Consider the following 69,982-nt stretch of genomic DNA (forward strand, 5'->3'; position numbering starts at 1 on the left):
AGTGAAGCCAGGCAGTTGGGGAAAGTCCTGGTGAGTGAAGTCAGGCAGTTGTGAAAGTCCTGGTGAGTGAAGCCAGGCAGTTGGAAAGTCCTGGTGAGTGAAACCAGGCAAGGGAAATCCAGATGGGTCAAGGTTGACCAGACATCTGGTGAAAAGTCCAAGTATGGAGACTTGGCACGGAGATGGCACGAAAAGTCGGAGAGGGCTCGGTAGCTCGTTCTCCGGACTGTGGTCAGAGAGGGCTCAGTAGCTCGTTCTCTGGACCGGACGAAGTCGGAGAGAGCTCGGTAGCTCATTCTCCAGACTAGGTCAAGAGAGGGCTCGGTAGCTCGTTCTCAGGACCATTTAGGGTTTAGGGCTGGAGCTCTAAACCTGGATCGGTCTGGTGACCTATTCAGCGATACGAGTGATCGGTCTAGTGACCGATCAGTAACCACACAGTGAGCTTCTGTCTGTTATCTAATCGGTCTGGAGACCGATCAGAAGGTCGATCAGAAGGAGGCAACAGGCTCGGGAAGGAACAGCTGATCGGTCTGGGGACCGATCAGGCGAGGGCCTGATCGGTCCCCATGACCGATCAGATAGGCTCTGGACCGATCAGGGTGGAGCCTGATCGATCCAGGCCTAGCCGTTGTGACTCAATGGCTAGGCTATTTCGGGCGTCTGTGTTCTGGTCTTTTTGCTTGCAGGTTCACAGGTTGGCTCAGGATATCAGAGGTTATAAAAGGAGATCGAGGGTTGCTACAAACTTCTTCTTCTGGTTCTTCTTGTTCCTGCCTCTTCTTGCTGCTGCAAGTTCTTCTGCGAGCTTTGCTGAGCTCTTCGTTCCTGAAGCTTCTTGTGAGCTTCCACTCGGCTGGGACCAACTGATCAGTTGCTGTTGCTGTTGTGGTTGGATTCGAGAAGCTGCTGCTTCATCCAGTCGAAGAGAAGGCAAGTAAGCGAAGGTGTTTCATACATTTGTATTGTATTTTGCTTCTTGCTGCTTTCTACTCCTGTATTGCTTTTGCAAAATATTGTGGCGAGGTTTCTCCACCCAGAAGGAGTGATTATTAGCCGGGTTTCCGGGGTCTCATCCACCGACGGATTGGTAGGCTTCATCCACCTTACGGACACGCCGAGGAGTAGGAGTTTCATCTCCGAACCTCGTTACATCGTCGAGTTCGAGTTTGAGGTTTGATCTTTCCTTCTTGCGTTTCTATTTAGTTATTTCCGCTGCGCTAACCCTAATCGTAGGAAGAAACGCGAAGATTTGGGGTCGGCTATTCACACCCCCCTCTCTAGCCGCGATCATCGATCCTAACAATCATATGTGTTATAGCAACTTCTAATTATGTGTGGTTAAATTTATTCAATATTATGAAATGTATGTTTTACAATACAATAAGAAGATAATTCCAATGTAATTTATCCTTGTGTTCACAATACAATTATTAAAATTATTCATCATATATTTGCATATTACAATAAGTGTATAACTGAATCACTTGACTCACTTTAGTTGACTCAGTTTCAATAATGTCTCTACCACCACATCATCTTTATTTTTCTTAAAATATGGCTTGGCTTGCTAAACAAATACATAAACAAAAGTTTTCTCCATGAGTAATTAAATGTCATATAGGAATAAACGACAAAATAATTAACCAACCTAAATCTTACCTTCATGATTTTGGATTTATGTTTGACAAGCATATTCAAGAGTTTAGATGATAAAGATGTGGAAGCTACTTCCGCATATGAGACAAGGGTTCTTGAACTTTAATGGGATGCTCAATAATTTCCTCTCCTTTTCCCTTGACTATCTTTGTCTCATGCTCATCTTGGAAACTTACTTTTTTTTTTTAATTCTCTTGATCATGGGCACTCCCTCAATTTCTTTTGCAGGTGGGGGTGTGATTCTCTTTGTAGTAGTCCTCTTTGCCCTTATTATTAGATCATTAGCAGCTAATGCTTCTATATCCTTGGCAAATAATTGACTTTGAAGATCTTTGATTTTTCTCTTGTTCTATTATAATTTTGTCTTTTACAAATAAATTTTGTCCTTTTCTTCAATTGTTTTGTCCTTGGCAACAATTATAATTTCTGAATCATTGGTATTATTTTTAATCTCATCAATTAACTCATTAATTTGGGTCTCCATCACAGCAATGAGTTGGACCTTGGCCTCAACCAAAGACTCTAAATTAACATTTTCAAACTCCCTTGCTTGGAAAAATGTATAAGACTCTTTCTCCTAAACACATTCTATAATATATTCCTAAACTTCCGCTTGCTCTTCAGAAAATGACTCAGAAACTTGATCAAAAATTTCCTCAGAAACTGGTTCTATAAACCCCTCAATAATTTATTGATCCATATTCTCTACATCTGCTAGGGAATCATTTGAGAGCAAATGTATCTCTAGATCCGATGGACTTAAAACAATAATTATTTGGGTCGTAGGTAGTTCTGCAATCCTAAACTTTATTATCTCCACATGGGAGCCTGATCACTTCCATCTGTATATTTTTAGAAGGATATGTTGTCTGTAAGGCTCCATTATTCTGACATATTAACACATCCACATCTATAATACAATAAGAATGGTTAAATTTAAATATTTATGCATAAAATATATTGAGCATGGGAGCTTGATTTCCTTGAAGGCCCTCTGACTCCAGCCTCTATGAAACATCACACTAATGACCTCCAGTTGTGGGCTCATATAGTCATATACATCCTTACACCAATTATACCTACCTAAATTCTCAAAATTATCTACACAATCAAATAGTGATTGTACTGGTAATCTAGATATACTGCTAGTAGTAATAAATAATACATAAATAAAGAAATACAATATTAAAAGTTGGCAAAAGAAAGTATTAGATTCAGCAGATGAAGGTTGTTTGCCGAGGTTAATCATCTTGTTCTCTAGTTCCTTCTTTAAACACTCCATATTACTGAAGTGTTGAAGAAAGAGTGGAGTGGAGGTTACATTCTACTGCAAATTAACTTCGTCATCTTGGTCTGGAGTCCTAGAATCAATGAAATATCTTTTCTTATGAAGCTAATCTCCTTATTTTGAAAGATGAAACATTTGCCTTCAACGCCCCAATTGTCAAACATATTGTGTATAAGGCTTCGGATATTTACAATTTCAAGCATGTCTATGACCCAACCAAATGTATTTCCATTTATCAATTCCATCCACCGGTCGTTTATGTCTAATGATGATAAAAAAAAGTCTTGAAGTAAGGGTAATTAGTTTTCCAATGCATTTTCTTACGATATGCATGGGAAACAAAAGTTTTCTAGCTCACCATTTAATTTTGTCAAACAAATACATCATATTTTAGTGATAAATATTTAGCTTCATTACAATGTTACTTTTCAACCATAATATGATAAATTACAATATTAGTTTTCAACCATAATATGATACATTAAAATGTCTGGAGCTGGCTAGCTGCTACAACGTGATTAGTAGTTGCTTTAACAATGCTATTGATCACATTGTAGCAGTTATAATCAAGTAGCTACTACAACATGGCAACAAGTAGGGTTTAACCATGTTGTAGCAGTCATTAGGGTTTAACTATGTTATAGCATCTACTGTCGAGTAGCCGCTACAACGTTACAATCTTTTTTTAAAAAACTCTATTCCCTCAAAGTATACATTCAAAGTGAAGACCTATAATCAGTCAATACCATTGTAGCGGCTAGGAGAAGAATAAAAAATCTAAAAAAAAAAAAATCAAAACCTTAAACAAGAGTAGAAGAATCAAAACACTAAATCCCAATGAAATACTTAAGATGGAGGCGAAGCTTCGGAGGAGAAAGCAAGTCGTCGCGGTGAGGTTAATAGACGAAGACATCATTGAGCACCGAGCTATTTCTAATGAGAATATTTCAAAATGTTTGCCAGCACACCTAGTTCATGGGTTATCACTTTGGACGAAACCATGAGGACAAAATGGTAATTACATAATATAATTTCGCTTTCACACTATAGCAGCTACTATCGACTAACTGCTACAATGTGAAAGTGAAATACAACTTTAATCATAATACATTAAAATGTATCAAATATGCGAACTATAATACTGAATATAAAAAATGACAACAAGATTAATATAAATATCTATTATTTATAACTAATTTGTTCATGAGTTAATACATAGTGGAAGATTTAAAGCTAGAAGACTTATAAATACTATAACTTCAAATATCATATCTATTCTTCATCACTAATTTGTAGAGAATCTAACTATTGCTCTATCTATTCCAATGCATCTTTCAATTTTCTAAATTTTGTAGTGTTCGATAGTTTTCTCTCTAAGTTTGAACTTGATACTATAATTGAGGATGCACACGAACTTTATTTTCCTCTCGATGTAAAGGAGGTAAGTGCTAGATTTTTATCAAAGTGTGTTTCGAAATCTCTTATTGCATCATGTTTACTCTCGAAGGATTGGTGTATAATACCCTTAAAACGATTAACTTGTATAGATGCTTCTATTTAAGTGTCATAAACACACAACTGACGCCTAATAAAGATAATATATATTTTTTATTATATTAAATAAATCATTTAAAATCATGTATAAATAATATATTAGGATTAGAGGAAATTACAAATTAAATTGAAACGACTTACTATCGAATTAATTATGGGAAATTATGTTTGACAAGTTTCTATAAATTATATAACCAAAAAATTATAAGAAAAAAATGTTTAGACTGTCTAAGTAGCTATTACACATTGTAACAACTAACTGTCCAAGTAGCTGCTACACTTTATAGCAACTAACTATCAAAGAACTTGCTACAATGTGTAGCAGCTACTTGGATAAGTAGCTGATACAATATGTAGCAGCTAATTGTCCAAGTAATTGCTATACCTTATAGTAGCTAGGGATTTTACGTCGTAGCATAAATCCTAATAATATATTAGGATTAGTGAGAATTACAACTTAAATTGAAATGACTTACCATTGAATCAATTGTGGGAAATGATGTGTGACATGTTTTCTACAAATTATATAACCAAAAAAATAAAATTTTATAAAAAAAATATTATTAACATTGTAAGATTGTACATTATAGCCTTCAAAAGCTCTTATTGCTTGCTCTTTACTCTTGAATGACTGGTGTATAGCACCCTTAAAATGATTAACTTGTGCAGATAATTCTATCCAAGTGTCATAAATATCCGGTTGACACCCAATAAAGATAACATATATTTTTTTCTATATTAAATAGATCATTTAAAATCACGTATAAATAATATATTAGGATTAGAGAGAATTACAACTTAAAATAAAATGACTTATCATTGATTATGAAATGTGGGAAATGATGTTTGGAGTTTTATGTAAATTTATAACTAAAAAATTTAATATTTATCAAAAAAGATTCTTAATTCATTGTAAGAAAAGGTTTTTTGGACTGTCTAAGTAGCTGCTACACGTTGTAGCAGCTAGGGCTCGTATGTGTAGCTGCTATACGTTGAAGCAGCTAATTGTTCAAGTAGTTGCTACATGTTGTAGCAACTAGGGCTTATACGTTGTAGCATAAATCTTAATAAAAAAATATTGTACAGTGCTAAAAGACATATAGTGGAGTGGAAAGGCTTACAATCGAGAATAAAGAAGGGTACTAAACAAAGAAGCGTCGACTTTGTTTGCGGTAGAAGTTTGGGGAGCTTCCAGCCAGCTCAAGAACAAGCATGCGGCTGTAAGTTGTGCTTAGCTTACAACGTCTTTGCTTTGCTTGCCAGTAGGAGAGGAAGACAGCGGTGAAGGAAGGAGCGAGGGAAATTTAGATTTGGGAAAAAGTCGAGCCATAGGTTTTGAATAGAGGGTGGAAGGGGAGAGAGAATAAAAGGAATTTAATAATATAAAGAAATAGAGTTGGCAATGCCACATAAGCACGTCGCTCAATATATATATAAGAATAAGCTTGATAATAAATGATGTCTTATTGAATGTGCACAAAATGTATTCAGGCCACAGTCAATTATTAAATTGTTGTCAAACTATTGTGATAGGCGGTCACTACCTTAGATGCCATCGGTGGATTTGACTCATTTAATTAGTAATCCAAACTTAAAAATTTTAGTCTTTTTAATATATTTTTAAAATTTTTTGGTGGACTCATGGGTTGGTTCGCCTAACCCACAACTCATCTTGAGTTGGATTGGATTAGGTGTTTTCCAACCTGCCAAGATTACATGTCAGCCTGCCCCATCCCGCTAAATGGTTGTCCGTACCATCACGGGTCAACCGATGTGATAACTATAATATAATATACACATAATAGCAGTGCGTATCAATTTTATGCATAAGTTACAAAAACTGGATATATATGAACTCGATAATAGAATTGAGAAATATTTTATTTTTCGAGTATGTATTTTTGTATTAAACATGAGAGGAAGTAAGTTCCTCAAAACAAGCATATGAAACACAAAAGGAAGAAGAAGATAATGTACAGTTAAGGTTAAGCTCAAACAAAGTAATTAGAGCTCGAGTGAAAAAATATTCAAAACGGATTTTATTACTTACATCTTAGAAAATGATATCCAAAGTTACTCAGAAGCTATAGGCTCTTATAATAGACCTCACTAAAAAATGACAATTATATCTGAAATTGACTCTATCTTGTAACACTGCATTTGGGAACTTGTCGGTCTTCCTCCAAGAAGTAAACCACTCACTTGTAAGCAGATTTTCAATAAGAAAATAAAATCAGATGACACAATTAATTAGTACAATGCTAGATTGGTAATTAAAGGTTACCGACAATATGAATGCCTTAATTAATTTGATATGTATTTTCCAGTATCGAGAATAACTTTCATTAGAGTATTGTTAGCTATCGTCATTCTATAAAATTTGAAAATATATCAAATGAATGTAAAGATAACTTTTCTAAATGAGAATTTAAAAAAGAAAATCTACATGGAACACTGAAGGATTTTCTATGTTAGGGCAGAAAAATAAGATTTATAGATTTATGAATATGTTATATGGCTTGAAACAAGCATTAGAGTAGTGACATAAAAAATTTGATAATATCATGAAAGAATATGGATTCAAAATTAATAAATGTAATAAATATCTCTACATAAAAGTCATAGAGAATGACTATATAATCTTGCATCTATATGTATATGACATACTTATCATTGGGAAAGATAATCAAATTCACTAAAGATATATTAAACTTAAAATTTAACATGAAAGATATGAGCTTAACTGATGTGATTCTAGGAATTAAAAATCTTAAAATAACAGATGGACTTATTCTTAGTCAGTCTCTTCACGTGGACAAGATTCTTAAGAAATTCACCAAGGCTGATACTAAGTTGGCATGAACTCCAATAGATACGAGTCGATATCTATCAAAAAATTGTGAAGAGAGTATCTCTCATGTAGAGTACTCTAGGGTGATTGAAAATCTGATATACCTGATGAATTGTACACTACTAGACTTAGCCTGTAGGAAGTAAACTATGTAGATACACAAGTAATCTAGGTGTTAAGCATTGGAAATGGATAACGAGGGTACTGAAGTACTTGAGATATACTCGTGAATATGGACTGCACTATATGAGATATCATACTGTGATCAAAGTATGCAATGATGTGAACTAATATTTGACATGAAACACTCAAATTTTACAAATGAATATGTATTCACTTTAGGAAGTGCAATTATTTCATAGAAATCTTCTAAGAAAACCCTAATAATTAGATTCACGATGGAATTTGAATTTTTAGCTCTTGACAAATGTGGTGAAGAGGCTAAATAACTACGATAATTTTTAAACGATGTTTATAGATGGTCAAAACTTGAATTGATAATTTACATACATTGTGATAGTCAATCGTCTATTAACCGATCATAGAACCATCTATATACTAGTAAATCTAGACATATACATCATAGACATACCATTAAATAATTACTCTTAACGGGAGTTATAACTGTTGAATATGTAAAGTTAAAGGATAGCCTAACTGATCCGCTAACCAAAGGGTTAAACAGAGAGTTAGTTGCAAGCTTATCTGAGGAATGAATTTGATGTTGATGGAAAATGTCGGTGCAAAGGAAACTCAATCTATGCAGACCGGAGATATCAAGAACTATGTTCAAATATATAACCTAACTGCACCAACTAAGTGGAGAACTACCCAATGAAAAGATAAACGTTAAACATATAGTTTTTAATGATCCAATAGAATAATGTGGAATACTATTGAGAGATTATTTATGTGTGAAAGAAGTGGGATCGCTTCAAAAAGAATTGGAGACACAATTCTTAGAACTTTCACAAAACCAGACGTGTTTATAGCTAAGAACAAACACACTCATGAAAATTGAGTTGTATAAGAGAGAATCTTAGGTGCGATGTGTCAATGCTTACATAGACGACAAAACTGAGTTGTATCTGCTAACCAAATGGTTAAATAGAGAGTTAGTTGCAAGCTCATCTGAGGAATGAGTTTGATGCTAATGGAAAATGTCAATGCAAAGGAAACTCAATCTATGAAGACTGGAGATATCAAGAACTATGTTCAAATATACAACCTAACTATGCCAACTAAGTGGGAGAACTGCCCAATGAAAAGATAGATGTTAAACATATAGTTTTTAATGATCTAGTAGAATAATGTGGAATACTCTTGAGCTATTATCTATGTGTGAAAGAAGTGGGACCGCTTTGAAGAGAATTGGAGACACAATTCTTAGAATTTTTCATAGAACCATGCTTGTTTATGGCCAAAAACAAATACATTCATGATAATTGAATTGTATCAGAGAGAATCTTAGGTGAGATGTGTCAATGCTTACATAGACGACAAAACAATTCAAGAACATTGTGTTTATTGTCAGCTAGTAAGCAAACATGCCTTCATAAGGAAATATTCTAAGGGTAAAATTTACCCGTACTATACTGGACTCAACTGATGAATACTATTACATGCCTTTTCCCATTTATATGGGAGATTGTTGGATATATGTGAATGGAAAAAAGATGAAGAGGAAAGAACCTCCATTATAAATGAGAATTTGGTCTCACATTGCGAGTTTGTGGCTTAAATGGTTGATTTATATTGGATCACAACCAAATCAACCTATATTTTCCCGTATGAACCTTTTTTACTAATTGCTTAAGTGTGTAATGTATGCGTTAATCGATAATTAATGGAGAATTCGTAACTGATAGAGTGAAACACTAAGATTTTGAGCTTGGCGAGTAATGGTGATAAATGATCATTAAGTGGTGATAAAACGTTGTCATGGGTCTGAGTTCTTATATAAGGAGGTTGTGACTACAAACAAAATGGACACTATGAGACGCAAAAGCAAGGAAGCTTTCCACCTTTGTTCCCCATAAACTTCTCTCTATCGCATTTCACTGGATAGAATCTCTATGATAGCAATTGGGTACATGCTCGGTTTGCTACTAACAATCAGTATTTGGTTATTTACGTGGTTTCTCCCTTCATATCCTGGGAAACAGGCACCCAAGATAACCTTAAAGCACAACCGAAGGGGAATGAATCTCTTTTAAGGAAATTGGATTAAACGCATGCCTCAGCTGTAGGATCAAAATGACCGAGAGAGGGAGGTGAATTTCATGTTTAAAACTTTTCTCCTTTTCAAATCTGTTCAGAAACTTGAGTACGCAGTGGAAAACTTAAAGTACAAATATCACAAAGGAAAAGGACACTTTTATTTTTTTTACTTGGTTTGTAGTCCAGCGATTACTACCCCAAGACCCACAATCTCTTGGGCTATTTTTATTAGGCAATCTATTAAAAATCTCTCCTCAAGAACTTTCGGGTAGAGAGGTCGAATACATAAATGAGGAAAGTATAACACCCTATATTTTCCTATGCAAATATAACAACAACTGAAAGAAAACACTTGTTTTACCAACACAGATTGTAGTTGAAGATTGAAACTCAATGTCAGTATCATTTTGACTACAACAGTTGGACATAGTAGAGTCCCAACACAATAGTTGCGCATAAACGATGCAAAAGAATCAAGTCAAAGATTATGATAGAATTGATTATGAAGTGCTTTGGCTGAATGCTCTTTTATACTACATCTCTAATGACCCAGGGTGTCTCCATGAACTTTGACTCGATCCCAAGTCTTCGGTACTTATCCTTTTAGAGGTGCCTCCAAGCGGTTGAGGGCGCCTCCAACGCTTCGACGTTATTAGCTTTAAGATGCCTCCAAGTCAACCAGGGTGCCTCCAAGGCACCTGAGCTGCCTCCAAGGCTAAAACTTCATATTTAAAGTGTATCTACTTTAGAGAGCCTCCAAGTCATCTGAGCTGCCTCCAGCTTCATTCAGGGTGCCTTCTACTCAACTGAGACACCTCGAGCACTGTTCATCTAAAGTTAATTTTTTACTCCAAGCTCCTGCAACACATGTTAGTCCAAGTAACAAAATTACCTGCAAAATTGAATTAACACAAATGTATAAATATATTATTTATGAATTATATCCTGTCTTACCAAGACCAAGATATAGTTGTGGTCTTAACTTAAATTTCCAAGTTAGATCTAAGTTGGACCAGTGCTTACAATCCCAATGAAACTTGTCCTCACTAGATCTCTCTCCTCCAGTTACTTATCTTCACTTATCATTTACAGACTTACTTGACGTCTGATTTCCTGACCTACCAGGTCTTCTTGTCAGATGTCCTATTTGACCTTCAATCAGTTGTTAGGTCCTGCTGACCCAACTAAACTTCCTGTCAAATATAAGGTTTTCTCTAATTTATTTGGGTTTTCTGCTAGTTATTTAATTCTCTTAATCTAACTACATTTTAGTCTGGTGTCTGGTTCTCTATACTTATCAAGTCCTTCAGTCTACACACTTAGTAAGCACATTAGATCACAATAAGATTTAACTTTGAACCTTGATAACATCAAAATATAAATTTAATTCTGGTACTTCCTACATCAACATCAGTATCTTTGTTTTCGAGCACTTGAAAACTCACTCAAACTTGAGATTATTTCCCGAGTAATTTGCATCACTTTCTGAATGGGTACAATAACCCTTTCGTGCTATGCCGACTCTGCAACTTAGCAGCTCGACCGGCTTTGCAACTCAATAGCTCGGTTGACTCGGTAGCTCAGTTGACTCTACAGCTCAACAACTCAACCTTACAACGTAGCTCGGTCATACAAGGTAACTCAACTCTACAAGGTGACCCAATCTTCCAAATAACTCAGTCATCACAAGTAACTCATCATTTCTTTTATTTGACATTCTAAGATTATCAATTTAGATTATCTTGACATATACATCTAAAATTGATTTTATATAATTTAAATTCCCTGTTTATTTCCGGCAAAGATGGTTTAACTGCAGGTTTATGCTAGTGTTGTTTTCAAGGCAAATGGAGAGTTTTCTTTCGATCAAAGTTTTTGGATGATGCAGGCGGCGCTCAGCTATCAGGGAGCTTGTTGTCAAGTGAAGCAGTGATTTCACAGGGCCACCCGGCTCCAGTGGCCATGAGAGGTATTCATTCCACTTCTTTGTGCTTTATTTTTAATATCTTTGAACAAGGAGACTGTTAATGCTTTAGTGATAATTAAGTCCAACTAATTTTAGAATCTCTTGCACGTTGCCTCGTGGAAAGCATGATGGTGTATGCTTGACGTATTGGATCCACTGGCCATGAATGAGCTGCTTCATTGGTGGCACCGAGGCGAGTGAGTCTTCACACTAGTTAGTTTATTAAGATCATGATAGTTGCGTAATCTTCACGGTTAGCAAGTGTCCAATGCGTAGAGCACAGACCACAATAGATTTTATACTTCAAGAACACTCTTCTCAAATCAGAGAGGCCACATTATCTATGTCCTCGGATGATGATTTCGAGGCAATATTTGGGTAGTCTAAACAGGGTTCGATCGATCAGTTTTTGATTATTTTTGCATCAAAAAAGATATCACATGCTTTCAGAATTTGCAATCCAAATGTTTGACAGGTTGATTTGTTTGCCTGTGTAAATTAGCCAGCCCTAAATCAGGATTTGAAATCAACTTGTTTGAGCCGAACTGATTTGTTTGATGATGATGTCGGAGTCGGTGCTCGTAGCTGACTGATTCGACCATTGATTATTTGAAGTGGGAATTCTGATAATGGATTTTGACTCTGATTTTTTATTTTATTTTTTTATGTGATCCAGTTGAGCTGTCTGGTACACAGCCATCTTGAATGGCATGGATGCCCTGACGCGGCTTCACGCACCAGATGGTAAAGTGGCTTTTTGAAACGAGACACCGATGCTTCTTCGAAACGCTACGTTGTTTTCAAAATACGGAGCGAGGCGAAGAGATTTGCAAAATACCAGAAAGTCCAACTCCTCGAGCACTTGACTGTTGATCCGTCGAACCGTGCAATGTATTCTTTAATTGGCACGTCGTCATATGTTCTTAGCTCAGTGATTACTAAATTCAATCGAAGCGCTTTGATAAATATACCAAGGGTAAATTTGCATGTATTCCCCATTGATAAACTCAACTTTGCATACAGTCTTCATCCATGAAAAACTTCCTTTTTATTCCCTAGTCAAACATATTTACCTAATTGCCCATGATATTTTTAGGTACAAAAAGTCCAAAAATCAGTATAAATTCTCTTAAATTCAGTATATTAAATTAGAATCTAGTATATTTTCTATTAAATTGAGTACAATTTTTTTTTCACCTCAAAATATACTCGTTTTAGTTTAATGTGCTGAATTTAATAGAAAATATACTCAATTTTTAATATAAATTACTGATTTTAAGAAGAATTATACTCATTTTCGGACTTTTTGTACTCAATTTTTGACTTTTTGTACCTAAAAAATATGGGTTAATTTCAATAGAAAATATACTCGATCCTAGTATAGAGTACTAGATTATAGTGTAAAGTGCTGAATTTAACAAGAATTATACTTATTTTTAGATTTTTTATACCTAAAAAATAAGAGGGACAATTTTGATAAAAAATATACTCGATTTTTAATATAAAGTACTGACTTTAAGAAGAATTATACTCGTTTTCAGACTTTTTGTACTCAATTTTGAACTTTTTGTACCTAAAAAATTTGAGGGACAATTTAGGTATCAATATTTGCATGAGGGAGTTGAAACAAGTAATACTTTACATACAGGGAGTGGAAATAAAATTTTTTAGATATGGAGATTACATATAAATTTATGATTATCATTGAAGATTTTTCTCTAATTTATCAATATACCAACGTGTAACAGTCGCACCAGCTCACAAATCCGGACTTTTTCCGCTCAATCCGCACCGATCTTGTGGCTGACCAAGTCTAGTTAGTGTCGGCGTAATACGTTTGATTTGTCTGCCTAATTTTAATCCGCTTATTGGTTACTTTCTCTTACTTTTCACTTTCTTCTTTCTCAGCTGGCTTTTTTTTCTCTTTCATCTCTGTCTCTGCCCTCTCTCACGGTTTTGGCAGTCGTTGTCGCGTACGGCCTCGCGTTGGGCGTACAGGTGGAGTCTCAGGGGGTGGCGAGGGTTTTGGTCGCGGCGAAGGCGAAAAAGGGGAGAAATTGGTGCCCAAGGCGTGCGGCGAACCGGAGTAGGGTGTCATTTCGGGGGGAGGGGATGGGGCAATGCTGGTAGCTCACGTGCTGGTTTTACCACTTCGGAGCGGAGAAACCAAACCCCACTGCGGTTCTTGATGCTTTAGGAATCCATACCGCACCGTGCGGCGTCTTCTGCTCCTCGAAGCTTCCGCTCCGGTTGTCTAAATAAATCTCGCCTTTAAGCGGAGCGAAGCCGATATAGTTCTGCATCTTGCTCTTCCTCCTACGCAGAAGTCTTCGTTTCTCGTCGCCGAACATAAAAAGGGCGAAATGGCTGAGGAGTGCTGTTTCTTGAGTAAAGTAGGTATCCTTCGCTCATTTTTTTTTTCAACGCCTTGGTTTTGGGCTTCTTTGATCTGTTTTCTTTCTACGAAGAAATTTTTACTACTCTATTTTGAATCATCCATCCATCCATCCATCCATCTTACTAATTGCAATGTCTGCAGTGGTCATTAAGTATTTAAAATCTGTGATTGCGTTTAGGGTTCTTCAACTTATCCTCATCAGATAAACTTAGTTGAACTAAGTGTCTTATACCTTCTAGCTTCACAATCTTTTCCCAACGAAATGTTCACTTAATGCTGGATCTTTCTTTGTATGTTTTAGTTATACCACCTGTCCAATTATCGTTACATATTAAATTGCTTTCTAACTGTGAAACTATTGTATTTTAGCTGAATAGAATACCTAACTGCCTCTATATTCTCTCATTTATCACTTTCAGGAGTTAAGCATAGTAAAGCCACCAAAGAAATCACACCTTGCCTTGAGGATGTTTGTGTTAAGTGTTGCTATGATTTGTGGCGTCTATATATGCTTAGTGTGTCTAAAGCAAATCGGGAACCAGAGCGTGCCTAGAGTCATGAAGTTTGAGGTAACAGAAGAATCTTGTTATAATCCTGGTATCTCACCATCTGAAATATCATATTTGCACTACCCAAAACCCTCAACTTTTAGAAGGTAGTGAAATCCTCAAATTATCACTTCTCGTTGGCATGTAACTATATTTTGATAGGTGATTCTTTTAAACATACAGGAATGAGTGTGCATGTACACCGGTCCGCTTCTTTGCTATTTTGTCAATGCAGAGGTCTGGAAGTGGTTGGTTCGAGACTCTGATGAATAGCCATCCCAACATTAGCTCAAATGGGGAGGTCTTCTCTGTCAAAGAAAGGAGGAATAACATGTCTTCTATCACAAGAACACTAAACAAAGTCTACAATTTGGATTGGTATAGTAGTGCTTCTAAAAATGAATGCACGGCTGCTGTTGGATTGAAATGGATGCTTAATCAGGTAAAATGCTGACCAAATTTCCACTTTAAACTAAAATGTTTGCTTAATGAAAGCAACTAAGTGAGAGAACACGTGAGGCCAATTAACGGCTAATCCATTACAGTAGGCAACCCTTTCCAATTAGTGGGTCATTTTGATAGTTTATTTGTTTCTCACGCAATTTTATATATTCTAATGTTATACATGTTCGGAAAGTACTCTGGAAGTAAGCAGGCTTTCAGATAAAGGGAATAATTTGGCTTTCTTCTAACTTATCCCCTTGCCTTGGGACTAGTTTAAATTTCATGCGGCTTTTTCCCCTTTGGAACTTGACTAGTACACATGCCACTAATCGAATTTCTAAGAAACAATTCTTTTGTTAACTTAAGTTTTGCATCTGTCCAATGTGAAAAATATTCAGAATTTTATGAATCCTTTACTTGATAGTTCTTGTATTAGTAAAAGCTTTATTGACAATTCCATACACGTATTGGCAGGTCGATTATGTTTGTTTCTTCTTTAGATCTTCTGTTAACAAAGTATTATTTCAATTGAATATTTTTTATTACAACAATCTCTCATGAGCTTTCCTCAGAACTCGGAGCTCTAGAAAAATGTCTCTCTGCTGATGACATTATTCCTCTGACTATGCAGGGTCTTATGACTAATCATGAAGAAATTGCCAAATATTTCAATGAAAGAGGGGTGTCTACAATACTTTTATTCAGAAGAAACTTACTTCGTCGTATGGTTTCACAACTTGCAAATGATCATGATCGCATAGCAAAACAATTAAATGGCAAACACAAAGCTCATGTGCACTCTGAATATGAGGTACTTTATTTACATCTACCAATCATAAACCATATTTTCTTACAAACACTTTTGTGTATAAATGTCACGCTTCCTTTCAGGCTGATGTGCTTGCAAAGTACAAACCTGTCATCAATGCAACAGAAATGATTTCCAGCCTCAGGTACTCTACTGAGTGTGTTAAAAATGCTCTGGGTTACTTTAACGGCACTCGACACATGGTTTTGTACTATGAGGATCTCATCTCGAACCACACTGTGAGTTCTCTAGTAATTTATTTGGAACTGTCACTTATGATTTCCACATATTCTTAAAGCAATGCTTTCTCTTCACCCCTCAGAAGCTGGTTGATGTTCTAGACTTCTTGAGACTACCCCGTAGACATCTGGTTAGTCGTCAGGTTAAGATACACCGAAAACCATTAGACAAGCAGGTGGAGAACTTGGATGTTGTTGTCAATGCTCTTAAAGGAACTGAGTATGAAAGATTTCTTAGTGCCGACTACACGCTATAGATTATCAAAGTGAACACTCTGTCCACATTCGCCATGTCCTGCCCAACAACAGATTGCCATCTCAAGGCGTAAGCCATGAAGGCCAAGGATTTTGTGTTTAAGATTTCTTTAATCAATCCACGTTGAAATTTGAAGCACCCGGTGATGAACAAGGTCCTTTCTCGCCATTCAAGCTATGTTTTCTGTCAAAGCATCATCAGCGAAGAAAAGGATCGTGTTAAAATTTTCTACGAGGCACAAAAAGAAAATCTGCTGTTTGCTCTTGTTTTCATCTGAAGTTAGTGAAATCCTCATGATTCTGTGAGCTTTTAACTGTATACCCCCGATCCAAATTCAGAAAACTGGCTTGTTTGAAAGTTTTGTGATAAGTCTACTTTCTCACTTTCTAGCTTAATTGGCTATCGTATCAATCACCATCAACCGGAATCATCTCTGCGGCTGCACTTGTTCCTGCTGCTCGAAAGAGACTGGAAAAAAAATGTACAAGTTTGTCAGATTGTTCTCTTCGTGGGTATTTATAGGAATCCTCCTACCTGTTTGGCCAAACTGGTATTATGCATATTATCTGAATTAATTCATAATTACTTTTAAATCCTTCATTTAAAAAAAAAAAATTATTTCTTTATTGTTAGTTTAAAATTTCCTTACTTTTTTCCCCTTTAAAAAAGTTGGGCAAAAATATTTTATAATTAATTTTTAAAACAATTTCCATCTATTTCCCCCTCCTTTCGTCTAGAATGTTACATGTTACTCGTTATGTTTTTTTGTCCTATCAGCTTTTTCTTCAAAGGAGATCATGTGGAATAAGCTTGACAATTAACCGTCATCAATTGAGCTTTGGTCTGAACTCCAGACAAAAAAATGCTAATTCTCGACACCGTCATGCAATATTTGCCCAAAATCAGAACTGAACTGTCATGTACCTCGTTATGTTTTTTGTTCTATCAGCTTTTTTCTTCAGACACTATCATATGAAATAAGCTTGACAATTAACCATCATGTATTGAGCCTTAGTCTGAACTCGAGACAAAAAATGCTAATTCTCGACGTCGTCATGCAATATTTGCCCAAAATCAGAACCGAACTGTCAATCCGTTGATCAACTTGATACACGGCATTCAAACTGCCATAAGTAACTTCAAGGACTCCTAAACCTCTGAAATTGTATAGCTGGAGGTATTCTAGGACCATGCTCATGGCCGTTGCCAATGCTGGCTTTCTGTCCATGGATCTACTGAAGAAGCCACGCTAGCATAAGGATGGTTAAACTGATACCTCATGTTTGATGGAAGGTGTGACGCCCTAGTCATGGCAAAGGAACCATCTCGACGATGAGTAGGAGCATAAGCAATCCCTGGGTTCGTCGGAGGAGGTGCTGCAGTAGGATGAAGTAACTCCAAACGTGTATTATGATCGTAGAAAGCGTTCCTTAATGAGACAGGGTGTTGCCCATAAGTACTGCCTCCATGATTAATTCCTTGCCTCCGATTATTGTAGGATGGATGGAAACTTCTTGTCATAGCGTCTTGCACATTCAAATTAGCTGAACGTGAAGTACTGGCATGAGGAACGTTGTGCAAACTGGCATTTCTTGTCCAGTTAGCCTGCTTATTTGCATCCGAGGAGATTCCCTTGTAGGGCCTTGAACCTGTCTCAAACATTATTTAGAATATGCACCACAAAATCTATGTACAAAAGAAATCGATAAATGCCTCCAAATATGGCTACAAGAGTAAAGAGTAATTCAATAATGTCACTTCATGATTAATTACCTCCATTGTTAACTGCTTGCCTCGGAACATCATAAGATGGATCGAAATTTCTTGCCACCGTGTCTGTATGGGCTTGACTTGAAGTATTTTCACAAGGAACCTTACGTGAACTGGCAGCAACTTTCTTTTTCTTTCTGCCAGAAATATCCCTAGACTGTTCTCCCCTTCTTTTCTTACCATTTAGTTTAGCATCAAAGGAGCTTCCCTGGTGGTGCCTTGAACCTGTTTCAAACATTTTTAGAATATATAATACAAAATCTATGTGTATATTGAAGCCAACAAATCGCTAAAAATATGGCTCGGGGTAGAGAGTAGAGACTAGAGTGTCATTCAACAATGTTGTATCCTATGGTGGTAATGCAATAAATCACCTAGATACACGTCTAAAACCCTCCAAATTTTCTGTACAGTTAAATTATTCACGCCTGAGACAACGTACGGTGCAATAAGATCAGAAAAACATTATTATGGATAGTCAATGCACTTCTTCGAACTATCGTTTGAAATTCTAATCACCAAAGTATTCTCTTTGTACATAGATACTACCACATACATTTTCTAAACCAAATATTACCAGAAGGGTTTCATTTCTTTGTAATACTTTGTTCACAATTAATTAGCATGACAATTGGATGTCTACTAGATACTTTTTAAGATGGCTCAGAATCACCATTGAACATGCAGATATTATTTCCCAAATCCCATGAGTTTATTCTGTAATTTCAGTTGAATTTTAATTGTAATAATGGTTAATCTGTCACCCAAGCTATGTAAAACAACTTTTTGGGAGCATAATCTGTCAAAAGTCATAGGTTAGTTCCAAGTCAAGGTTCATGGAAATCCGAGCTTGATGAAGTCAGAAGGTAAGGATCAAGGAGTTACGGACAAACTGAGCAGAATATTATACAGAAATAAAATCAACCTCCTATTCACCAGCAAGTATGAGAAGCTGCGGAGGCACAGAAAAATTGAAGACTATTGTTCACATAATTCTATGAAATGTCCAATAACTGCATACTTCACATATATAGATAACCCAAAGCAATTAATCATTGACAACTTAAGTGACAGAATCTATGGAAGCTGTCTAGTTTTCAAGGGGAGGTGAGGAGAATATCTACCACCATTCATGGACATAGCTTTTGAATTTTTTCGAATATGCCTGGCCACTGCTCCCCTTTGATGCTTTTCAGCAAGAACCTTGGATCTCTCCTGCTCATTGCTCCAAGGCTACAACAAATTATCCAACTATTTTATATTTGCAATACCAAGTATCCATTTCATGCTTAGTATTAGTGCACAATCTAGATCCAATCAGTTGAATTAGGGTAACATCAAGAGCATAAAAAATGTGAGAAGATAAGGATGCAGTTGCAAATAGTGATAGAACTTGATTTGCTTTTCCATATATTTTCCAACTCCATATACCTGACAAGTTATTCTCTCACAAATATTAATGATCGGAGTTCTTCCAATTCATAAATTATCATCATGGATTAACTTTGAGATGCACTATAATTTGGTAAGTGGAAAAAATCTAATTGACCTTATTCATCTCTTTTTCCTTATCTAGATAGTAAGACAATTGCAAAATTTTGCAGAGAGAAACAATAGAAAAAAGTCTTGAAAAGGACTACTAGAACTTCAACTTCTAGTCACTAAGGGGCAAAAGTAACATACTTTTTAAAGTTGAAAATTACATGTAACCTTTCCAACAAGAAAAGACAATACCTGGCGGAAAGTCTTTAGTCTGTAAAGGTTGCGCCCCTTCACAAGTAAAGGAAACATGGGAGGTAGTGCATTTTTGCCTCTAGACCATAGTACTTCAACCTATATACATCAAGTAACATCTATGACCAAAAAAGAGGCTTTAGTTATATGAAATATTCAAGCCATTCCCAGTTCTCACAGTAAATGTGTGTTGTTGTTTGGCTGCACCATAACTTTCCTTCACAACTCGTCCTGCAATTGTTCGCTTTCCAATTATAGTCCTTCTTGTAAATCTGTTAAACAGATCTAAGGATTTGGTGATTTACTTTACCAAAAATGTAGATGAGAGTTACATTACTGAAAATAAGAGTACGGAGAGAGAGAAATAATCGCACTTATCATAAACTCTCTGCCTAAAACGGACAACATCACCTTTACATACATCCCCTGCAAAATAAATAAAGAAGTTTCAACGAATAAATGAAGAAACCTATTATAAACATGCCAGTGCATCAGTTTTCTACCTGTGCAGTTTATAAAAAAAGAAGACCATGGATACAGAATCTCACCATTTCCATCTTTTAGCCTGAGTGAAAAGATAATGGTTAGCATTACATTCTGCCATGCATGATACTTTGGCAAAACACAATAGTCTATGTACAGATAGATGTGTTTGTTGGTTTAAAAAACACATTGATTTGGTAATAATAACAAAGTAATCCTAAACAGATACAATTACAAAATCCAATAGTGTGCTTCACCAACCTGCATACATTAAGTAGAACTTCAAGCCCATTCAACTAACTTGAACCAGCTAAAACAAAAAACTAGAACCACAAGACAAATAGTTGCAAAACAGAAAACCATGCTGACCTCCAGTGTTCCAAAATTCTACTGACACATGTACTTTTGGTTCCACTTAGTCGAAGTCCATGGCTCCGCAAATAGGATTTACACTCTCCCAGCTTCAGAGTATCTAAAGATTGCTTCCCTGAAAACCAAAAAATCTCATGAAATAAATTGATATTATCAATGTCTTATTTGCCTAGATAAGTCTACAAAGAGATTTCGACTTCAGACACATGACAAGATGCATAATAAGGCATGATCACAGAGAAAATCCATCTTCGATAAAAACCTCAAAAGAGAAAATCTATGTTCGTAATTTGGTAAGTCTAGCAAAGGATCAAGTTGTGTTATCTATCTTTCCCTCAAATGGTTCCCTTTTCCCATAGTCTATTACATGCTGATGTAATCTTCACTTTAACGAGAATCACACGCGCATAGTTCATTAGATCTATCCTTATTCCTGTTTCATTTCATCCTCTCTTTATCTCATCAATTTATTGACATGTTGTTCAGATGATAATAACATCATTGGCTGTGTGCTTGATTTGAGGACAAAGTGATTGCTGGTTGTGTTCTCTATCAACTATTAGTTTTCCTCTTCTAAGGTCAAAGAAATTCTTAGATATGTGTTTTTTTAGCTTCTTAAGTTTTAGTTTTAACTAGGTGTAAATATTATGATCCTTTTGCAGTGATAACTTAGTTTACATTTCCAATTCATGTCACCTGCTTGACATAGATAGTATAAATTCTCCAATTCGAGGGGGGAGTATATTAAAAGTAAGTTTATGAGGATTATCTCACATTGCTATCTATTTGTTAAGGCTTTATCATGAGAACATGTACGGCCATGTAGTGATTATCTCAATAATGAAATATAATATTTTCTTTACTACAAATTCTTCAGAAATAAATTTAAAGATAAAGAAATACATCGAAAGACAAACAGACATAGGCACACATTAAGTAAACGCCAAACTAAAATGCCACTTCTGAACTAACTTGACAAAAAAAGTTTCAGAGCGGCATTATTTTAGATATTCATCGAGTGAATATTAGAAGAAAAGAAAATTGACACATACAGTAAGTAAGCGTTTCAGACCAAATAAAATAGGTTAACTTCTAAAGAAATCTCACCAATATCAACAACAAATATATCAAGCAGTTAACCTAGCAATTAGTGGTGGCATTATGCATGTGTGAAGAGAATGTACATCGTAAAAGATCGACCACTTTCCTGCACCGCTCTTCATCGTTCGGTTTTGTCTCCAGTGCATTCTCCTCATCGTCTTCCTCGCTATCATCTCCATCCGTATCAGAGTCAAAAAAGACAAAATAAGAGAAAAGGGGCAAATGAGATAAAATCAAAATCTCACAATAACCTCGAAGGAGCCTTCTCATCCTCTTCTTCTAAAACTCCGTCACAATCGGTATCGATGTAGTCTTCATCATCAGAGTCATCTTGTTCCTCCTCCTCCTCTCCATCGTCGTCCTCTACCTCTTCGACATCGTCCGAATCGGACCCCAGCCCCGCTTGATCAGAAGATGAACAGATCGGGACGACGTCGACGCCCCGAGTCTTGCCGGAAGCGGCAGTGCGATGGGAGCGCCGCATCCTTGCTCCCCGTTTCCTTCTCACGGAAGAATCCAGAAGGTAATGAACCATCCGAGGGATGGCCCAAGAAGAAACCAATTTAAAGGGAAACACGAAAAGCGTTTCGGTGTTTTGCGGGTCCCGTCATTTTTCTTGTAGGTCGCTGAAGGAAAGCCTTCCTTTTGTACACGTGGCGAGTCAACTAGGGAGCCCCAATTTGCATTCAAATGACTATATTACCCTCGGTGTCGTTTTCACGTTGAATTACCTTGTTCAAATATCAGATCCTTTTTGGTCATTTCAGATTCCTCGACCCCTGCACTGATCCCTCAGACCTAATTATCTCTCCCACGGGTTCATCCCCGGTTATCCCAGCGGCGGAGAGATCAACAGGCGGGGAGATGGATACAGGCGCAACGGCCGAGGCGAAGCGGTGGCTGGACATCGCTGAGAGGCTCCTCGAGGTGCGGGACCTTTCGGCTAGCAAGCGGTTTGCAGAGCGGGCGATGGAGGCGGATCCCCTTCTCGACGGCGTCGACCAGATCTTGGCTGTCGCCGACGTCCTCCTCGCCTCCCAGCGTCGCGTCAACAACCACGTCGACTGGTACGCCGTCCTTCAGCTCCAGCCCCCCTCATCTTCCTCCCCCTCCCCTAACGCCGACACGACTGCCGTCAAGCGTCAGTTCCGCCGGCTCGCTCTCCTCCTCCACCCGGGCCGAAATAGCGCACATGGAGCTGACACCGCCTTTCGTCTTGTGTCCGATGCCTTCGCGGTTCTCTCGGATCCCTCGAAGAAGGCCCTTTTCGATGCCGAGCTCCACATAGCCAACTCCGCCGCTGAGGTATCAGCCTCTCCTAAGCCTAATTTCTATTTCACCTCCACCCCTGCCTCCAAAGATCCATTTTGGACCGCCTGCCCCTCCTGCTGCTACGTGCATCAGTACTCTAGGGAGTACCTGAACCAGACCCTCCGATGTCCTAATTGCAGCCGGGCGTTCGAAGCCATCAAGCTCTCAGCCGCTCCTCCCGTCGTTCCAGGCACCGACATGTACTACTGCTCGTGGGGGTTTTTCCCACTTGGATTCCCTGGTGCCCCGAATATCTTCGCCAAAGAAGATCTCAAGGCAGATTGGAACCCGTTCCAACCATTACATCCTTCCAATCATCAACAGCAGGGTGTGGCACGATCCTCAGACCGACATGTCAAGCCGCAGAATAATGGGAGCAATGAAAATCTGATGGAGCCAAAGTGGTCGGGGTCGAGTACGAGAACTAAGAAGATGGCGGTCAAAAAGGTCGGACGCCCATCAAAGAAGCACCCTTTTGCCAGGGAGAACAAGGGGGCGAGTAATGTAACTGTTGACTTGCCAAAGGATCCTGTGCCATGGCCAGTCAGTCAGGCAATGCCTACAAACATTGGTGGAGTCCAAGGTAGAGATATAAATATCAATCAAGAAGTTAAGATTGGTTCTGTGGATGGAGTCCCTGCAGTTGATGATTATACCATTAATTTCCATATAGATGTTAATGCTACTGATGAAATTCTGGACAACCTTCAGAATCTTCCCTTTCTAAGGGATGACGAACTGCATCTGCGTATGCCTTAGGGTACTAGTTTTCAGTTCAAGGTGGCAAAAATTACTTGTAGCATTGTTGTATTCTGATTGGGTCAGCATTGTTGTATTGGAAGCATGACCCCTTTTTGTTAGGGAATATAACCTTTGTGGAAACAGCACTGTTGTAATTGTAATTTGCTTGGTAGCGGTGTTTTGATTATCTTTATCAGTTCGTATTGGCATGTTTGACTTCTTGAACCCTTATTGCTTGGAAAGTGTTTGGTGGTTCTAGCTGTTTGTGATGGAAGATCTCTGAAAGGTACTTTTCATCCTTAGCACCTGCGAAGTTTGATGTCAATTTTGTTTTGACTTAAATGTTATCATGCTTGCTTATCATTTCTTAGCTTTGCCTAATGTGGTTCCTGCCCTCATTCATCCCCATAGTAATATCCTGTAAATAAGCTTCAAATATGTGTTATTGGTGGTTACTTGTTGCTTGTGGTGTTTCTAGTTGTAAACTGTAAATCTATAATTTGCTTCCTTTTGCCAATAGCATGTATAAGAAGCATGTAGTTTGATGATATGGTTGTTTTAAGCAGCTTTAGGCATCAAAGATGATCTTTTCAAAACAGAGGTTAGCATGTAGGATTAGATCGAGCAATATGATCCATGGTAGCCTGATTGATGCAACCTAGTTCCCTAGCCTTGCCTCCTGACTTTCAAATGCCCAGGCAGAGAGTCGCCTTCTTGAGTCTCAGTGTGTCAGGTTCACCAAATACTCTGCCATGATATGGTATTCATACTTTTTTTTTTCTAGGACCTCTCTTTTGCTAGGAAGTTGTATGTGCTTATTACCTGCTTACCATAAACTTTCCTAGCCTTTTTCCATCCATCTGTATCCTCAACTGAGAGTAGCAGCCAGAACCAGGTATTCTTTAACGATCCAATCATTTAAGCAGGAATTTTATGGTTCTCTAAATCACAGTGCTCTACTAACTCGTGAAAGATTGACTGCCAATTGTGTTTCTACCCAGATCAAATAAACAAGGATCGACATGAAGATTTTGTGCTATTGCTACGCCAGACATTCAAAGATCATAATGCTTGATGAAACAAAAGCTAGTCAGTCTCTTCATCTTATCCGGTAGCAAGCATATTTACATATATTGGATTTCTACTTTCTCAACATAAAAGCAGTCGTGATTAATACCTACCTAGTAAAGATGGGCTAGAAGTTATGAAAGTAGTCATTTATGTACAAGCAACCGCATAGTTAGCAAGCTATTGCGCAATCGTCAGAGCGTATCGAATGCCTCAGACTGAGAGAAATAACTTTGACTCTCTCTCTGGAAAAATGAAAGGTGTGCCTCGAAGGGTTGCCATGTCGATGTAATTAATCCATTAGCTTCAGGTCACTAAACTCAGCGAGTAGAAATTTGCAGGGCTCAGCTGTACCGTAGTTGCTATACATCAGAGTTAGAATGCTGTACAAAGATTAGCTTCCATGTTAGATGAGCACTGCTGCTGGATGGGATGGATCGGGCCACAAAGCCTGCTTCGCTTCGTCTCAGATATGGAAACTCGTCCCATAGCAGCGGCCAAAACATCGACGAAACAGTTGCCATCGTGCTGCTCTTCCGACTTTGAATTTGAATTCTCTGCTGTAAGAGAGCTGTTAATGAGTGCAGCAACTCTTTTTATATCAAGTATGGGTTTAGCACTTCTTCTAATCCTGGCCTTTCTTGTCACTGCCTCAGATGAGCATTTTGTGTAGAACAAAATCCATGGGTGCACTGAAATATTAGACAAACGTTAGCTAACTAAAGGTGAAGAAAAGGCAAATAAGCCTATTGCACGACAACAGTTACTCAAAATTTCATCGATTGTGATTCTTTGGGAGGCATCCCGAGTAAGCATCTTGCCAACAAGGTCCTTTGCAAGCTCCGAGATAGACTCCCAAGCCCCGGTGATGAAATGAAGCTCCATAAATTTGATTTCTTCAAAGACAGCTTCTCGAGAGTGACCTTTGAATGGAAGTTCACCGACCAAGAGCAGATGGAGAAGAACACCGGCAGCCCAAATGTCAACTTTTTCGGAATAGTCTCCAACGAGAACTTCTGGGGCTACATATGCAGGGCTCCCTGCACGTCCAGATAACTTCTGCCCTGTTTAAGCAAAAAAGTCAGCATTGCTCATGTGATCATCACCAATATAATTGGAAGCTATCAACATTGAAAGAATGTGATCATTACCAATAATAATCATGTTGGCGAAAATTGTAGTGAATCAAACTTGATTGCATCTTTTATAGATAAATTTTGCTATTTGCTCTCTTTTAATACATCAACTAAATTTGGATGGCAATTAACGAGATACAAGAAAGCAAATGTCAACTTGTAATAAAGACTAAAGAGAAATGCTTAGGATAAAAAAAAAATGAAGAGCATCCAATCGAAAACAATGAAATCACAGGCAAGGCATATATCAATAGTGAAGTCAACAAAAAAGAAACAATCAGCATGTGCATGATAGATTGTTTATAGTGACGCATTTAGGCCAAGAAGGTGGAAGGTCATGTTTTATTTGGTAGAAAACACAAAAGAAGATCTACACTAAAAGGCACCTGATAATTCTAGATAGAAACAAGATTCAAACACCAGGATATGCAGAATACTCGTCCATTATAAATGTCAGTCAGAATTAATATGGAACCATAGCAAAAAGGAGCCAGTATATTAAGGTATGTTAGCATAGCAACAGGATGACACACCAAATAAACTGGTAGATGGAAATATAACCTCCAAAACACGATCAGCAGAGCTCCGTGAAAAGTATCATGAATACCATTTTGTTTCCACATCTGTTGAAAATATCTCATAGCCCATCTAATCAGAACTCATGTGTCTCAGTTAATCAAATTGACTTGTAAAAACCACAGGACAAATAGACATGTAGAGAGAAAGAGAGATTGAAGCTTAAATAGTGTTTATTTTCAGGCTAGGTTTGAAATTTTGAGTCATGCCCCGTGACAAATTGAAGGTGGAGGGAGGAAGAAGATGAAGAAAAAGGGAAGAAGAAAACAATAATTACATAACTTGACAAGTAGTAAAATATAATTATATGTTGTGAATCTCTGAATAGTATTGTATCCATACCGTGTTGCGTTAACCATGGTTTTAATTTTTGTTCCGTGTCGGTCAGCCGAGGTGAAGTATTTTGTTCTACTCATTGACTGACACATGGAACAATCCAAAACCCAGAACATGTCATGAAGGTGTAACACAAGGCGATGATGGGCTTTGAAACATCTCACAGAGGCATACAAGAGGTGGTTACTGCTTTGCAACATCTCACAAAGGTTCATGGAGGCATAAGATGGGCTTCTATGTTAGATGTTTGTGGCTCAGTCGAGGCAAGGTGATCCATGATCAAGTGAAGTGGTAGATTACGGCGTGTGGTCATCTATTAAGATAGGTGGTCCACGATAGTGATGCCAAGAAAGGTTATCGATCATCACGGTGACAAGCAAGGTAGTCCATGATCAAGGCAAGGAGAAGGTTAGAGGCGAGGTAGTTGAATGAGGTCAGGTGGTTGGTTTGTCACACTTCTTCTCGTGACTCACATTCCCACAACAATCACACATCTTGATCTTTCCTCGTTTCCCATTAATGATCACATATCATGTTGGCGAACTTATTTTTTCATCCTTTTTCTCCATCTAATGCTCTTTAGTGTACTCAATAGCTACTTCAAATCTATGGGTTGGGACAATAAATTAGTTCTCAAACTCATTCTATAAATGCTTTAGCTTGAAGTAATTCACTGCCACTATCATCACCTCTAAGAACACTCCTTCAGATCGCTTCATACTATTTTTGTCTCATCGGCATAGGCAATTTTCCTACAAATTCTTTTCTCCATGGGATTACACATTCATGCAACAATCACGCATGAAAGACACACTGTGTACCGGAGTGTGTGATTCCAGGGTTTCACAACCTGAAAAACAATCGAGAAGAAGCAAGGATATTGTTTTCATCGTCCATGGTCGATTATCTTTCACTCACACAGCTTAAGGCGTTGATACCATGTAAATTTTGATGAATTTGAATAGCGAAGATGAAATAAAAGAAGAATGAGGTTTAATTAATTGCATTGATGCTTTGCTACATCTCAATTACATGAGCATTTGTTTCTATAGAATGTTGCTGCCACAAAGTAATGGATCTACAAATAGGTACTATGCGACTTGATACATAGCTCACAATGAAAATTACAAATGAGACTATGCAATGCTTTCACGATTGATTTGGTGGCTAAAATGAAATCTTGTCCTCGACCTTGTCCAATAAACAAAAACAAAAAATATGAATACCTGCTATAAATCGGACTGCTAATCCAAAGTCAGCCAGTTTTATCTTCCCTGAAGCTGTAAGAAGAATATTCTCTGGCTTGATGTCCCTATGAACAACACCCATTTCACAGCAATACTTGATGATCGTGATTAACTCCTTTATAAGAATGGCAGCCCTCTGCTCTGAGTACCTCACTTCCTTGTTTATCTGATCAATCAACCGGCCCCCAGAACACAGCTCCATAACAAGATGGAAGCTTATCTCATCTTCAAAAACTGCCTTCAAGGTAACAATGCCAGGGTGGCCCGATATATGCTGCATGATCTCCACCTCGCGATGCACTGACTCATCCCCATCCTTACGCAGAGTCTTGCAGGCGAATTCATCTCCATTGGCCTTGCTCCGGCACAACCGCACAGAACCAAACCTCCCTTTCCCGATCTTGCGACCGAGGACATACTCATCCTCTAGTTTCTCCTTCCGCCCAATCCTGGTCGCAGGCTCCATGCACCCCAGCTTCCTCTTCAGCCCTCGGCCGGGGTAATCAGCCGCCAATCTCCCGTAGGGAGGAGCAGTCATGACCACTCCAGCGGCCGCGCGGCTGGCATCACAACCCGCCTTTTCTCCCCCGCCGCTGCAAGATCCCGCCTTCTGGTTGCGGAACACCTTCCAGTCCTCGCCGCACTGCTTCTTGATCTGACGCGCCGTGTCAAAATCATCGGTCCGGGAGACAGCAACAGTGTCCGGCGGCCTAATCCCTTTCCTTTTCCGCCTCATCGCCACCGCAGAGTGGATCAACCCAACAAGACCAGACCTTGTGTAATGACAAGAAACAGAAGGCCACACGCTGCCGCTCTGCCTCTTCTCCGCCGCGGATGGAGAGATCGTTGCGCGAGGGACCAGGATGAGGAGAAACCCTAGAATCAAAGCTAAAGATTCGGCAACTTCCAGGAGAAGATGTGGATCTTGGGGCGCGCGTGCGGAAAGAACTCTGGAGAGACGGGAGGGAAACACGCAACGAGCTACGCCTTACGAGAGCGATCGAGCGTCGATCGATGAAGGAAGGGTGTGGTCAGGGTCTGTGCGGACCGACGCCAAATTGAGGCAATTTCTCCTGCTTTAATAGACGGCCATTAAGCAGCATGTGCACTTACGTGACGGATCCGGATCCTATTCGAAAATGGATTCGGCCTACAACTTCAAGGTTCATGAATCCTAAGTGCAGGCCCAAATCCAAAAGTGTCTCACGGATCCTAAATGTGAGCCGGGTCTTGGACTCTCACATATGTTTATTTATTTTGCATATATATATATATGTATTACAACAGCCTTATGTTGCGGGACTTAACGGTACACGACTGCCTTGTTGTCAAGTCTACATGGCATCACGATTTCCTTTTCACTTCACAACACCACTCGTTAGTTAGTCTACCATCAAAACTCCCCAATGAAACTAGGACAGTGGAAATGTTTCCTTTGTGCTCGTTATCCTCTCCCCTCACTGTGACACTCGCCGTCCTCCCCTCTTACCGCATCTATATGTTGTCCTCTTCCCTCGGCGATGAAGCTTCGCAGCGAAGCTAGGGCAGCCAAACTTTGCCCTCACCGTTCCTCTCGCCTGTGCTCGTTGTCATCTCCCCTCGGTGCTCCCGTGGTCTCTCGTCAAAGCTCCGTAGTGAATCTATGAGACTCATGTTCTTTGTTATTCGTACTTCATTTTTCCACTTAATGTTAGATTTTTCCACTCTAATTTAGGGTTTGTGGTTGAAATCGGTCATGTACCTACTTCCCATAGTTCATAGAAATCGCATTTGTTATGGTCATTCTCATTTCTATTTACATGAGTCATTAGAAGATGCATTCTTCTTGTCTGTTCCTGAAAATCCTCCATATATATAATTTAACCATTAATTAGTTGGTCACAACATAGTGCTTTAATTTGATTAGCTAAAGCATACAATGGACTCGAACTAGAAACTAAATAATATTATAGTTATATGCATGAACAAATTATAAACTCTTTATTTATTTTTGTCTCACATGTCTCATTTTAGTTCACTTTTATGTCTATTTGTTTGAGAATTTGTTAAGTTTAGATTTGAGCATCTTTTTCCTTTATAACTTATATTCTTTTGGTTCTATAATTTACAGGAATCTTGCAAAGAATAGAACTCCTTATATGCAATCTATAGTAAATCATTTCATTTAGGTTCTAATATTTTGTTTATATAAGATTCTAGATGTTGTTTTAAATATAGGGAAAAACATATATTGTATTTGTTAGACGTGAACTAAGAATTTATGAAACATGGGTAAAAGCTTCTAATCATGTTATTAGCTTTAAGGATGTCTACACAAATCTTTTAAAAGTATAAAGGAGGTAGAAAAAGCTTTTGAGGCATACTTAGATAAAAAATTTGCACCAAGTCAAAATGAAATATCATGTGCAACTTCAAGTTCAAATTTAGAGAGAAAACTTTCAAAAAATGAAAATTTTACTAAGTTGAAAGAAGCATTGAAAGAGATTATGATTAGTAATGATAATAACGATGATTAGGCATGTTGTTTTAGGCTATTATATGAGTTGAATTTCAAATACTGATTTTATTTTGAGTGGTTGCAAGGGTTGTATCAAAATTTTACTAAGTTGAAAGAAGAATTGAAAGAGATAAAGCATCAGTTGGATTCTCTTATGATCAGTAATGATAATGACGATGATTAAGCATGTTGTTTTAGGCTATTATATGAGTTGAATTTCAATCACTGATTTTTTTTTTTTGAGTGGTTGCAAGGGTTGTATCGACTTTATCTAAATTGTTTTATGTAAGTTGTTACAAGTAATGTGATGAAGTTGTTGTGTATTTTGCAAAGTGCAGGAGGAATCAATTATTACAAATAAAATAGGTTAAAGTTGTTGTTATATGAGTTTGCATGTCGTTGTGGATCAATCCATGTATTGGCATTAGCGAAACATGAATCTTGATCTTTCTATCTTTACATAGCCAGTCAAGCAGCTCCTCTAGAAGATGGAATATAAAAGAGTTAAGAATAAACTCCTTGAGCAATCTGCAAGTTGTGGCTACCTCTCCCTTTGGGTCTCAAGTCGTCGTCGACCGAAGCTGTGTTGGTGGAGCTCCACTATAAGGAGATCACTGAAACGTCGTCGGCTGACTACTGACGGTGAGGGTACCTCAGGGACGAACATAGTGGGAGAGTAGTTGTGGCTGTGACACAATCTACGTGGCCGGATTTAACCTCTCACACGAGCAATTCTTTGAAGGTCTCATAAGTTCTACTCCAGTAAAAACTGAAAACCACACAAAAAAAAAAAGAAGATAAAAATATGATCACAAACTAGAGCATAGATGAAATGATTGGTTTTGTCCTCTATAACCCATAATTTTCAAAAAGCATAAATCTTCCTCCTTTAAATCAGACCACATAGAGAATTCTAAAAAAATAGCATAACTCTTTTTGTTTACATTCACGACCACAAAGAGAATTCTATTATTGGAGAAGAGCTGCATAAACAATATGATTTCATCCTCCCATTTTCTATAAAACAAAGTGTTGGCGATGCAGATCCAGAGACAATAGATCTCATCATATTTACAACTATTGATAATATCAAACCAATCATCTAACAATGATAGTAATTACCTTCGATGACTAAAGACAAAAATTAGAAATCTTCCTCCTTGAAATCAGACTCCATTCCGACATAATTAGGCACTAACATGTAGAAGTCATGTATGTTACAATGGTTCAATCTGTATTTATATATTAAGCTGTAAATTCTGCTCACCAGATCCAAGAAAATGTGGACCTTATAGATGATATATATTTTTTCTTACCTGCCAAAAATTGTCATCAATAAAAGCATGCATTCATTATATTTAGAAATTGATTTAATTGTGCAGGAATCTTAAATTTTACAAAGTTTACTGAAGCAGTATTTTCTTTAATCAAATTTACTGAAATAAAAATATAACACGACCATCAAACTCCTGAATACCACATTAAAAATGACAGAATTTGCAAATCTTAAACAAATACAAAAATGAATAAAGAGTTCACAACAGCTTGCTGGTCCTCTCCACCTTTAGGTGCTGCAGCTTCAGATTTAGGTGCTTGTTTGTGCAACTGCTCCAAGTTCTCTAGATTATAAGGCCTAAGTGACAAGATATTCTCTCAAATGTTAATAAGAGCATTTATAAGCACAAATCAAGCTAACATAAGTGTAATACCTAAAAAATCAGAAATCATATATGTAATAGCTAACAAATAAGAAATCATACGTGTAATAGCTAACAAATCATAAATAGACATAATTAATAAAAGTGAAAAGGAAACCTTCAACACGGATTTTCCTGTATTGACCCAGCTTTAGACAAATTTAACTAACAAAGTACATATTGTTAGAATCTACAATAATAAAGACAATTATTAATTTTAATATCTCAATCAATCAACCACTAACTTTAAATTAAATTTTGATAGTACTTGCCTGCTATAAATACCAATTCTTCTTCATATGTGTTATCATCGTTGTCATGATGATTATTTAAAGTTGATCTGACAATCAACATATCGTTGTATTTACACAATTTATTTAAATACAAATGGAGAATTAAAGTTGATTTGCAAATAAAATTATGATATAAATGGAGAATTAAAATTGATTTGCAAATAAAATTATCATACAAATGGAGAATTAATTGACACATACCCTTACTATAAAATTGGACAATTGTGCTTATCATGTGACATATCTCGATGCCCACATCTACGATATAACCGAAACTTTGAGGTGGACTTCTCTTTTGGTAATTTCAATCTCTTTCCACATCTCTTTGCTCTTACTAAAGAAGGATCAATAATATTAGGGGACTCATCCATGAATTTCTTCCTTTGATCTCTATTGTCGAATGTTCTACTAATATTTATCTCTTGAATTTTATTGTAGATATAATTCAATTGTTCATCCAAGAAGTTTGTCCCCTCATCAGTCAAAGATGCATCATCAATTAATACTAAAGCTTTATAGGATAACCTTGAGTGCCTTGACATCAAAACCCTAATTGGATCAATAATGAAATTTTGCTCCCCCAAAGCATATATTGCTCTAACCTTTGCATCTCGTGTCCATCATTTAAGTATATACTTATTAGGCAAATGAAACATTTGGTTGATACGAAAAAAGCTAATATATGCCTGCAGGGAATACCATCGAACTCAAATTTTCTATAGCTACAAGATAGGTTATCTCTCTATTTGTCATGCGTGAGCGTACCCTAGGTTTAGAGAAAGAACAACTTTAAAAATTCATCACATGGTAAACCACTAAGTCAACTCCCATAGATACTTGTTACACATAATCACCATGACTCTCACTCATTTCACTTTGAAACTCTACCTATTTCTTTTTCATGTACAACTTAACCATTTGATTTTTCATTGATTAGTTTGTCTTAATTCTGGGATGCTCATTTATATCAATACAATCTACAACTAACTCATTGTATCTTTGGTGTCTCACTGCCCTATTGAAATGGGTAATAAAGTCCCTAAATGAGTTTTTATTTGAGACATATCTATTGAAAAATTCATGTGAGCCTTTAGATCTCTGACTACTTGACATTCCAATACAAAATACATGGCTAAAATAAGTCAGCACCCACTTATGTCGTAATTTATACATCAAAGACAACCAATTATTTTTCTCTAAGTTAACATATTTGATAACCTCTTCCCATGATTTCTCAACTTCATCAAGTGTTGTAGAATTTCTAATGACATTATTTATACTTTGATAGTAGTCATGAAAAGTCAAAGGATTCAATTTTTTTAGAAATTTATTAAGTATGTGCCACAAACAATATCGATGCACTATCTGAGGGAAAACTTGGGCAATAGCTTTTGTTATAGCAGAATCTTGATTAGTGATAATCACGTTTAGTGCACCTTTAGGCATGACTTCTATGAATTTGTTAAGCAACAAAAAAAAAGATTCAGTTTTTCATCACTTATAAAACCACAATTAAAAATAATTGTCTGGTAATGATGATTAACTCCTACAAATGGGGTAAAAATTAATCTATATTTGTTGGTGTCATATGTTGTATCTATTGGTATAGTTTGCATTAACGGTGTAACTTAGATTTTGATGAATGATAAGTGAATTAAGTTAGGTATTTTTGTGATCTAATTGCTTAACCAAGTGTGTAGGAGTTGACGGGTCAGGAAGACCTAACACTACACTGAAATCCAGCTAGATCCACGGGATCGGGTAGTTGGTGCGAAGTCCAAATAGGTCAACATGCCGACCTGATATCTAGCGGGAAGTCCAGTCAGATTTTGCGGGACCTGACAACCAGCAGAAGTCTAGTTAGGTCTATGGACTTGACAGCTGGCATGAAAACCTGATGGGTCAAGAGGCTAGTGTTGGTGCAGGGAGGCCGGCAAGAGGGGGTGGATTGCCTATAAGAAAAATAAACCTCTTTCTCAATCTTTGGACTTGATTATGAGCACAATAACAATAATAAAACTGAACTAAATAACTTAAAAGAAAGACGTAAGAAGGCAAGAAATTAACTTGGTTACAACCTACATGGTTGTTAATCCAAGGCAGTGAAAAGTACTAATAGATCTCCTTAATTGCAGGCCGAAGAGCTTCTTACAGACATTGATAGCTCAAGAAATAGACTAGGAAAGAGTACAAGAGTTGTAGTTACAGTTGTTGAATATTTCCTAGGGCTAGAGGTCTTTTTATAGCACCTTAAAAATTTTATCCGAGACTCGAAGGCGCCTCTAACAAGGTGGAAGGCACCTCCAGCAAGGCAAGCAAAGATAAGGGTTTATCTTCACTAACAGTTACATTTTGCCCATCCTAAGGCGCCTTCAAAAGGTTAAAGGCACCTTCCATGGGTGGTTAAAGGCGCCTTCAAAAGGTTTGAAGGTGTCTTCTCACAGAAAGGCGCAGAGGTGCCTCCAACAAAATTGAGGGCGCCTTCAGCAGTTTTGCAGCTTTCTATTGGCTCTTTTGTTGCTCTGATCGCTTGGGTGATTTCGTCCATCAGGAATTAAGCTCACTTGGATCCATCTTCCGACCTTCTTCTCGAGCAGGCTTCCTCCCTGGCTTCTCGTCGCTCGAACATCGCACATGTCCTTTGTAAAGTATAGTACCCAAATAATACTTAAATAAGAAGGTTATTTGAGAAATAATCTTATATATATTTTTAGAATTTTTTAGAATTTTTTTTATAATTTAAACGGAGGCCGAATAACACAGTTTAAGGGGATGGATCTATTGGGCTCGGAGAAAGTTGTTGGAACCCCAAGGTGTTTTGATGTGATCAAACAAGTTAAGTTAGGTCCTGCTTTGTCTAACCCTTGTGTCTAAGTGTGCAGGAGCTTAGGAACACAGGAAGTCGAGTGGAAGACGCGGCTAGCGAGAAGGACGGCACGGGGAGAGAGTCGACGGGCTCGGTGCGTCCGAGGGACGAGGTGACCGCGGAAGAGTACAACGGTGGGCGAGAAGAATGTGCGCGGCATTTTTGAGGGACGAGAAACCGAGAAGGAAGGATGCTCGAGGAGAAGGCCGGAACTTAGGTTCGGGTGAGCCCTATTTCGGATGGCCGAGATCACCCAAGCTAGCGGAGCTGGAGCGAAAGACCCGGACTAAGACGAGCTAAACCAGAGCAGAGGTCCCGGACCGAGAAAAGTCAACTCTGTTGACTTTCCTGGTCCGGGAGCCCGGACCCGGATTTTGACCAGGATCACGTCAAACGTGATCTGATCATTGGGGGATAAAATTTTATCCCCCCAGGGCACCCGGAACCCCTTCGGGCGCTCCAACCAGTGCTATAAATATAGCACTGATCTGCACAGTTAAATCAACTCACTTGTAATTAGTTTTCTTTGTACTTTCATTTATGTTCTTTTTATTTATGCTGTCAACGCTGTAAAGAGGCTACTCCACCCAAAGGAGATCATCAGATAGTGCGCTTACTTTCCTTGGATTAGCAATCCCCTGATTATAAACCAAGTAAATCTCTTGTGTCTGCTCTTTTCATTTAGCCTCTTCTTTTTATTATTACAAGTGTCTGTTAATTAGTTAAATATCCGAGAAAGGTTTGTGGTTTATTTTTGTAGGGAAATTCACCCCTCCTCTCTTGCCGGCCTCCAAAGGGACCAACAAGTGGTATCAGAGCAAGATGCTTCAGGAGGACTAATCGCCGATCGAAGCAACGAGATGGTCGGACCAAGCATCGTTCCACCAAAATTCGAGGGGGACTTCACAGACTGGAAGCGTCGTATGGAGGTATTTCTAAAAACTGATTTCAAAATTCGGTTTATTATGAAGTATGGTTTTGTAGCTCCGATGAATCAAGATGGAGAAGAAAAAGAAGAGAGCCATTGGACAAAGAAGGAGCAGAATGAGTCTGTAGCGAACAACCATGCGGAATATCACCTGCTGAGCGTGTTGCCGTCTCAAGAGGTCAACCGCATCGGAAGCTATTCATCTGCTAAAGAACTCTGGGAGAAGTTCCTGGAACTCCATGAAGGCACGTCCGAAGCGAAGCTCGCTAGAAGAGACATCCTCCGGAACAAACTGATGAACATCCGTCTGGAAAAAGGTGAGAAGATAGCCAGTCTACACGCAAAAGTAAAAGAACTAATTACTGGTCTCAAGAACCTCAAAGAAACGGTAACAAATCGGGACACAATACGCTACGCACTCAACGCGTTTCCCAAAACTTCAGAATGGACATCAATCGTCGACACCTACTATATTTCGAAAGACCTGGAGGTGAGTATTTTAGAAGAACTATTCTCCACTCTTGAATTGCATGAAACCAGGTGTGCCGGGACAACAAAGGAAGCAAGCCAGATGATTGCACTAAACACAACCAAGAAGGATGAACCCGAGTCAGATTCAGAAGACGATCAGGAAGCATACATGGTAAGAAACTTTAAAAAGTTTTTTTAAATCTAATAAATTTAAAGAAATGCAGAATAAAAAGAATCCAAGAAATAGAAGAAGGATGCGTTGCTACCAGTGTCAAAAGGAAGGACACCTAAAAGAAGATTGCCCAGAACTAAAGAAGAACAAAGGCAAGATTCCCAAGAAGCACAAGAACCTAAAAGCTACTTGGGACGACACTTCTTCATCTGAGTCCGAGATTCAAGAATATGTCGGGATAGCACTGATGGCAAGTTACGAAGGGCAAAGTACATCAGAACCCAGCATCGATGAAGAGGGAGCGACCTCAGATGAAAGTAGCGAAGCAGGGGGAGATTCAGGCTTCAAGTCTGATTTGGTAAGTGAGATATGCCTTTTACCCCCTGATCAACTTTACTTTGGTATTAAGGTAATGGCTAAATCCATGTATAAATTAGAAAATAAAAATACCAAATTAGAAAATGAAATTTTAGAAACAAAAGGAATTTTGGCAAAATCATGTCTTATATAGGATTTAGATAAATTGAAAATTGAAAATGAAAACCTAAAAGAAGAAATAGAAAGACTGAAAAAGTCTAATGGTTTAAATATTTCTACGTTTATAAATTATAGAGGACTAAACTGGTATTATAGGTTTCACCAAAATCAAATTAAAAAAATATCAAAGGCCTATGTACCTAGAAAATATTTAATTAACCCTGTAGGAAGGAACCTCTATTGGGTTCCAAAAACATGTTTAACTTGAATTTTAAATTAAACTTAGCATTTTTCAGCAAGAAAGTTAAACAGATAGTTTCTTTATGAGGGTTTGTCTAAGGAAGTGGCTGTTGCTCCAATAACCAAGAAGGTCTAGTGCCTCGCCACGACCTGGAAGCCAAAATACTGAAATCAAATGTTTAATTAACTTTCTGGAAAAAGTATTAAAGTTACAATTAAATAATGCTTAAAAGTTGTTAAACATTTGTTTTGGAAAATTTTGTTTAACTTAGAAAATATTTCTGATGCAAATAAAATATATATATTATTTTTAGAAATTAAAATTTTTTCCCCATGTTTTTGACTTAGAAATTTTTTTTTTTGCCTTAGAAAATGTTTTTTTCCTTAGAATTTTTTTATGAAATTTTTTAAGATATCTATTCTGTTGTACAAAATTTTATTTTACTTAGAAATTTTTGCAATTTGCCTTAGAAAATTTTTCCTTATGAATATTTTAAACTTAGAATTTTTTTGAACACTTAAGATTTTTTTTAAGAATTTACCTTAGACTTGTTTAGAAACCCCATTTTTTTTATGTGATCAAAGGGGGAGAAGTATGTTAAGTCTAGGGGGAGGTATATAATTTTTCAATTGAAAAATATTTTGGACTTATTTGCATATCAACTATTTTTTATTGCATCTGTTTTACCCTAACTTAACTTGGGTTGCTCACATCAAAAAGGGGGAGATTGTTCGAACCCCAAGGTGTTTTGATGTGATCAAACAAGTTAAGTTAGGTCTTGCTTTGTCTAACCCTTGTGTCTAAGTGTGCAAGTGCTTAGGAACACAGGAAGTCAAGCGGAAGACACGACTAGCGAGAAGGACGACACGGGGAGAGAGCTGACGGGCTCGGTGCGTCCGAGGGACGAGGTGACCGCGGAAGAGTACACCGGTGGACGAGAAGAACGTGTGCGGCGTTCGAGCGACGAGAAATCGGGAAGGAAGGCTGCTCGAGGAGAAGGCCGGAACTTGGGTTCGGGTGAGCCCTATTCCGGATAGCCGAGATCACCCAAGCTAGCGGAGCTGGAGCAAAAGACCCGGACCGAGTCGAGCTAAACCGGAGCAGAGGTCCCAGACCGAGAAAAGTCAACTCTGTTGACTTTCCTGGTCTGGGCGCCCGGAACCATTCCGGGCGCCCTGACCCGGATTTTGACCAGGATCGCGTCAAACGCGATCTGATTGTTGGGGGATAAAATTTTATCCCCCCAGGGCGCCCGGAACTCCTTCAGGGCACCCCGACCAGTGCTATAAATATAGCACTGATCTGCACAGTTAAATCAACTCACTTGTAATCAGTTTTCTCTGTGCTTTCATTTCTGTTCTTTTTATTTGTGCTGTCAATGTTGTAAAGAGGCTACTCAGCCCGAAGGAGATCATCAGATAGTGCGCTTACTTTCCTTGGATTAGCAATCCCCTGATTGCAAACAAAGTAAATCTCTTGTGTCTGCTCTTTTCATTTAGCCTCTTCTTTTTATTATTACAAGTGTCTGTTAATTAGTTAAATATCCAAGAAAGGTTTGTGGTTTATTTTTGTAGGGCAATTCACCCCTCCTCTCTTGCCGACCTCCAAAGGGACCAACAAAAGTTTGTTTGGAATATATCTTAAGTGGAAGTTGATCGAGGAATTAACTTAGGGTTTGATTAAATTAAACCTAAGTAAATACTTAAGTTCTTCCTCTTTAATCCAAAAGCCATGATTCCCTATTGTTGTTGATTTCTCTCCTCTTCTCCGCCCGATCCCCACCTCGCAAGCATTGTCCTCTTCCCTATCTTCATCATCTTGACTGCCTCATCTCCGATCTACACCGCTGACGCCACAAGTGGATCACACTGACTTTCTTTTGTCTCTAGCCACCATCGATCTCCACTACCTCCCTCTCCTCCTTTAGATTGACTGAATCATTCCCTAGCTTCCACTTGACTCCCCCTTCTTCACCTGGATCTGCCTGATGCTGTCATCCGTTGCCATCGTCGGGTATTGCTACCCCATCATCGCTTCTTCTCCCACTCGATCGTCGTGAGAATAACTGTCGTCTAGGGTTATTGTCACCGGAGTGAAGGATCGACGCAAGGGGGCTAGGGCTAGCTTTCCCTCTCATGTGCGGACCCGAGCAACACCGCTTCCACCAAAGGGCAATGATTCCTTCCCCCTCTTGGTCGTGGAACATCGTGTGACCATCGATCACTGGCACTTACCAAAGCAAAGTTGTCGGGTGCCACCCATCCAACCATGAGTAGGAATAGTGAGCATCTCTACCTACGTTTCCTTCTTGTCTGATCACTGGCCATGGTACTCATACGATCTGGATGTGGATTAGCAGATCCAATTGGTAGCACTACAACCTTACTGAATACTGGCTAGCCAGTTCTAGTTTAGGGCACTAGACATAAAGGGCAGTTGTACTGCTTAGCCTTGGCCATCAGCTCCGACAGTGACCTTCTGCAACAACGAATCATTAGTTGGGACATCTGGATTGTGGGGTAAGGTTGTTGGATCCAAGCTTAAATTGGATTACAATATTAGTTATCGATTTAATATTAGCTTGGATTTAGGTTAGCTCTTTAGATGTGTGATAGGATTTCTAACCTATACTGTGTTACAGGACTTTGATTAGAGACGGACATGTTGACGTGGGAGTTATTCTGATAAGAGCTACATATTAAAGGCAGATACATCTTTCTTGGCCTCTATAGTTCTTTGAACTTAGTGCATGGATTATCTTATGGATTAGGTTGTTTTATCTTGAATCCACTCATATTTTATCTGTGTTTGATACTTATATGATTGATCTTTGAGATGATCTATTTATTATCTATACAGTCTCATCTTTGGTTATTCTTACTCTATAGTGTACACACATGTATGGTGTGTACTGTAGGAGTTATCATCCTGATTATGCATTATTAGTATGCACACATGTATAGGTGTTGCTATGTATTGTAGGTGTTGTTGGTAGACACATGTTGGATCTTTTCATATATATAGGTGTATGTGATTGATGGATTATAATTCTAGATCTATTATGTGTTAAGTGTGTATACATGTCAGGTGAGTATTATTGGAGGTATATTGACGATTATACCTTTGTTGTTATGTGTACACGTGTCCAGCATGTTTAGTTCGAAGTATCTTGATGATTATACCTATGTTGTGAGTGTACATGTGTTTGTCATGTGTATAGGTGTCTGGTGAGTAGTATTGGAGGTATCCTGTTGATTATACCAGTATTGTGGTGTGTGTACATGTGTTTAGTGTGTAGTATTAGAGGCATCTAGTTGATTATACCTACATTGAGTGTCCACACATGTCGGGTGTGTGTTATTAGAGATATCATGTTGATTATACTCGTGTAGTATGTGCACACGTGTCTGGTGTGTACTATTGGAGGATCATGTTGATTATACTATACCTATATTGAGGGAGTTGTTGCATTGATGATCATCATATCGGTATCATGGTTATTTACAATATGTTCATCATTGCACTATATGCATGTTGACGATCATTGCTCCTTAGTGGTATGAACCAGTTTGACGACCATTGCTCTCTTTTGGTATGAGCTAGCTTGACGACCATTGCTCTCATATGGTATGAGATAGTTTGACAACCATTGCTCCCTTACGGTATGAACTAGTTTGATGACTATTTCTCTCTTACAGTACGAGCTAGTTTGACAACCATTGCTCTCATGTGGTATAAGCTAGTTTGACAACCAGTACTCCCTTGTAGTCGAAGCCAATTGATAGTGATTGTTATACATCTGAATCTGCATGTATCCTATCAACTAGGGCTCCCTCTCGTTGTAGAGTGAGGTCAGAGCCAGTCGACGGTGAGTGTTGTATCCTGGGATGCCTACAGTGATCTGTGGTAAAGTGATCTCGCGCAGTCCATAGCTAGATAGCTACTTCCTATATACCCACAGTGATCTGTGGTAGAGTGATCTTGCACAGATAAAGACTCTGACATTTCGGACTGCCCACAGTGATATGTGGTAGAGCGATCTCATGCAGACAGGGACCCTGACATTTTGAACTGCCCACAGTGATATATGGTAGAGTTATCTCACGTAGTCCCTAATTAGATAGCTAGATGTCTTGGTCACTTATATTCTCTTGTGGAGGAGCATCACTCCCATATATGATGGTTTGCTTATGATTTTATCCTCAGGTTATTATACCTTGGGTTGCCCATCGTAATTTGTGGTAGAGTGATCTCGTGGAGCCCGTAGCTAGATAGCTACATCTTGTCTGCACACAGTAACCTGTGGTAGAGTGATCTCGCACAGACAGATACCCTAACATTTCGGATTGCCGACAGTAATATGTGGTAGAGTGATCTTGCGCAGTCCCTAGTTAGATAGTTAGTTGTCTTGGTCACCTGTGGATTGCTTGTGATGGAGCGTTACTCCCATATATTGCAGATTATTTGTGGTGGAGCATTGCTCCCACATATTGCGGATTATTTGTGGTGGAGCATTGCTCCCACATATTGTGGATTGTTTGTGGTGGAGTATTGCTCCCACATACTGTGGATTGTTCGTAGTGGAGAGTTGCTCTCACATACTGTAAATTGTTGGTGGTGGAGCGTTGCTTCCATATACGATAGATTGCTTGTGGTGGAGTGTTGCTCCCACATATGACGTATTCCCACAGAAGGCTCGGAGGCGCCTCCAACCAAATTGAGGGCACCTCCAGTAGCTCTGCAGCTCCCCATTGGCTCTTCCGCTGCTCCAATCGCTTGGGTGATTTCGTCCATCGAGAATTGGGCTCACCTGAACTCATCTTTTGGCCTTCTCCTCGAGCAGGCTTCCTTCCCGACTTCTCATCCCTCGAACGTCGCGTACCTCCTTCTCATCTACCGGTATACTCTTTCGCAATATCTTATCCCTCGGATGCACTAAGCCTATTGGCTCATTTCCTGTGCCATCCTTTTCGCTAGTTGCGTCTTCTGCTTGACTTCTTATGTTTCTAAGCTCCTGCACACTTAGACACAAGGATTAAATACATAAGACCTAACTTAACTTGGTTGACCACATCAAAACTACCACAGGGTACTTACATCTAGTCAACCGACGTCAAGTTGGTAAGTGAAGGTAAGTCACTGGAGGAGAGTGACTCGGTGAGGATGTGTCCTAATTAATGGACAGTGGACATCGATCCAGTTTAGGTTTCTTTTGGACCCCTAAACTGAGACCTTAACTAAATCCTAGTCTTGGGGAGACATGGTCTAATTACTACTCAGTATTATTGTGCTAATACTTGTCTTACAGATTATTATTTGATTTATTGGACCAACACACTATGTAAGGAAAAAAGAGCATAAAAAGGCTTGGATGAGCAATACCTGAGGTGCCTTCCAAGGGATGGAAGACACCTCCATGGAAGGTGCCTTCAGGTACTATTCATAGAAGGCGCCTTGGCATTGCTCATAGAAGGCGCCTTCAGTGCATGGAAGGTGCCTTCCATAGGATAAAGTTCAGAATTCATCAAAGATAAGGACTGATCTATTCAGGGTCAGAATTGCCACATTGAAGGCACCTTCAAGGCATTTGAAGGTGCCTTCCATGCTCAATAAGGAGAGTGCTCGCCCAAGCCATCAAACAACACACTCATACGAACATCTATGATTCCGATCGGACTTCCGAATGCTCCAACTTCCTGCTACATCTCTACTATGACGCTGCTTCACTCGTCTACTACTAAGAAGTTGCCCAAACACCGAGCTCAAGCCGATCATATTAAAAGAGTGTTTGGTAATCTTTTCATTTGTGTACTTAATTACTGTAAAAGGACAAGTGCAATGTATTGTACTTGTTCTGAATTCTTTTGTACTTGATTCCCTCTTCCGGAGGTACCAGAAGAGGTATTTTAGTGGATTACCCATCGATAGGTCCGTGGGACCTGGGTCTTGAAGTAGGAGTCGCTGAAGGCTCCGAACCAAGTAAAACTGAACGCGTGCTCTTTTACTTACTTTTCTATTTCACTTTCTTAGTTTTCCGCTGCGCACTTTATTTTCAAAATCTAAAAGAACAAGTTTTTCAAAATCACGTGCTTCACCCCCCTTTCATGTGCGACTCGATCCAACAAGTGGTATCAAAGCGAGACCGCTCTGAATTAGTGAAACCACCAATCGAGCAGGGGGTTCCTTTAAAAAAAAATTTGTGTATTGTGTTTGTTTAAAAATTATTCTTACGCCTTTCATTTTTTTCCCTCCAAATTATTTTTTAAAATTTTATATTTTTATTTTTTTTACCATCGGTCAGAATTGGTGAAATAACCCTTTTGACAAAATTTATCATAATATTTTTTATTATAATTTTATTATTTTTTTAAATTGGTGAAACACCCTTATTTCCTTATCTTCCACACTACTTATCCCAAGACATAAGTCTTGGAATTTTCATGAGTTTTTTTTAGTATTTAAAAATGGTGAACAAAGAAATGCTCGGACGAAATGTCAACGAACCACCACTATACGATCAAGATTTCAACTACTGAAGGTGAGGAATGGAGTGTTTCTTGGAAAACAAAAATATTGACTATTTGCTGACATTAAAAAAGACTTCTCGGGGCTCAGAGTTGAATAAAAGGTAATTGAGTCAATTTATACTATTTTACCTAATAATGTTTTATGCAGATTAGAAAAGTTCGAGAATGCATACAAGCTTTGGACCTAATTGATCAAGCTTCATGAGGAGCCATTGAAGCTAGAGGAGCTAGTCAAAAGTAAATTCAGACTCGACTCAAATCTAACAGAGAAGCCTACTAAATTAGGGGATGCTCTTAAGGTTAGTATAATTTACCAAAATACCTCTATCAATAGTAGTTTAAATAATCTGCATGGTAATTTAGATAAATATGAAATTATCCCAAGTATCGTGCATGATAATCTAGATTTACATAATTCATATTCAGAACTACAAAATAATCTAGATTCTGATTAAATCAATTAAGACTTTGACCAAATCGACATCAACCTTGACTTGGTCAAACAGAATAATGACCAAATCAACTTAAATAAATTACTTAATTTAAACATTAAGATAAATTCTAATTTAAAACTTAAAAATGTTGAAATAAATCTAGATAATGTCAATCTAAAAATTTCTATCCAAAATAAAAATATAATAAATAAAAATTTAAATTTTAAGAATAAATCTATAGATAAAACTAATCTAATAAATTTAACTAATAATATAAACTTAAAATTTAAAGAAAGATAAAAATAAATTAAATTTATTAATCTAGGTTTTTTATAAAAATAAATTAATTTATCTTTCTTTGATTGCTTAATCTATATACTTAAATCAAACTCTTTGATAAAAAACCAAATCTAACATATGCTAAATTAAATAAACCTTTAAAGAAAGATAATTCAAACAAATTAAGCAATCAAAAAATAAGAATTAATAAAAACTTAAATATTAAATATAATATTTTAAATAATGATAATAATTTAATAAATCTAAAACTAAAAGAAAATTTAAATCTTAATTATACTCCGTTAAAGAAGGACAATTTAACCAATTTAATTAATTCAAAATTAAAAACTTAAACTTGTTGGGGTTGCAAGGTTGCAAACATAGTCCCACATTAAAAACACATGGGAAAGATCATGAGTTTATAAGAGAAAGATATCTCTATTAGCATGAGGCCTTTTGGGGAGAGCCCAAGAGTAAAACCATGAGGGTTTAGGTCCAAAGTGGATAATATCATGTAATTGTGGAGATATTTAAATTCTTTTCGATCCAACAATTGGTATCAGAGCCCGGAGTGCCAGAAGATTTAACCGCCGACTGTGCACAAGAGCTATGGTCTAATTGAGTCATGTGGGTATAATATTGACCTCGAACAAAAGAAGTGGAGGCTCCTATGTTCGGATCAAGAGGACCAGACATCAGGCAGGAAGTCCTAATTGCGACTAGACAAGGAAGTCCTAGTAGGTCGGGTGGACCGAGGGGCAGGAAGACCTGGTGGGTCTATGATCGGACATGGGAAGTCTGTGGTCCTTTGTTTGAGGGGGGGATTGTTGGGGTTGTAAGGTTGCAAACATAGTCCCACATTGAAAACACATGGGAAAGATCATGAGTTTATAAGAGAAAGATATCTCCATTGGTTTCTCCCTTTTGGGGAGAGCCAGATCATGGGTTTATAAGAGAAAGATATCTCCATTGGCATGAGGCCTTTTGGGGAGAGCCCAAGAGAAAAATCATGAGGGTTTAGGCCCAAAGTGGACAATATCATGCAATTGTGGAGATATCTAAATTCTTTTCGATCCAACAAAACTTAGATTATAATTAATTAAATATTAAATATTAACTAAAATTAACCTTAATTATACAAAAACTTTTAAAAAAATCAATAATTCAAGGGAGACTCCAAATTAGCTAGCACCCAAAAAAATAATAATTTACCCAGTCAGGTAATTAAGACTATATTAAATAGAGATTAAAGTTTAACTTAATAAAAGATACTGGTAAAGTTTTGGATGATAGAAGGTTAGGGAAACTCTGCTTATGTATTTCTAGGAAGATATGACTTCAACTTGATGCATTTGGTTTAGTGGAACTAACTGAAACTATCCTTAATAATTCTAACTAGTTAGACCAGAGTTTTATATTAAGTTCAATGGATAGGACTATTTAAAATTTTTTAAAAGTGTGTTACTCTAATAATGTCTAAGTGACTCACTACAGCTTAGAAGTTTATCTAAATAATACATGTTTGTTGAACTCAAAGCTAAATTTGAATTTAATACAAAGTTAAACCAAATCCTGAATTTCAACTTAACTCATCTCATAAAATCATAGGATCTTGTCTAAAAATTTAGACTGGATGAGATGAATAAAGATTAAATTAAATTAAAGTAAAATTAGTTAATGTTGGATCAAAAAGAGCTAGAGAGGGGGGGGGGAGTGAATAGCGCTCGTGGCTTTCACTTTTCATTTCGGAAAGATAAGAGTAAATGCAACGGAAATATAAAACAAACACAGAAAGACACTAAGTGTTTTTACTTGGTTCGGAGCCTTGGGCGACTCCTACTCCAAAGCTCACACTCATTGAGCGTTTACTTTGGGCAATAACTATAATCTCGCAAAAGGTTTCAAATGAATATTACTACTGAAAATTATACCGACACAAGCGAATCATAAAACTGAAGCTTTTGGTCGTCGGTGTCTTGTTGTAGCTCAGCCGGATCGTCTCGTTAGTAGTGTGCTGAAGAAAGCTTGCTTAGAAGGTGTTGTTCCAAGCTGTTGGTTGAGACTGGCTGATATAAGTCATTGAGGGTGCCTCCATCACCAGCAGATTCGCAGCGTGGATAAGATCTGCAACTCCCGCAGCTTATCCTCTTGAGGGCGCCTCCAAGGCCGTCCGAGGTGCCTCCAGCTCCGCTGCGTAGACTCCTCAGCCCTTGCACTCGAGGCACCTCCAAGCTCCATGGAGGGTGCCTCGGGTACTGTTCATCCGAGACAAAACTTGCCCTTTTGTCCCTGCAAGATATATTAGTCCCAAAATACCAAGTATACCCTACAACACAAAGTTAGCACATAATAATAACATAAACATAAATGTCTGACAATTTTCAGACTGTCTGGGTTCTGACTTCGGATTTCCGTTCGGAAACCCTAGGTCGAACCGACGCCTACTGTTCCCTCAGCGGGGAATGCATCCTCACCTACTCCACTCAGGAGAGTATACCTGTTGTCAGTTCGATCCTCCAGATCGACTGGGCTTTTGCTCAGCGCTTGAGTCTTTAAATCTTTCCGTTGGACGTCTGCTCCACGACCCGCCCAGACTTTCCACTCGATCCGCGACACTGGGATTTTCACCTAGAGTTTCTGACTCTAGGACTTTTACCCGAAGACATCGACCCGCCAAGGCTTTTGACCTAGGGTTACCACCCCCTATTTGCCTAACAGCAGCTAGGAATTTTGTCTAAGATACCTTAGGACTTTGTCTGCAAACTCATTCAAATACATTAGATCACAAATAACCGTAACTTTGAATCATTTGTCATTATCAAAAATCAAGTTCGATCGTCGGATGATTCCCGCACCAACAGTTAACGTATTGCATCAAATTAAAAATCTTTTAAAAATATTTTCTTTTAAAATTATTTTCTTTTAAAAATTATTTAAAAATTACTTTAAAAATTATTTTAAAATTATTTTAAAATTATTTTAAAAATTCCATTAAAAATTCTTTTAAACATAATTAAAAATTTATTTTTATTAAAACAATCTTTTAAAATTATTTTAAATTCTTTAAAAATTATTTAAAAAATTAAATTATTGTAAATAAAAAAAATTATTTTAAAATTCTCTTAAAATATTACTTAAACACTTGACTAAAACTTATAAATTTTAATTAAAACTTGTACTAAAACATTAATTAAATCTAACTTAAAATAAAATATTAATCTAAACTTAACTTTAATCTAACTTTAATTAAGAACTTAGGTCAACATTAATTTGACTAAAGATTTAATTTAACATGATTAGTATCTTAATTTAACCTAATTAAAACATTAAATTTACTCTAATTCACTTTAAATTAAATTTAACTTTACAGTAAAAAGTTAATTAAACTTAACCTTAATTTAACTTAATCAATTTTAATTCCAACGTTCATCAAAATCTTAACTTTATTTTAATTAAATCATAATTTGTCTTAATTAAAGATTGACTCAAATTGAACCTTAACTTTACTTAATTTTGTTTAATAACTTTAACAAATTAATACTGACTCTTAACTTAGTTAATCTTAATTTAGCATAACTTAAGTTAATCCTAATCAAATTTAAAGATGAAGTAACTGAAAGAGTAAATTATAATTAATATTTTCATTAATCAATTAACTCAATCAATTAATATAAAATTTAAGTTATTTTAATCAAATAAATATTAAATTATTGAATTGAGTTAGTAACAAATTATTTCTTAACTTAATCTAAGAATAATTGATTATTATTCTTATTATTTACTTAATTATTTATTATTGAGTTAGTAACAAATTATTTCATAACTTAATCCAAGAAGAATTGATTAATGATTAATTTAAATAATCTTATTTTTTTATCAAACTTAACGAACAACTATAATAGGCAAATAGAAAATACTTATGTAAATAATATATTTGTTGAACATAAGTATTACCAACACTAAATTTTCTAGGCACTTAAGTAACACTCCTTGTTGCTAATAAGGGTAACAAGATTATGTCAGGTTAAGGGGAGGAAGGATTGAAAATTCTTTCAAATAATTTAAAAGTAAACAAACATTTTTGAAAAATCTTTGGTTTTTGAAAACCCTCATAAATATTTTGAAAATACTCTTTGAAATTTCTTTTTACTTATAGAAAATAAAGTTTGAAAAATATATTTTGAAATATACCTTGAAAATAATTTTAAACTATTAGTTTGTATCTACCCCATAGACATTTAAGGATAATTTCTAGATGAATATTTTCCTTAAATAATGTTAGGTTCAGGGGAGGCTAATTGAAGTATAATTTTAAAAATATATTCTGAAACTTCCTAAAATTCTATTTTTGAAATTGAAAACTATGTTTGAAGACTGAGTGCGACTGTTTCCAGGATCCACATCGAGTGCAGTAAAGGTCACCGGTGGATTGTTTCCGATCCTGCTGAGCAGATCGGGAACGTCCAGATGAAGATCGTCCTGACTTCCGGGGTCGGTCAAATGCCCCACAAGTACCCTGACCCGACTGAGTGCGACTGCTCTGTTGTTGTCCTATATTCTATGGCTGATGGATCTGTCTGGAAGTCTGATCAGTCTATTTTCTCTTCTTATCTATATTCACTCTTTGCTGAGTTGACTCAATCATAAGAGCTCTATCCAATGTCTTTGTGTATGATGAAGTACCAAAATTGGCAATCTTCACCTAAAGATGCTCGTCCAGTGCCTGGACAAACTAGAGCATACAAGATTTGTCTTTAGCAATCAACTCTGGATAGAATCTGGCCAACCGATTAAATTCAGCATTATACTCCATCACTGAGTGGTTATTTTGTCGAAGACTCAGAAAATCCTGACGACGTGTCATCTGATATGCACGGGTAAAATACTGACTCTCAAATGTCTCCCTAAATCTCGCCCATGTAATATGCTGCTCGCCTATAATCGAGTGTTGCATGTCCCACCAGATTTCTACCTAGTCTCGTAGTTGGAAAGCAGTCAGCTCAACCTTCTCCCACTCGGAGCAAGACATATAAAGAATGTCCGCTCCATAGTCTCTATCCAGGACTGAGCTATGCTCGAATCAGTCTCCCCACGGAACAATGTGAATCGACTTTTCACCAACTCTGCCAAGGTTGGGATTCATGCTCGTGTCACAACTATATCAGTAGGGATCACTGCGGAAATGGGCAAAACCACATAAATTTAATCCTATGGGTGGTACTGTTGGATATATCGGAAGAGGAATCCCTGGTGCTGCCATATAAACTGGGGTAGGTACTACTAGTGGAACTACAAAGTAGACATAAGTAGGGGCGACTGTGGGTACAGTGGATAGTACCGGGTAAGAAACAACGATACTAATGGTGCGAGTGACGAGTATGTAGTAACCGACATAGGTATCTATGGTACCGAGTACGCCGTAGCAGACACGGCTAAAGGGGGTGTCGGGTATGCTGCAGATACTGCTGATGGGGGAGGCGCCGGATATGTCGACGGTGGTAGTACTGGTGGTACTATCTGTTGGTTGCTATGTGGAATATCATACCGGTTCCCCTGTACAAAATTTTGTACAAGTCCTGAACCTTTACTAACAACCTATTGTGTTCTTTAGAAATTAATTTAGGAATCGTAAATGGAACTTAACATTATTGATTCCAAATTTAACTTATCTGTTCTTAGTGGTTTAAACTTGGATCGCAAATGATGCTTAACATTATTGATCCAAATCCACCCATGTTACAAATTCAATTAAATATTAATTTCTAAAATTGGCTTCCAGGACTGCATGACGAGGCACTAGACCTTCTTGGATATGGGATCATCTACCACCGCCTAGACAAAGCCTTTTAAAAAAATATAATATTTAATTTCCTTATATAACCCTAGGTTTAACCAAATAGAACAATCGAATCATAAATTTGAAAAAAAAAAAAAAAACACAAACTCGAATCACAAATTCGAAACCTAGAATCATATGTCTCTTGTGTTTGGTATTTCAAAAACTATACAAAGAAAACTAGTATGATGCGGAATAGAAATTACTAGTTATACCTTTCTTTGTAAACAACAACCTCTTGATCTTCTACCGTATTCCTCTACTTATCTCGGACGTCGTGTGGGTGACAATCTACTGAGACGAGAACCACCCAAGCTTCCTTCTTCTTCTTGTGAGTTTCGGCCACCATAAGTATTCCAAGAATAGATGAGGTTCAGCCACACCACCAAGCTCCAAGGGATGCTAGAAACAAAACCTCCTTTCTCTCCTTCTCCAAACAAAATCCGGCCACCAACAAGCTCCTTGAGAGTTGATGCCGCCGGCCACCAATGAAGAAGAAAAGGAGGAGAGGAAGAGGATGAGAAGGGTCAGCCACCAACCAAAGAAAAAGAAGAGAGGAAAACTAGAACATAAGTTATGAGGTGAGGCACCTCTACCCTCTCTTTTATATTCCTTGGTCTTGGAAAATAAAGAAAATTTTATAAAAAAACTTCCTTATTCTCTTAGCCAATGAAAGGAAAGTTTAATAAAAAATTTCCCTTTCAAACTCAATGTGGCCGGCCACCTCTTAATCATCCAAGAAAGGAAAGTTTTAAACACAAAATTAAAACTTCCTAATTTATTTCTGAAAATTTTTAAAATAAAAAATTTCTCAATTAATTTTCTCTTCATTGTTGGTTATAAAAAGAAATTTTATAAATTAAAATATCTCTATTAAAACATGTGGATGATTTCCAAAAAGAAAAATTATCTTTAAAATTAAAATTTTCCTCTCAATCTACAAATAAGGAAAGATATCAAATCTTTTCTTAATCTTTTGTAGAAACTATAAAAGGAAAGATTTAATTTTAAAACTCTCTTTTAAATCATGAGGATGGTTAAAAAAAGGAAAGTTTTATCAAAAATTAAAATCTTCCTTTCAACTACAAATAAGGAAAGATTTCAAATCTTTCACTTAATCTTTTGTAGAAAACTATAAAAGGAAATATTTAAATTTTAAACTCTTGTTTAAAACCATGGAATTCACATAAAAAAAATTTTAAAAAAATAAAATCCTTTTAATTTTATTGTGGCCGGCCACCTAAGCTTGGACTCAAGCTAGGACTGACCACACTTCATCCCATCCAAGCCATGTCTTGGCCGACCCTTGCTTGGGCTCCAAGCTTGGCTTGGCCGGCCACATAAGGATGGGTAAGAAGGTGGGTATGGGTGGGTATAATACTTTATAAATAAGAGACTACGATAGGGACCAAGAGGAGGAATTGATTTTGGTCTCCCGATGAAATTAAGCTTCCCGTGTTCGTCCCGAACACCTAACTTAATTTCATCAATAATAATTCATACCACTAAAGAATTATTATTGAACTACCGCACCAACCCCAAATTACATTTTGGGCTCCTTCTTATCATGAGTGTGTTAGTCTCCCTATGTTTAAGATATAGAATATCCACTAATTAAATGAGTTACTGACAACTCACTTAATTAATATCTAGCTCCAAAAGTAGTACCACTCAACTTCATTATTATGTCGGACTAAATCCACTTGCAGGGTTTACATGACAATCCTTATGAGCTCCTCTTGGGGGCATCATCAACCTAGATTACTAGGACACAATTTCCTTTTATAATCAACAACACACACTATAAATAATATCATTTCCCAACTTATCGGGCCTCTTGATTTATCGAACTAAATCTCACCCATTGATAGGTCAAAGAAATAAATATTAGATATATGTGTTTGTTATTATATCAGAATTAAGAGCATACACTTTCATAATAACAAAAGTCTTGTTCTTTTATTCAGTCAGTATAAAAAGAACTTACCTTAAATGATCCTACTCAATACAGTCAGAGTGTACTAGTGTAATTTTATAGTTAAGATAAACTAATACCAAATTACACTACAACTATTCCAATGATTTGTTTCTTTCCATTTTAGTCGTGAGATACTGTTTATAATTTATAAGGAATTGATAACATGATCTTCTGTGTGTGACACCACACACCATGTTATCTACAATATAAATTAATTGAACAACTACACTTAGCATATAAATGTAGACATTTGACCAATGTGATTCTTATTTCTAAATAAATGTTTATACAAAAAGCTAGGCTTTTAGTATACACTCTAACACTGTCGAGGTACGTACCTCTGAAGTCGGAACCGCCAAGATCTGATAACCTGACGTGCTCACAATACCCTGAGGAGTCTGTCCCTAACAGACAACCTTGACCCCAGCAGATCTCTCTAGAGACTCTGTCGCCGGTGAATCTATCACCCTCTTACGTGGGCGGCCACGTCTCGGTACTGGATACGTGTATGTGTCATATCTACAAACAAAATGTTACCCAGATATCACTACAAGTATGAGAACCATAAAATTACCTAAATTTACCTATTTGTCGTCTGGAGATGTCCTGTCACTGATTAGTCCCCCAAATAAAACCTTGTCAAAATATACCTCGGAATTCCGAATCGAAAAATCGACGAAAATCCGTACAATCCAAAAATACCCAAATATGCTCAAAAACTCCAAAATACAAAAATCCGAAATCAAAGCCTGGCTCTAATACCAAATAAATTGGTATCAGATTAATTCAAAAATCCAAAACATCATAAAACAGGTATCGTACCTGCTCTGTAACGACCACCCTTCTTACTACTATTACTACTCTCTAAGAGTGACCGTTACTTATCTACTAACTTTACTTAACCGGTACGCTACTTAACTATACTCAGCCTGACCGTTAAAAATTTCGGCAGAGTCTCCCCTGTACCGGTGACCAAATCAACAATACAAACAAACTATACTCAGCCACAGGCGGCTGGAATATATATTTTCACAACCACGCAATAAATAAAAATAACAATAACTCAAAGGAAACTATTCTAGTAATGGTAAACAAGTATATAACTCCAACAATAGACATAACAAGCTACAAATGCGGAATAAACTTAATTACAATCTTAACTCATAATAACATTTAAAGAAAACTAAAAGAACTCTAAACAGAAAAGTCTTAACAATTCCTTAATAAACTCTTGATCTCCCCATAGTCCAGCCATCACACACCTTCATCACCACCACCTTGTCGCCTTCCTTGCTAAATCTTTTCCTTTCCTTTATCTGCAGTAGGAGAAAGTGCAGTCTATAAGCATAAAGCTTAGTGAGCGCTATCTAACTCACAAAAACTCGATATGCATGTATACAAATAAAAACATGCTAAAACTGAATGTTAACATGTAAAGCTACTCATGCTCATAAATAGCAAAGAAATCAACTAACAGAAAAGATAACATGTATAGCTACTCATGCTCATAAATAGCAAAGAAATCAACTAACAGAAAAGATAACATGTATAACTACTCATGCTCATAAATAACAAAGAAATCAACTAACTGATATACTAAACATGTGTAGCTAATCATGCTCATAAACTAATAAAGAAAGCAAACTAACTGGAATGCTAACATATAAAGCAAAACATGCTCATCAACTAGCAAATAAATAACATGTAAGAAACTAAACATGTAAAAGCTGCTAGCATAAAAGAAAGCTAAACTTGCTGATCTTTAAAACAAAGTGAAACTTACTTCATTTACTCTAATCTTATTCTTTTATTTCACTTGTTTAAAATTTATACTTTAATATTTGAAAATAATAATCAACTTCTCTTGGGCCCAGGCTTAGTACCATTTATGCGCGTTCCCTAATAGGTTGGGGTAGCGAGCCGCCAATCCTAAAAGAGCAGACCTTGGTCTACCAGAGCCAAGACCTTGGAATTGGACACCTGGATTTGTTTAACGACAACCTTGGAAGTCGGGTACTAGCCTCTTCTTAAAAGTAAAATACTTATTATCTTAATTACTTCTTTAAATGCCTTGGCATATTAATAAGCACCTTGTGTGCTAAAATCCCTAAAATCTTGACTTTGGGATTTACTTAAGGCCTTGGCCTTTTCTTTCTTTTCTTTTTCTTTCTTTTTACTTGTTAATGCTTCTAAAAGAATTTGATAAAACTCTTATTTTCCCACTAGAATACATGGTTGTTCATGCTTATTAAAATAGCAAATAAAAACTAAAGAAACTGCTCATGTGTATCTAGTAATAAAGAAAACTGATCATGCTCAACTCATAGCAATTAAAAACTGCACATGCTCAATAATAGCAAATGAAAACTAGAAAATCTGCATATAAGACTAATACAAATCTGCGCTGTGAATGTTACAAAATTCTGCACTACAATGCTTATTAATATTTCCAATAAAGGAATGCTTCTACAAAACGAAAATGTTTAAACAGATTCTAAATCTGATATGCTTAAACAACTCTAAACTTGAAAAGCTTAACCAAAGAAAAAAAACATGAATCTGCATATCTAAACTTCATGCTCCAATTTGACATAAGTAAATTCTGGAATTTGAACTACATTACTCAAACAATGACTTAAAACTACAACCCAAGATTTGCAAGGCTACACAACCAATTTAAGCTGACTGTAAAACTAAAACAATACTAATAGAAAACTTATTCACAGCTACACTTTTATAAGAAAATCGTAACCTTTAAGCCTGTTACAACTTGGTCAAAACTGGATTGCTAAGATACCGGCTTTTCTTATTCCTTTCCTACTGAATTAGAATTAACTTTAGAAGGAAGAACCACATGACTTATATCTGCTACTAGGAGAACTAAAAGTGAGGTTAATGATTCTATTAAATCTGTTCCAAACTAAATTAAAGGAAAGTTTAAGCATGGCATCTATAGCACATGGTATTATTAACCCAAGCAGAGCATGAAACAAACTAATTCATTATCACCTACTTATGTTAACTACTCCCAAAACCTTTATAGAGCATGGCTACAAACCATAACCAAACTAGATGCTAAAGAAAAGATAAATCTATACTATCTCATGTTCCATTCCTAGTAGAAAAAATCTCAAGAAATCTGTAAAACTCCACATGAACTAAACATGCCCATTATGATCCCAACAGGAAGATCTACATCAAAAAGGAATCCGAATTCCTAACTACAAAGCCTGAAGAAACCAAACCACATGCTAAACAAACAAATCAATCTCCTTTCTTTGAGATTCTCGGCAGCAACTTCAACCGGAAGCAAAACTTCGGAAACAAAGAAATTAACAAGAAATAAACCTCGGAGCTATCCTACTGCAGGTGAGTAGCAACTCACCTTCGTTTTCTTGGACTTACAACCGAGAAAGAGAGGTTCTAGGGTTTCGGTAGCTCGACTTTAGGCTCCTCCTCATGCCCACAACCTCTCCTCGACGAGAGGATCTCAACGGTGTGAAGAGCTCTTGGAGAAAAGTGCTCGCCGGCCGCCGGAGACGAAGCCCTAGCCGCGGCTTCGTTTCTGCCCGAGAGGAATCGCCGACGCCGCGTGAGAAGAGGTGAGAAAGAAATTAGGTTTCGGGAAACCTAAATCCTCTCCTTATAACTAGAGTTATTTTTGGTTCCAACTATAGCTTATATATTTGCCGCTGCCTATTTAATTAGCAACGATCGCTAGCCCAGTTGGTCCGTTGGGCTTTGCTCGAAGCCAGAGGTCTGTGCTTCGATTCTCAGCCGCACTCCTTTTTCTCCAATTTATTTCAAATGTTCCAGCTACTGCATATATATATTTCGCTCCATATAAGGTTAACAAAAATCGTGTAGATCAGCTGGTTGGGCTGGTTCGGCTGAGGTTCAGCTCGGGTCGAGGTTGTGGGTTCAAAACCTGACTTCAACATATTTCTTCTCTTTTTTTTTTTAAAACTTCTTTCTCTTGGTAAAAATATCAAACGAACTCCAAAAATTACGTAAAAATACTCTAAAAATTTCTAGAATATTTTAAAGGTATTTCCAAATATTTTTATGGACTTTTAGAACTTGAAATAGGGAAAATTGGGTCGTTACAATCCCCCATACCTTATAAAAAGTTCTTCCTCGAACTTAGAATAGCTCTGGATACTTCTGTCTCATACTGTCCTCCCGCTCCCAAGTGATTTCCTCGTACTTCTGGTTCTGCCAGACAACCTTCACTAGTGGTACTTCTTTGTTTCTTAATCTCTTGACTGCTCTGTCCACTATCTGTGTAGGTCTGCTCTCATAACTAAGATCATCTTGGATCTGCACTGACTGAGGCTGAATCACTTGGCTAGGGTCGTGGAGACACTTCTTTAGCATGGAGACATGAAATACATTGTGTATTGCTGACATGTCTTGTGGTAAGTCCAGCCTGTAAGCTACTTTCTCAATCCTTTCTGTGATCAGGTAAGGTCCTACATAACGAGGACTTAATTTGCCCTTCTTGCCAAATCTCATCACTCCTTTCATAGGAGCGACCTTGAGAAAGACTGAATCCCCTACTTGGAATTCAAGTGGCCTACGGCGTATGTCAGCATAACTCTTCTGTCTACTCCGGCCTCAATTCTGTCGATCTTGAATAGCCCCGAGTAGTCTCATCCATCGCCTGTCGAATGCCCGCCTACTTCCATTCCTTTTCTCTCACCGCTTCTTGCCAACGAATGGGTGATCTGCACTTCCTACCATATAAGGCCTCATAAGGTGCCATCTTGATGGTGGCCCGATAGCTGTTGTAGGCAAATTCCACTAAGCATAGATACTTGCACCAACTTCCTTTGAAATCTAGTGCACAAGCTCCGAGCATATCTTCTAGAATCTGATTTACTCGCCTGTTTGTCCATCGGTCCGAGGATGGAAGGCTGTTGAACTTGAGTTTGGTGCCCGGTGAATACACTCCCAAAAGTGAGAGGTGAAGCGCCCATCTCTATCGAAACAATAGATTTAGGAACTCCGTGAAGTCGATCACCTCTTTAACATACAACCGTGCTATCTGCTCTATAGAGTGGGACACTGATGGCTAGAAAATGAGCGGACTTGGTCAATCATCCACTATCACCCATATCGCATCATATCCATTTGTGGTTCTTGGAAGACCTATTATGAAGTCCATGGATATGTCTTCCCACTTTCACTCTGGTATAGGAAGAGGCTGGAGAACTCCTCCTGGTCTCTGGTGTTCTGCTTTGACCCTCTGACATGTCAGGCAGGTACTGACATATTTAGCTACATCTCTTTTGAGTCCAGACCACCAGAATCTCTATTTCACGTCTTGATACATCTTGGTAGAACCAGGATGCATGGAATAAGGTGTACTATGAGCTTCTTCTAAAATTTTCTTCCTCAGCTCTTCATCAATGGGGACACACAGGCGGCTCCCCTGATAAAGAATTCCACTGTCTGATACTCGAAACTCCGAATTTCCTTCTTCTTGTATCCCTTGCTTGACCTTTTGGATATCTGGATCTTCACTTTGCTTTCTCTGTATATCCTCAAGCAAGGTTGACTCTAAGGTCAATGTAGAGAGTTGCCCATAAATAATTTCCATTCCAAAATCTGACAACTCCTTCTGCAGTGGTAGGGCTAATGATGACAAAGACATCAGGGATGCACTGGATTTTCTGCTTAGTGCATCTGCCATTTTATTAGCTTTGCCTGGATGGTAGAGGATTTCACAGTCATAATCTTTGACCAACTCTAGCCACCTACGCTGTCTCATGTTTAAGTCCTTCTGAGTGAAGAAGTACTTAAGACTCTGATGGTCTGTGAAAATTCTGCACTGAACGCCATACAAATAATGTTGCCAGAGTTTTAGTGCAAAGACCACAGCTGCCAGCTCAAGATCATGAGTGGGGTAGTTCTTTTCATAATCTTTGAGTTGTCTGGAAGCATAAGCTATCACTTTTCCTTCCTGCATGAGTACAGCTCCTAAGCCCATCTTGGAAGCATCACTTTCTGGAACAGTCAGAATAGGAGCACTGGTCAGTCTCTTCTTGAGCTCTTGGAAACTCTGCTCACATTTATCTGACCATTCAAACTTCTTGTTCTTTCTGGTGAGGGCTGTCAGTGGAGAGGCTATCCTGGAAAAGTCCTCCACAAATTTCCTGTAGTACCCAGCTAAACCAAGGAAGCTTCTGATCTCCCTGGCGTTCTTGGGTCTACTCCAGTTGTTGACTGCTTCTATTTTGGCTGGATCCACTTGAATGCCTTCTTTAGAAATTATGTGACCTAGAAATGCCACCTGATCTAACCAGAACTCGCACTTTGAGAACTTAGCGTAAAGCTGCTTTTGCTGAAGAGTCTGTAGTACTATTCTCAAGTGCGTGTCATGCTCCTCTGGGGTTCTGGAATAGATTAGAATGTCGTCGATGAACACAATGACAAATTTGTCAAGGTATTCTCTGAACACCCTGTTCATCAGGTCCATGAAAACTGCAAGCGCATTAGTCACACCAAAAGGCATGACTACGAATTCATAGTGTTCGTATCTGGTCCTGAAAGCTGTTCTGGGTATATCACTTTCCTTCACTTTCAACTGATGGTACCCAGAACGCAAGTCTATCTTGGAGAACACTGTTGCCCCTTTCAATTGATCAAATAAGTCATCGATTCTGGGCAGTGGATACTTGTTCTTGATGGTCACTTGATTCAAAGCTCTATAATCTATGCACATCCGCATAGATCCATCCTTCTTCTTGACAAACAACACAGGAGCTCCCCATGGTGAATGACTAGGGCGGATGAAGCCTTTGTCAAGCAGCTCCTGAAGTTGTTCTTGTAACTCTTTCAGCTCTGCTGGAGACATGCGATACGAAGCTTTTAAAATTGGACTGGATCCAGGAACCAATTCAATCCCAAATTCCACTTCTCCGTTGGGAGGTAGTCCAGGTAGATCTGTTGGAAATACCTTTGGATACTCACAGACTACCCGAATGTCTTCCTGCTTGGGTCTTTCTTGTTCTTTCTCCTGTACTTACTAACTCTAGGCAAAGACGAGCTAGCCTGTTGAATCTTTTGATCGCCTCTTCTACCGATAGGTCACCTGGTCTAAATTCTATAAACTCCTCATAATGTTTATTGGTGATCTGTTGACGAAGAATTCTTCGTAAAACTCTATCTCAAAGTCAACCCAGCTCATCTGGTTGACTGCTCTCTTACTCTTAACTCGTTCCCACTACATACAAGCATCTCCAGATAGGCAGAAAGAGGCACACTTACCCTTCTCGACCTCTGGTCAAACAAGAAGCTCCATTGTGCTCTCAAGTGTCTTGAACCAAACCTGCGTATCTCAAGGCTCAGTCGTGCCTGAGAAGCTCTCTGGTTTCAGTTTCAGTCACTGTATCAAGTAGGCTTCTTGTCTCTGAGGTGCTGTGACGACTCCCATGGCAGCTGGTGGAACCTCGATTACCCCTAGAGTCTCCACAGTTACTGTTGGAGGAGTGGGAGGAACTGGTTGCTGATTTACCATCAGATTGGCAATCACTTGTTGCTGCTTTGCTACTTGTCTCTGAAGTTGAGCAACAACTTCAGAGAGATTAGGCCCAGTTGTTCTGGGCTCTTCGTTTTCCTTAGCTCGGTCCTCAGTACCAGCGATACGAGGTCGTCCTCTTCTTGACATCAAGTCAGGCAGAGGAAAAGAAAACTTAAAATTATCACTATACTTTCTAGATATATCTTACTTATACATGATACTTGACTTTCAACACCTATGAATAGGTACTTCTAAACATTTCTCTATCCTTTCTAAACATACATATGTATATGAATAAAAGAGAAACAAAACTTCTATCTTACTTAAGTGCATACAACAAATACTCTATACTGCAAATAATAAAGAAAGCATAAGAAAGAAAACTTAAATACTTTCTTACTTGAAGACGGCAAGGATGATGCCGATGTGTGTGTGATGCTGGAGAATGGAAACTGCTCTGATACCAACTGTAACGACCACCCTTCTTACTACTATTACTACTCTCTAAGAGTGACCGTTACTTAACTACTAACTCTACTTAACCGGTACGCTACTTAACTACGAGAAATCCCTACCGAAAAATTTAGGCAGAGTCTCCCCTGTACCGGTGACCAAATCAACAATACAAACAAACTATACTCAGCCACAGGCGGCTGGAACATATATTTTCACAACCACGCAGTAAATAAAAATAACAATAACTCAAAGGAAACTATTCTAGCAATGGTAAACAAGTATATAACTCCAACAATAGACATAACAAGCTACAAATGCGGAATAAACTTAATTACAATCTTAACTCATAATAATATTTAAAGAAAACTAAAAGAACTCTAGTCTTAACAATTCCTTAATAAACTCTTGATCTCCCCATAGTCCAGCCATCACACACCTTCATCACCACCACCTTGTCGCCTTCCTTGCTAAATCTTTTCCTTTCCTTTATCTGCAGTAGGAGAAAGTGCAGTCTATAAGCATAAAGCTTAGTGAGCGCTATCTAACTCACAAAAACTCGATATGCATGTATACAAATAAAAACATGCTAAAACTGAATGTTAACATGTAAAGCTACTCATGCTCATAAATAGCAAAGAAATCAACTAACAGAAAAGATAACATGTATAGCTACTCATGCTCATAAATAGCAAAGAAATCAACTAACAGAAAAGATAACATGTATAGCTACTCATGCTCATAAATAGCAAAGAAATCAACTAACTGATATACTAAACATGTGTAGCTAATCATGCTCATAAACTAATAAAGAAAGCAAACTAACTGGAATGCTAACATATAAAGCAAAACATGCTCATCAACTAGCAAATAAATAACATGTAAGAAACTAAACATGTAAAAGCTGCTAGCATAAAAGAAAGCTAAATTTGCTGATCTTTAAAACAAAGTGAAACTTACTTCATTTATTCTAATCTTATTCTTTTATTTCACTTGTTTAAAATTTATACTTTAATATTTGAAAATAATAATCAACTTCTCTTGGGCCCAGGCTTAGTACCATTTATGCGCGTTCCCTAATAGGTTGGGGTAGCGAGCCGCCAATCCTAAAAGAGCAGACCTTGGTCTACCAGGGCCAAGACCTTGGAATTGGACACCTAGATTTGTTTAACGACAACCTTGGAAATCGGGTACTAGCCTCTTCTTAAAAGTAAAATACTTATTATCTTAATTACTTCTTTAAATGCCTTGGCATATTAATAAGCACCTTGTGTGCTAAAATCCCTAAAATCTTGACTTTGGGATTTACTTAAGGCCTTGGCCTTTTCTTTCTTTTCTTTTTCTTTCTTTTTACTTATTAATGCTTCTAAAAGAATTTGATAAAACTCTTATTTTCCCACTAGAATACATGGTTGTTCATGCTTATTAAAATAGCAAATAAAAACTAAAGAAACTGCTCATGTGTATCTAGTAATAAAGAAAACTGATCATGCTCAACTCAAAGCAATTAAAAACTGCACATGCTCAATAATAGCAAATGAAAACTAGAAAATCTGCATATAAGACTAATACAAATCTGCGCTGTGAATGTTACAAAATTCTGCACTACAATGCTTATTAATATTTCCAATAAAGGAATGCTTCTACAAAACGAAAATGTTTAAACAGATTCTAAATCTGATATGCTTAAACAACTCTAAACTTGAAAAGCTTAACCAAAGAAAAAAAAACATGAATCTGCATATCTAAACTTCATGCTCCAATTTGACATAAGTAAATTCTGGAATTTGAACTACATTACTCAAACAATGACTTAAAACTACAACCCAAGATTTGCAAGGCTACACAACCAATTTAAACTGACTGTAAAACTAAAACAATACTAATATAAAACTTATTCACAGCTACACTTTTATAAGAAAATCGTAACCTTTAAGTCTGTTACAACTTGGTCAAAACTGGATTGCTAAGATACCGGTTGTTCTTATTCCTTTCCTACTGAATTAGAATTAACTTTAGAAGGAAGAACCACATGACTTATATCTGCTACTAGGAGAACTAAAAGTGAGGTTAATGATTCTATTAAATCTGTTCCAAACTAAATTAAAGGAAAGTTTAAGCATGGCATCTATAGCACATGGTATTATTAACCCAAGCAGAGCATGAAACAAACTAATTCATTATCACCTACTTATGTTAACTACTCCCAAAACCTTTATAGAGCATGGCTACAAACCATAACCAAACTAGATGCTAAAGAAAAGATAAATCTATACTATCTCATGTTCCTTTCCTAGTAGAAAAAATCTCAAGAAATCTGTAAAACTCCACATGAACTAAACATGCCCATTATGATCCCAACAGGAAGATCTACATCAAAAAGGAATCCGAATTCCTAACTACAAAGCCTGAAGAAACCAAACCACATGCTAAACAAACAAATCAATCTCCTTTCTTTGAGATTCTCGGCAGCAACTTCAACCGGAAGCAAAACTTCGGAAACAAAGAAATTAACAAGAAATAAACCTCGGAGCTATCCTACTGCAGGTGAGTAGCAACTCACCTTCGTTTTCTTGGACTTACAACCGAGAAAGAGAGGTTCTAGGGTTTCGGTAGCTCGACTTTCGGCTCCTCCTCGTGCCCACAACCTCTCCTCGACGAGAGGATCTCAACGGTGTGAAGAGCTCTTGGAGAAAAGTGTTCGCCGGCCGCCGGAGACGAAGCCCTAGCCGCGGCTTCGTTTCTGCCCGAGAGGAATCACCGACGCCGCGTGAGAAGAGGTGAGAAAGAAATTAGGTTTCGGGAAACCTAAATCCTCTCCTTATAACTAGAGTTATTTTTGGTTCTAACTATAGCTTATATATTTGTCGCTGCCTATTTAATTAGCAACGATCGCTAGCCCAGTTGTTCCGTTGGGCTTTGCTCGAAGCCAGAGGTCTGTGCTTCGATTCTCAGCCGCACTCCTTTTTCTCCAATTTATTTCAAACGTTCCAGCTACTGCATATATATATTTCGCTCCATATAAGGTTAACAAAAATCGTGTAGCTCAGCTGGTTGGGCTGGTTCGGCTCGGGTCGAGGTTGTGGGTTCAAAACCTGACTTCAACATATTTCTTCTCTTTTTTTTTTTTTAAAAACTTCTTTCTCTTGGTAAAAATACCAAACGAACTCCAAAAATTACGTAAAAATTTCTAAAAATCTCTAGAATATTTTAAAGGTATTTCCAAATATTTTTATGGACTTTTAGAACTTGAAATAGGGAAAATTGGGTCGTTACATGCTCTGATACCAAATAAATTGTCACGCCCCAGCTAGTCCCTGTCGATAAAATTTCTGCAGCATCTCCCATGTACGGGTGACAATATGAATCCTGAGATATATATCCATACCTCGGCCCATATGGCCGGAACAATACAATACAAATAATAGACAAACCACGTAGTTTATATAATCAATCCATGCAGTTTAATATACAGCCTCCGGCTGATAACAAAAATTACTAAAAGAAAAGATGATAAAGGAATCATCGCAGATATATGTAAATCCTACTCCACTACAACGAAAAAATGAAATCCACGAAGTAATGAAAACATCCGCAGCAGAAAACAAGAGTAGCAAACCCAAAAGTTCATCATAAGTCCACAAGTACAAGAACCCACATCACAAGTGTATAAAGACATAGTAACTAAAACAAAACTCGACAACTGAAAACCCTCATAACAAGGGGGCTAGCGACTGGAATCTCCCGACGGCCTTAACCTGAAAGTAGTAATGTAACGGTATGAGTCCAAAGAACTCAACAGGTAACCAATAGATATGTACAGTAACATATAACTACCAGTAATAACCTATAATACAGTCTCCTAAATAATATAGCAAGTATGCATAACTGAATAAACTGTAGTAACCAACAATAGGCATGTAATGCAGTCTACTACAAGAATAATAAGAAATGCATAACTGAAATAAACTGTACTCACCTACAAGTCCTCTGAGCAGTAACTGTGAACATACACAGGTAAAGATAGTCAGAGTAAAAGAATGTATCCTGTATGCATGTCAATCATATGCAGTCACAAAAATGCATCATCCAATATGCAACAATCACAATAAATACAATCTGTGCACATAATGTAATATGACATGGTCACCCCTGACGCCAGTCAACCATCTCACATGCGATGGTGAGATCGAGTGGGTAGGGTTATGCCAACCATGCACTCTACCATCACTGCTCCTGAGGAGTGACGGAGTGGATGGGATATTGTCGGAGTACACCTATCCTCCTACCTCAAACATAGTGAGAGAGCGCAATGCTCTCATCTCCCGGTACGCGATGACGGGGAGGGATCCCTGTCCTGCTACCACGCTCCGTCACACTACCTATGAGTGGACCAGCGGAGCCCTTGACAGAGCCACTACCATACACACCCTGGGTGCTGTGCCACTACCCATGCAGTGGTCACGTTGTGTGCAGGCCCATGTAGCCGACTGACGAGCTCAACAATAATGGAGTCGTCAATCACCTAGCATGCAATCATGCGGGATGGTGCATGATGCTGCAGTATGTCATACCTGAACATATCCTCATCCATATATATGTGCTAGAAAGATAAACACATATATAACAATGATATAAGCAACATGAATCCAAGATCACATATCTAATATGTCTAGCAATTAATCCAGTACACAGAAGCACTACATATCATCACCTCTAAGAGCATAGGTACACATAACAATAAATAAGAGCATATAAGTCTAATGTATAGCAGCTAACAGTAGAAGCATGTAACAGGTATCAGATAAGCTAAAACCAGGGAAGTGATAAATCTACCAATCACCACTAGTTATATATATACTACACATATCATAAGACAATATCAAAAAAAATAAGTCAAAGGGTACCCTCCTCAAATAGAAGATCCAATCAAGCTAAATCTGACGTTGAGACGTTTGTCTTGAATCAGAGTCCCGTGTCAAACAACATATATGCTTTTATTTAGCTAAATTCAAATGAATAGCCAAATAAAATTTCTAATACTAAATTAGGGTAAACCCCTGATCAATCTAACCATAATCCTTACCTAAATTAAATCTAAAGGTTAATTAGGGTTAATCGCCTTAACCCTAATCATTCCATTAGACCAATTCTAAACCTCATCATTTCATGTAATCGCCTTAACCCTAATCATTCCATGTAATCTATTACCCTACTTCTTACCTCAATCTCAGCTGCTGTTGATGCTGGAAGGCAGGAAGCCTACTGGTTATGTTTGTGATATATAACTATAGTCCAAAGACACATCAAAGAAAGGGCTATCTGAACACCAAGTCGAAATCCACAAATATAAACAAGTTACGATCAGAAAACAAACAAAAGTTCAGTCTTGGTAAACATCTACGTTGATGATTCATTAGCTTTAAACGAACAAGAAAAAGTTCATACGGCAAGAAACAATGGCTATTTATGGTCAAATTAACTTCAGAGCAATTGTCCGCTACCCGATCCATCAAAGCTGAGGGATTTTAGGAGATCCCACGCAAAATCAATAGCAGTAAGAACAAAAGAAGAAATAGCGGAGGGATGGGCTCGACCTATGTAGAAATATGAATTCTCGGAGAGCGAATCTGAGGCTGAAGTATTGATGGCCCAAGCCATTGTGGGTATCGCAGTGCTTTCTGAGACAATCGCTGTGGTTTTATCTTAGAAAAGATACTCCTGCTCCGATTTTCTGGAGGTCGAACTGGGGCTTCTTGGGCTTGAGGACAAGGATGATGACGAGAGCGACGGCGAGGAGGGCAAGGAAGGTGAGGAGTAGGAAGAGGCAGCAGCAACAACCCTTGAAGGAGGTGGCGGAGGAAGAGGAGGAGGAAGGGGTGGCAATGGGTGTGCCGAGGTAGTGGCGCTGCATCCGAGGGTCGGGCGGAGGGTGTGGACGCTGGTGGCGGCCTCCGTTGGGAAGATTGTTGGGCGTCATCATCGCCGGCGAAATCCACCACCGCACTTCCTGATTCCTGAGAGGGGTTTGTGCGACAGTGAAGAGAAGAAAGAGCTGCCAACAGGTGGTGAGGAAGAAGAGACGACCGACGGTGGGAGGTCGCGTGCCCTAGCCACGCGAGAGGAGATGTCGCGAATAGAAAGGAATCACCAGCACTGTGTCGTCGCATGGGTAAAAGGAAACGAAGTTTTCTCCTCCTTTAATCTGGGCCATCCATATTGTGATGAAGATGGATGAAGATCTAGCCGTCAGATCTTGAGATAAGCGGTTTAGATCACTTAAGATTGAGATGATAACTTGACAGTAGTTGTCGTAGACACTAAAAAAAAGGCTAATAGACAACGCTTTTTACGAAGCGTTGTCTTTGACCCATAAAAATCACTAATAGACAACGGCTTTTAGAAAAGTGTTGTCTATTAATAAGAAAATAATGAAATAGACAACGTTTTTCGCTAAAAGCGTTGTTAAAAAAAAATAGACAACACTTTTTAAAAAAAGCGTTGTCGTTTAAGTGTTGTAGAATCCCAATTTTCTTGTAGTGAGAGCTGCTGGATGAGGTGGCTGTCGGAACCAAGAACACCTACAACAAGTCCTACTTCACCTCACAACCTTGATTTTTGATCCATAACACACAACCCTGCTGAAATCCTTCCCTACCATTCGGTTCAAGGTGAGATCAAGATTGGAGATCTCAAATCCAAACAACAACCTAATTAATAACCTAACCTTACCTCAACTGAGATCTCAATCAACAACAATGAAGAAGAGGCCCAAGACCTGATCTGGGATCACCAATAATCTGAGGAGAAGAGAGCAAGAACCTAAGAAGAAGGCTCGAAGCTAGGGCACAAGTCAGAGAAATAGGAAGAGGAAGGTTCGGTCGCTTACCCTCGAAGCCCTAATTGCCTCTTCACACCAGCGATCAGTGGATCTAGCTCGATCTAGTGGCGTCGACAGTCGACGCCAAAAAGATGCGATGAGGTGTCGATCAAGATTATCCGGGGCTCCTCGTTCGATCTCCGGCAAGCAAGTGATGTCGACAATAGCCGAAAGTCCGTCGGCTTCGATCCGTCCGCAAGAGACCAGAGAGATCGGAGCGAGTCGGAGAAGGGCTTCGGCTGGATCTGAAGGGGGTCTTGGTCGACAGTCGAACAACTGGCGCAGGCGGTTGTGATCGGCGGCGACACAAGATGGAGTCGGTGGCGAGAAGAGGAGATCGGGAAGTCGCAGGGAAGGAGAAGAGAGCACGGGTTCGGGTTCGACGATGAGTTTGGAGGAAATAAAATGAAAAGGAAAAGGGATTTATATATTAAAACATTTTCTCACCTAAACGGGTATCCCAAACAAGCTTTATCTGAACCCGTCAATTCATCCCCTCAAAACCCGTCGTACGAGCTCCGAAAAATTCTCGAAAAATTTCTAAAAATTATGAAAAAATTCTATAAGGCTATTTCCCAAATAACCTATTAATTAAAATTTTCATTATCTTACACTATTACTTCATCGAGATCAGTAAAAGTACCGAAGTGGTTGATGATATATTACTTCATAAGTTACATTGATTGACGAAGTAAAATATATATACAACTTCACAATTTTTGTATTCTAGTGCAGTAAATGTTTAATTTTACTTCTGTATAATTTGACTTGGTCGAAGTATTTTTTATTCTATCACTTCTTCATAGTATAAAAGTAATTATTGGAGCAATCTAGGTGCCCTAGGTTTTGATGTTTAGGCAAAAGTTTAAGTTAGGTTTATTATTGCATTTGATATGCATTATGAGTGTGCAGGATATAGGTACAATAAGGAAAGTCCAAGTGTAATCTTGGCGGAGGAGAAAAGTCCAAGGATGAGTCTTGGCGGTATAAGCTAAGTCAAAGTATGTAGTCTTGGCAACGTAAGTCCAATTGTGACTTGGCAATGGATGAAGTCCCGGAGGTGAGGAGTCTCTTGGCAAAGGAAGACCTGACAATAAGGACAAGGCCAAAGGAAGCTCCAGAAGGTAAGACATGAAGGATGGGGAGACATCCAAGGGATACGAGGCTGATGGAGGAGGCTAGAAGGCTAGGTCTAGGTTGGTCAGGCGAGGACGAGTACTGAGTGATTGTACTCTGGGTGAAATCTTATGGTTTTAGGTTTCACTGCAGTAGTATTGTAGCGACACTATAGCAATACAGTTGTGACACTATAGCAGTATTGTAGTAGTCGACTGGTTACTGTAGCAGTCGACTGATACACTGTAGCAGTCGACTGGTAGTCGATCATTGGGTAACGGTCAGCTTCACTTAAAGGACCAGTCGACTGGTGCATACACCAGTCGATTGGTAGCAGGAAAACAACTTAGTGTTTTCCTCTCGAGCTCTATAGAGCTCGGGGTGCTTGGGCATGGTTGACAAAATTAGACTTGGTTAAAGCCTAATTAGTAGTCACCAAAGTGCTCAAGGATCTCTTGTGTCCAAGTGTTCTTGGTTGAAGTTGTGGTGAGGTTTCTCCACCCACAAGGAACGACTTGAGATAGCCGGAGTCTGCCAGGGACTAATCCACCGACGGATTGAAGGATCGTCCACCTTACGGACAGCCGTGGAGTAGGAGCAAGTTATCTCCGAACCACGTTACATCAACGTGTATTGGTTTGCATTTCCTTTCTTTGTCTTTAGCTTTCGTATTCGTATTTAGTTTTGTATTATTCCGCTATACAACTAACGAATACGTAGAAATCCATCGATTTTGGTGAGACGCTATTCACCCCCCCCTCTAGCGGGCATATCGGTCCCAACAGTAATAGAGCATATTTTACTACAACAAAAAAAAATAAATTTATACAATTGACTTTACAAATTTGATCAGTGATGAAGTAAATAATTTCTTTAACTGCATCGCTATTTAAATTTATTAAAGTCTTTTGTGTTGTATTACTCAATCATTTATTTATAGTGTTGAAGTAATTGACCATATTTTCCTACAATACAATTTTAATCTACAAAATTATATATCATAATATTTTACTACAATACAATATTTTTCATCACCAAAATTGAATAAATATATCATAAGTATCTATCAAATACAACCCAACAGTGTATTCACAAAAAAATATATTTAACTAACTTCTCTCAAAAACTTTTGTCTCTAGAAATCTCTAAATACAACCCAAAAGTGTATTCATAAAAGACAAGTTTGACCAACTTCACCTAAAAACT

At 37.9% G+C, this 69,982-nt stretch overlaps 4 protein-coding genes across 8 annotated transcripts; 2 read left to right on the forward strand and 2 right to left on the reverse strand.

Moving 5' to 3' along the window:
- The first annotated feature begins 13,483 nt into the window (after positions 1 to 13,483).
- LOC121996991 (nodulation protein H-like) lies at positions 13,484 to 16,890 on the forward strand. The gene is made up of 6 exons (XM_042551196.1): positions 13,484 to 13,931; positions 14,356 to 14,591; positions 14,668 to 14,926; positions 15,560 to 15,739; positions 15,820 to 15,975; positions 16,059 to 16,890. The coding sequence occupies exons 1-6, from the start codon at positions 13,902 to 13,904 to the stop codon at positions 16,230 to 16,232; spliced, it is 1,035 nt and encodes a 344-aa protein (XP_042407130.1). The 5' UTR covers positions 13,484 to 13,901; the 3' UTR covers positions 16,233 to 16,890.
- Positions 16,891 to 17,204: 314 nt separating this feature from the next.
- LOC121996990 (zinc finger CCCH domain-containing protein 62-like) lies at positions 17,205 to 22,259 on the reverse strand. Of its 5 annotated transcripts, none has more exons than XM_042551193.1 (10): positions 21,943 to 22,259; positions 21,775 to 21,857; positions 20,588 to 20,705; positions 20,239 to 20,300; positions 20,110 to 20,161; positions 19,914 to 20,007; positions 19,736 to 19,834; positions 19,126 to 19,234; positions 18,005 to 18,226; positions 17,205 to 17,880 (listed from the first exon to the last, which is right to left on the reverse strand). In XM_042551193.1, the coding sequence occupies exons 1-10, from the start codon at positions 22,224 to 22,226 to the stop codon at positions 17,426 to 17,428; spliced, it is 1,578 nt and encodes a 525-aa protein (XP_042407127.1). In that variant the 5' UTR covers positions 22,227 to 22,259; the 3' UTR covers positions 17,205 to 17,425. The 5 variants fall into 5 exon arrangements, with proteins under 5 accessions (XP_042407127.1, XP_042407128.1, XP_042407126.1 ...); XM_042551194.1 differs by having other exon boundaries at positions 20,284 to 20,300; positions 21,937 to 22,259; XM_042551192.1 differs by having other exon boundaries at positions 19,129 to 19,234; positions 21,937 to 22,259.
- Positions 22,260 to 22,458: 199 nt separating this feature from the next.
- Positions 22,459 to 23,936, forward strand: LOC121996992. The gene has a single exon (XM_042551197.1). It carries the CDS (start codon positions 22,556 to 22,558, stop codon positions 23,759 to 23,761), a length of 1,206 nt encoding a protein of 401 aa, XP_042407131.1. The 5' UTR covers positions 22,459 to 22,555; the 3' UTR covers positions 23,762 to 23,936.
- An 878-nt stretch (positions 23,937 to 24,814) lies between these two features.
- On the reverse strand, positions 24,815 to 29,155 carry LOC121996993 (serine/threonine-protein kinase PEPKR2-like). Its single transcript, XM_042551198.1, has 3 exons — positions 28,086 to 29,155; positions 25,579 to 25,875; positions 24,815 to 25,503 (listed from the first exon to the last, which is right to left on the reverse strand). The coding sequence occupies exons 1-3, from the start codon at positions 28,840 to 28,842 to the stop codon at positions 25,187 to 25,189; spliced, it is 1,371 nt and encodes a 456-aa protein (XP_042407132.1). The 5' UTR covers positions 28,843 to 29,155; the 3' UTR covers positions 24,815 to 25,186.
- Between the last annotated feature and the right edge of the window lie 40,827 nt (positions 29,156 to 69,982).

The sequence above is a fragment of the Zingiber officinale genome, chromosome 6A (assembly GCF_018446385.1).
Source record: "Zingiber officinale cultivar Zhangliang chromosome 6A, Zo_v1.1, whole genome shotgun sequence".
In the NCBI taxonomy this organism is placed as follows: domain Eukaryota; kingdom Viridiplantae; phylum Streptophyta; class Magnoliopsida; order Zingiberales; family Zingiberaceae; genus Zingiber; species Zingiber officinale.

Excerpts from the sequence above, each read along its gene's own strand:
- LOC121996991 (XM_042551196.1), top strand. The coding sequence starts at position 13,902 with ATGGCTGAGGAGTGCTGTTTCTTGAGTAAA. Across the intron at positions 14,927-15,559 it reads TGAAATGGATGCTTAATCAG|GGTCTTATGACTAATCATGA; the intron begins GTAAAATGCTGA and ends CTGACTATGCAG. Across the intron at positions 15,740-15,819 it reads ATGTGCACTCTGAATATGAG|GCTGATGTGCTTGCAAAGTA; the intron begins GTACTTTATTTA and ends GCTTCCTTTCAG.
- LOC121996990 (XM_042551191.1), bottom strand. The coding sequence starts at position 22,226 with ATGGTTCATTACCTTCTGGATTCTTCCGTGAGAAGGAAACGGGGAGCA. Across the intron at positions 21,858-21,936 it reads AAGGCTCCTTCGAGGTTATT|CGAGGAAGACGATGAGGAGA; the intron begins GTGAGATTTTGA and ends TGGAGATGATAG. Across the intron at positions 19,835-19,913 it reads AACAACAACACACATTTACT|GTTGAAGTACTATGGTCTAG; the intron begins GTGAGAACTGGG and ends TGATGTATATAG.
- LOC121996992 (XM_042551197.1), top strand. The coding sequence starts at position 22,556 with ATGGATACAGGCGCAACGGCCGAGGCGAAGCGGTGGCTGGACATCGCT.
- LOC121996993 (XM_042551198.1), bottom strand. The coding sequence starts at position 28,842 with ATGAGGCGGAAAAGGAAAGGGATTAGGCCGCCGGACACTGTTGCTGTC. Across the intron at positions 25,876-28,085 it reads AGCAGTCCGATTTATAGCAG|GGCAGAAGTTATCTGGACGT; the intron begins GTATTCATATTT and ends TTGCTTAAACAG. Across the intron at positions 25,504-25,578 it reads CACAATCGATGAAATTTTGA|TGCACCCATGGATTTTGTTC; the intron begins GTAACTGTTGTC and ends CTAATATTTCAG.